Source organism: Mytilus trossulus, chromosome 1 (assembly GCF_036588685.1).
Source record: "Mytilus trossulus isolate FHL-02 chromosome 1, PNRI_Mtr1.1.1.hap1, whole genome shotgun sequence".
NCBI classification, from domain to species: domain Eukaryota; kingdom Metazoa; phylum Mollusca; class Bivalvia; order Mytilida; family Mytilidae; genus Mytilus; species Mytilus trossulus.
Window position 1 is genome coordinate 68217001 of NC_086373.1, and position 72089 is coordinate 68289089.

At 31.9% G+C, this 72089-nt stretch overlaps 2 protein-coding genes across 2 annotated transcripts; one reads left to right on the forward strand and one right to left on the reverse strand.

Annotated features, from left to right (window-relative positions):
- Nucleotides 1-819: 819 nt before the first annotated feature.
- LOC134683135 (ataxin-10-like) lies at nucleotides 820-34989 on the reverse strand. Its single transcript, XM_063542254.1, has 9 exons — nucleotides 34739-34989; nucleotides 30267-30623; nucleotides 29019-29186; nucleotides 28007-28084; nucleotides 26618-26765; nucleotides 16539-16647; nucleotides 15186-15361; nucleotides 4934-4997; nucleotides 820-1168 (listed from the first exon to the last, which is right to left on the reverse strand). Exons 1-9 carry the CDS (start codon nucleotides 34864-34866, stop codon nucleotides 981-983), a joined length of 1416 nt encoding a protein of 471 aa, XP_063398324.1. The 5' UTR covers nucleotides 34867-34989; the 3' UTR covers nucleotides 820-980.
- Nucleotides 34990-37702: 2713 nt separating this feature from the next.
- LOC134683144 (3-hydroxyacyl-CoA dehydrogenase type-2-like) lies at nucleotides 37703-43658 on the forward strand. The gene is made up of 5 exons (XM_063542263.1): nucleotides 37703-37818; nucleotides 39796-39960; nucleotides 40416-40580; nucleotides 42451-42688; nucleotides 43389-43658. Exons 1-5 carry the CDS (start codon nucleotides 37798-37800, stop codon nucleotides 43577-43579), a joined length of 780 nt encoding a protein of 259 aa, XP_063398333.1. The 5' UTR covers nucleotides 37703-37797; the 3' UTR covers nucleotides 43580-43658.
- Nucleotides 43659-72089: the final 28431 nt, after the last annotated feature.

The window sequence follows — 72089 nt, forward strand, 5'->3', positions numbered from 1 at the left end:
GAGTTCGTGTTTGTTTATTCTTTAGTTTTCTATGGTGTATCATGTGTATTATTGTTTGTCTGATTGTCCTTTTCATTTTTAGCCATGGCGTTGTCAGTTTATTATCGATTTATGAGTTTGACTGTCCCTCTGGTATCTTTCGTCCCTCTTTTAACATTACCATAAAAGCGCAAGGTTTGGCTAGCCACAAATCCAGGTTCAACCCACCATTTTATTCCTAAAATGTCATATACCAAGTCAGGTAAATTGCCATTGTTATATATGTTAGTTCGTTTCAGTGTGTGAAACATTCTAATGTTGTGTTTCTGTTGTGTCGTAGTTCTCCTCTTAAATTTGATTTTTCTCCCCTCAGTTTTAGTTAATAACCCGGATTTGTTTGTTATTTTTTTCTCAATCGATTTATGAATTTCGAACAGCAGTATACTACTCTTGCCTTTTTTTAATGATTTTTTTGTAATTTAAAGAGATGTGGACATACAAAAAATCATTTTAAAAAGTTAGTTTAAATATAGTTTTATTTTCTTTCGAATGAAGAACATTTAGTTGGTAGTGTTCTGCAAATTTTGTATAAGAAAGAATCAAATAAAGTTAACATTTCACCCTTTCAAAATAAACATAAAAAGGTTTGATACAAATGGAACGATTTGTGATTTTTGCTGCGGGATAGCAATGCTTTAGTTCTGAACATGTTTGCCTGACCTATATTGAAAGAATATTACACATTCATAATATCTAAAGAGTTCTCTGCTGTTTGGTCTAGAGGCAAGTATACGATGATGATGGCAAATGCAATTTAAAACGACAGACATTCAAAAGACATAAAATTAGCATTTGTTTTTCTTTAAATACAACTTTTATATTATAAAATATGATAGCACAACAATATATTATAAAATATGTCAGCACAACACTACATTGTACATTAAGTCCTTATTCCATTTTAGCGGTTGCTGAATTTTCAGTTGCAATTGTATCTTTCTCTACTCATTTTCAGGTGGTGGTTTGACAACTATCTTATTATCTTTTACTTCTGCTTTTATTCCATATTTCTTTAACATATCTGCTTCTTCCGCTAAACCTTCAAACTTAAGACCTCCCAAAATTCCTTTATTTTCATTGTTGTCTTTGCAAATGTTATGAATTGCTAGGACTGACCACTGCTGAATATCTGTTACTATTAAGGAAATTTAACCTCGAATATCATATGGTCAAAAATGTTTTAACAATATAATGGAGTTATTTCTTCTATCTACTTGGAAAACAAAATGTTTTTTCCTAAAATTTTGTCAACTCGTAGAAATAGTCATTAATAGTACTAAACAAGAATGTGTCCATAGTACACGGATGCCCCACTCGAACTATCATTTCTATGTACAATGGACCATATAATTGGGGTCAAAACTCTAATTAAGAATTAAAATTATATCAATTTGTACTAAGTTTCAAGTGGATTGGACTTCAATTTCATCAAAATTTACATTGACCAAAAACATTAAGCTTCAACCTGAAGAAAGATAGACTGTAGACAGACGAACACACATGTGACAAACGGACGGACGTACAGACCAAAAATGGGGCATAAAACCCATATCTTAGAAGTCATATCAGTTCAAATAAACGAATACATAAAGATTTCAACCACAAAATATAAATCTGACAACGAATAACAAACATTTGCATAGTGGATCAATTAATTTTGATTATTTTCTTCCTTCATTTATTATTTGACACAAATTTACCACACAGCCTAAAAGTAACAATCAACAGAGAAAAGGGTCACGACCTCATGTCCAATATTTCTTTCCGTTTTCTTTAACATTCTAACACGCCTTTTAAATATATTACACCATTGATACTATTAGATTTTGCTCATAATAAAGAAAGGCAATTATTTTTAATAAAAGTGTTTTGAATATGAAGCATTTTCAATAAAAGGTTCAATGTAAATCGAAATGGAATAATTTAAATGTCTCATTCAGTAGGCTATAACAGTTTACCAAAGTCACAATTGATAACACAATAATATCTGCAAATTAAATTTAACATGTACATGTAAATTACGATTTTGTATCCTTTTTATTGTATGAGAACCTTTTCATTAAAGTGAAGGCAATAACGACGGATATGGGAAAAAGTATAAGAATGATTTAAAGTTGTCACATTAAGGGGTAAACGTCTAACAGAAATCAAACTAAAGAGCACATCAACCCGTCACAGACAAAAAAACACAAGAGTGCACACACTGAAATGTCTCGCCTTCTTTACTTATCATTAATATTATGTTGAAAGTCCTAAATATAAAGCTTTATTACAACTGTCACATAAACCAAGAAAACTTAACATTGACCTTTGAACCATGAAAATGAGGTCAAGGTCAGTTGAACTATACCAGGCAGACATGTACAGCTAACAATTCTTCCAAACAACAAATATAGTTGACCTATTGCTTATAGTTTAAGAAAAACAGACTAAAACACAAAAACTTAACATAGAGCAATGAACCGTGAAAATGAGGTCAAGGTCGAATAAAACCTGCGCGACTCACATATAGATCATAATATATTTCCATACACCAAATAAAGCTGACATATTGCATATAGTATTAGAAAAAAAGACCAAAACTTAAAGTTGACCATTCAACCATGAAAATGAGGTCAAGGTCAGATGACACATGCCAGCTAGACATGTACACCTTACAATCATTTCATACATTAAATATAGTAGACCTATTGCATACAGAATAAGAAAAACAGACCAAAACAAAAAACTTAACTATAACCACTGAACCATGAAATTGAGGTCATGGTCAGATGATACATGTCCAACTTCCTTACAATGCTTCCTTACAACGAATATACTAAACCTACTGATTATAGTATCCAAGATATGGACTTGACCACCAAAACTTAACCTTGTTCACTGATCCATGAAATGGGGTCGAGGTCAAGTGAAAACTGTCTGACGGGTATGAGGACCTTGCAAGGTACGCACATATCAAATATAGTTATCCTTTTACTTATAATAAGAGAGAATTGAACATTACAAAAAATCTTAACTTTTTTTTCAAGTAGTCACTGAACCATGACAATGGGGTCAAGGACATTGCACAAAATATTTCGGTTATTCAAATACGACTAATGTTCACCCAAATCATTATGGAGGCGGTAAACAATACACAAGTTTTAATACAAACCAAGAAGATGATCATTGCCGAAAATTAAAAACAACACGCAGGTTCATTAGGCGTAAGAATCAACAGCTGTTTGAAGCCGACATATAAACATTTAAGTTGACAATGGACTTTATTTTATAACATTGAAACTTGGAGAGAATCATAAAAGCAGCACAACAAAAAAACTTTACATTCAGTAATTAATGTGGCGATTTCGTCAAAGCAAACATAATAATGCGCCTGATAGGTCCCAAGCGAAGATATATCAACAAGGGTAATTAAATGCTTAAAAGATAGATATCAGGGGTTATTGGCAGATTCGACCTGCTCAATCTTTGATATTATGTGTAGCGTTTTGTAAGTGTTGGTTTTTTTCATCTCTTGAGCCATGATGCACTATTTTTTTATTAATTTGATTTTGGTTGCCCCGCTTATTATCCTCTTTCTTTTAACGAAAATATAAACGAAATTAATGCATCTTATTGTTCTATGTACCTATACTTCACAAATATATTTATTTATCAGAGACGCAAGAGTTCTACTTATTCTTAACCTATTGTAATTCTGTAACTGATTATTACTATCCATTACCATTTATCTTTGTTCTGCCTATAAAGACCAGTCAGGGGTTCTTTTCAAAAGATAATTGTCGTCAATAAGTCACACTTTAACGTTAATGACTTACAATTTGTTTTCAAAACATTGTTAGTGACAAAAGACGATGGCCTGTATTAGTTATAAACTGTTCCTGAACGAGGCTGATTAACAAGCCTTGATTTACATGCAACAAGAATGTGACCATGGTACAAGGATGCCCCATTCGCACTATTAGTTACTATGTTCAGTGAACCGTGAACTTTGGATCAAATAAACATATCATAGATACCAGGATTTATCTTGTATTACCTCCATACGCGCGGTTCATCTACAAAAGGTTGATCAGTGACGCTCAAATAAAAAAAAAGGTAAAAAAAGGCCAAACAAGTACGAAGTTGAAGAGCATTGACGACCAAAATTTCTAAATGTTTTGCCAAATACAGCTAAAGTTATATTTTTCTGGGCAAGAAAAATTAAAGTCTGGCATTAACATTAAATGATCAAATCATAAGGAATATGTCTACTAAGTTTCAAGTCGGTTGGACTTTAACTTCATCAAAAGCTACCTTTACCAAAAACCATTAACAAGAAGCGATATAGACGGGCGAACGGACGCACAAATCGAAAAACAGAATGCTCCTAGGTGGGGCATAGAAAGGTTTAAGTTTGTAAATACTGAACACGGTGGCTATTTTTTTTTTGCAGTAACCCACTTTTTAGTTATTATAATCACAGACGAAGACAAAATGAAAATTCATATTTCATAATTTTGTCTTAGAAAAAATCAGTCCGTTTTTTTTAAAGAAATAATTATGCCCTTTTTATGTTGATCTGGTTAAAACTGATAAATGTATCTGTATAGCATAAACCTTATGAATTCCGAAAGATGTTGTAATGTTTTTTCAAAAATTTATCAAAGCTCGATTCGTATGCAGAAAATTATCAGCTCGCAATAATTCTCATTTCGCATGCTTGTTAAATTTTAAATTTGCGTAATTTATCACCTTTTTTAATTCTGAAATATAATGACCACTTTTTATGAAAGACAAATTGCAGCCATTGGTGTAGTTATTGCTGATAATAATATGTCTGAAGTAGCAATTTGTGTATTAACAAATGTACTTGACTGTGTACATCTTAAAACTATATACTTTAAAAGGATACATGGATTCCTTCCATCAATGCTTGTTTGGTCTAACACTAATGGTATACCATTCATTTCTCGAATCTGGAACGAAAAGTATACACATGAAATATAATAATTTATCGAACACATACCGCCCCTAAGTCTTTGATCTATCTGAGAGAATACAGACCTACATCAAAACTATGTTTACACAATTATTAACAGCTAACTGTTAAAAAATCAAGTAAAGATACTTGACAATTCTTAAATTTAATGACAGGTCTTATTGTAAATTTCAATTACAAAGTAGGGAATAAGTCCGTGATATTTGTATTTTGTCTCAAATGTAATCACGAAAGAAGCCTTATAAACTAATTATTTTAAACTTAACTTTGTTATCTTTTCAAATAACCAAAAAACACATTGTTGAAATGTCCCAAGACATATCGCAATATTCAATCAAGAAATATTTATCCCTGACATGCAAGTCAAAGATTTCACCCCTTTTCTTTAATGAGATGACTTTGAACTGATCATTAAATGAATGTTGTTTTATTATATGCACAATCTGCTTTTATGGGCGTGTGTTGATGGGAGTTGTTTTTATTCTCAAAAGTACAGAGAAACCTCACATTGTGTTGGATTGAAGAGGAACATTTAAAAGACACATCAAATTAATGAATATACAGACATAATTCTCTTATTTCGTGTGCATCAAATTTTTGTTGATTGGGAGAAACTGGTATATTCGTCGATAATAAAATTCCGACTTGTGAAAATGAAATTAACACTTTATAAATTGTGTGCGCCCGAAACGCCTTTAAGACTAACTTTTTGGGGAACGCTGAAACGATATGATTTGAAAGCAATAGACAAAACATGCTTACAATGTCAGAACACTAAATGTCTTATCCTTTGGAACCCGAATTATCTTAACATGAAATACAAAAAACATCTAACATCAATTGAAACATATTTCAACACAATTTTTAAAACAAAGTTGGAGAGACAAACAACAGTAATATTTTTTTTAACAAAAACCTAATAAAAGAGTAGGCAATACTGTTACTTCAATATCGTTACTCTTGCTCAAATATATTGATGAGCCATATCCATATTTACTCCTCTTCTAATATATCTCTTGCTTAACAGGCCAAGTCATCATACAATACAAAAACCAGTGTTACATATAAATATTTTACCAAAGGATTTACTTGAACGATTGCTAAACTTTATATTAAAAAGCAGAGGCAATACAGAACTTGAAATATAAAAGAGCAGAAAATACATCAATACTGAAAAATAAAGCAAAAACAACATGATTTTTTTGAAAAACCCATGGGTGAACTCAGGTTATTCTTGTAAGTAGTAACCCTCTTTATTAAGATGTTACGATGATTAAAGGCAATCGTAGTTAACCGCTGTTTAAAAGTCATAAATTGATTGAGAGAAAACTTTGGGTTACAAACTGAAACAAAACTGAGGCAAACACTTCAACTATTATAGGAAAAAAACAAACAACAGAAACACAGAAGTGCAGTTTTAATCTGACGCTGTACTTTTTAAACTTGTAGTAAACTTTATAAATCTAAGTTAACGTGAGGTTTATTTTTAATTTGTGTACTTGATTTTTCATATCATGTAAAGTAAAATATTGGTGTACTTCAATTATGATTTTAGCATTGCTAAACTCTATTAGTAAACTTTAAAATCATATGTATTTTTCATAAATATTGTTTTGCCTCACTTAAATCCAGCTAAGTATTTATTTAACATACTCTTAACGTCGACATGACGTGCAAAACCTGTCGTAGATGAGTTACAACCACAAAATAAACAGTCAATGACATTACGGTGTGCCTGTCAAAATTAACCCGTCAAACTGTCGTGTGGACTAAAACCATAACATTAAATTTCAAGCAGAATATTGCAAAGTAGGAATACCTAACGTAATTATCATTTGCTTATATATATATATATATATATTCGATCAGAGTTCCTCGTGAGCTTTAACATTTATAACATGATAATTATTAAAAATATTTTCATATCAGTAAATTAGAAGACAGATTAGGGAATATCACCATTTACTGTTAACAGACTATGACAGATCATAGTGACAGGTCCATACCATTATAACACATCACCAAAAATAGTTGTGGTAATATAAAATGATAGATTTCCATTGATATGAAGACTTTTGATGACAAAGCAAAATGTTACTCTATTATATTTCGCACTTTTTGTTATGAACTCTTAGACTGAAAAAAAAACACACACATATCACGGATTGTCTATAAATGTTAGATTATAAAACACGCTTGTTAACGTAAGGCAAAGCATTACGACCTTGTCTTGCCATTACAATGTATGATTTGTTACCCATAAATATGTCATAAATTTCTTATTTTGTGCATATCTTTACACGGTGTCATCTGTCAATTTCACTTGTCATGCCGTGATTGATCTAACTATTGTACAGAATTAAAAGATTTATATAAACTGATTATGTAATAGAAATGCTGGCTTCCCATTATGTCTTAGTTGTATTATATCTCCCATAAAATTGATAGATATATCTTTATCGTCCAGTACGTTATCTTTCCAAATTTTTGTAAGAAACTCTACGTTATACCATGCTGAAGCAGATGTACCGGAATCAATACGACTGAACAGGATAAGTTCAAAACTAAATAGTTCACAGCCATTAAAACAGAAATTTATTCTAAATGTTATCCGACTTTTCTTTGCATTTTTCACTTCAAGCGTTTAAGCAAAATCCTTGGATACAATAAGCAATCAAGAACCAAAACGTCAAAGATTAGAAGGACAGACAACAAGATGGCAAACACGTTTTTCTATATATGCCTGGGGAAAGAATTGTTTTTCGAAAAGTTAAAAAGAACTTTGACAAAAAAAGACGTAATTAGTGATAATTTATATCTGACTACATCGCTACATAAGAAAAGTAAACCGCGCTCGAATCAAAATAGTATTGAAGTTGAACACTACTTATTATTTCAATAATGTTATGCCAAAGCGAGTTAACACTCTCAGTAAATAAGGCTGGTACTGCCATCAGAGAAAACAGTACATCAGCAGTGGCATCAATCAAAACGTTGTAAAATTAATCAAATAAAATTAAGATTGAGTATAAGAATCAAATTAAAAACTTAAAAGCGAATGAACGTACTCTTGGATGGAAAGCTATTACTGCTCCACTTGTGACACCAAGTTGCGATGCGCATGACAAGATTTTTCTTAAACTGATCAAAGATACTAGGCGTATGTATATCTTAGTACGCAATAAAATTAAAAAACAAATAAATTACATAGTAAAGACCATTGAGGGCCACAAATGAAATTGAGAAGGCTAGAAGCATCATGGCGACGGATAATATGTTTCGTATACAGCTGCTAGAAAGTTGCTACATGAAAACAGGAAAGTTCGCAATACTTTGTGGTGTTCTTTTGTTGTCGGAATCTGTTTATAATAAACTCTCCAAAGATACCATAATTACAACTGTTTTCGCCAGACTAGCGTTACGTCTACAAACGACTTTTCAGTTAAGATCGAATCGAAGAAGTTGAAAAGACCAAAGAAAGTTCCGGGTTTTTTTTCTATGTATATTTTCAAATTATCATACAGGACATTAACTGACACTGAATTGCTATCGATGTTTAGCTATGTAATGTCTTTCAGTCACAAAGTAACGATTTTTTTAATGTATTTTCTAAGATGTATTATTTTTCAACAAATGTGAATTAGCATTCTGTATAAACATTGGCTTAATTGAAAGGAGATTTATTAATATCGTATGCGTAAATGTGAAATTGTTACGATTTCATTCTTTTAACATTCAAATTCCAAGTGGTTTCTCAAAATTTTGACAAAGAACAAATCAAGAAAATTTTATCATTCCTCTTTAATATTAATTACTTATACCTGCTTGTACTATTAGCTGTTATTTAATTGACAATATTACATTCTTTTCAATATACTGACATGATTAGTTAATGCAGAATAGGTGTTAGGTACACAAAAGAAACTTAACACTTTTGATAAATCATTAGTCTGAAAATAATCATAATGAATTGTGTCAAAAATGCTTTATCAATACTTCCATGTCAAGTGTAACCTTTCTGACCGAAGGGGGTTAACTCTGACAAAAATCTGCAAAGTCACTTCACGATAAGCACAAGCTTGATCGCGAAGAGAAGCTTGAACAATTTTATCCAGCAAAATGCAAGTATACCAAAGTACTTTTATAAAAAGATTATCTTGATTCTTTACATTAGTAAACAATGGCAATCCAAAGAAACAGGTGTACTTATTCCATTGATAACAAGTAAACAGACATAAATAATGAATTTATTTTGAAATCACTGCCCTGAGTAATGTGCCAGGTACGATCTATGAAAAAAAGGTTATTGTATTCTTTTTTATTTAACTTATATGATTTTTCTTGATACGTTCTTAAATGTATAATAGAAGTATACGAATGGTATAAATCACTATTTTGGCATCTTTTAAATAACAAATATGATAGTCGAATTTCCGTTGTTGTTTTTTTTATTAAGAACTGAGCTTTGACGTAAATCGTTCAATTATTTACAAACCATCTAAACACGAAAGTCCAAGTTTTGTATACATATCATACCTGTAAGAAATGTAACATGAATAAGAAAGAGAATAACACATTCCAACAATTAATATTCTCTATTCCTCAGCGTATTTCTATGGGAGCTGCAAAACATTTATTTGTTACAAAATTAAACGTGCAAAATTTCTCGACAGTTTAAAAATTAACAACTAATTCATTTTTAATTAACAGTGTCCTCCCTTAATTTTGGCTATTTATTTAGGTAAATGTATTCGTAAATGTCAAGTTTGTAACATTATTTATTTTTTATTTCAAATAAAAATGTCCACCAGTTAATTATTGAGCTACATAACTAGTGACTCTTAAGAGCCTGTGTCGCTCACCTTGATATATGTGCATATTAAACAAAGGACACAGATGGATTAATGAGAAAATTGTGTTTTGGTGATGGGGATATGTTTATAGATCTTACTTTACTGAACATTCTTGCTTCTTATAATTATCTCTATTTATAATGAACTTGGCCCATTAGTTACAGAGGAAAATAGTTTGTTAAAATTTACCAAAATTTATGAAAATTATTAAAAATTGACTATAAAGGGCAATAACTCCTTAAGGGCATACGATACAGTTTTGATCCTGTATTTACAAGTTCATGAAAATTTGCATATAGGCTATTTTTTGTCCTGATTAAATCAAATATGTAATAAAAAATATACCTTCCTGTGCTACTTTTGAGTAAAATGAGGTCGAAATTTTGTATATTTGCTCAAAATTCAGATTTGTGTCCGTAATTTCTTTTTCGACAGAAAGACATACCTTTTTTGTTATAAAAGATAAACACAATTTTTTTTGGTTAAATGATCGGTAATTTCTGTATTTTGTAAATATCCTACCAAAAAGTGCAATTTTGTATTCAGAAATAACTCATATTTATCAAATGTTCATGAATTGAGGAAAAAGCGTCATTTTTACTGCAGGTTTATCAAAATTTAAAAAAATCCTCTATGTACAGTTTTATAAAATTTGGGTCACATAATCTCCCTGCAAAATGAAACAAAATGCCGTATGGAAAAATAGGGGTCCATGAACTCGTTTTCAAATTAAATCAGTTTGAATGGTGAAAATCAGTCGAAAAATGCATCTTTTCCCGATATGTCACAGTTTGACGTCGCGAAAATAACAAATTACGTTAGCAACGTCATTACCTTCCCTGTAACTGTATCGTATGCCCTTAAGGGATCAACTGACCATTTTGGTCATGTTAACTTATTTGTGGATCTTACTTTGCTGAACATAATTGATGTTTACAGTTTATCGCTATCTATAATAATATTCAAGATAATAACCAAAAACAGCAAAATTTCCTTAACTATTACCCATTCATGGGCAGCAACCCAACAACCGGTTGTCGGACTCATCTGCAAGTTTCAGGGCAGGTAGATCTTGACTTGCAAAACAATTTAACCCTCGTCTGAATTGCTCTTAATGCTTTGGTTTCAGAGTTATAAGCCAAAATCTACATTTTATCCCTATGTTCTATTTTTAGCCATGGCGGCCATCTGGGTTGGTCAGCCGGGTCACGACACAATTTTTTTAAACAAGATACCCCAATGATGGTTGTAGCTGAGTTTTATAAAATTCGGCCCAGTAGTTTCAGAGAAGATTTTTGTAAATGTTTACGACGAAGGAAGACACCGACGGACGACCCTGGACGCAAAGTGATGAGAAAAGCTCACCTGGCCCGATGGTGATAAAAGCATCAGAGGTACTGTAAAACACATTATAAATTTTGTACGTCAGACGTGTGTCTTGTCTTCATAAGACTCATCAATATAACTCAAAATAGTTATCAAAGGTACCAGGATTATAATTTAATACGCCAGAAGCGCGTTTCGTCTACATAAAGTCATCAGTGACGCTCAGATCAAAATAGTTATAAAGCCAAACAAATACAAAGTTTAGGGGTATTGAGGACCCAAAATTACAAAAAATTGTTCAAAATATGTCTATAAAGGTAATCTATTCCTGGGATTAGAAAATCCTTAGTTTTTCGAAAAATCCAGTGTTGTAACAGGAAATCACAAAAACTGCTCAAATATCATGTGCAGGACAATAAATAGTGTTATAAGTCTACTAGGCTTGTGATACCTTCAAAGACAAAATGTCTACATGCAGTTTCATCACCCCAGTGGTTGTAAACATTCATAATAGATACTTATGATGTGTTACGCCAGACAGCAGTGGCATGTTCAGTCCAAATAATCGTGAGGCGTCAAAGCAAATCAATAAGATATCCTTTCAAGACATCATCATGACTTGGACTAAGGCGTGTATTACACCATCATGCAATGTAAATTTATTTTAAATAATTATACTTTAAGCACACATTAGTGTACAATCTAGTAATAGCTATCAAAGCTACCAGGCTTATAATTTGATACGCCAGAGACGTGTTTTGCCTAATAAAACTCATCAGTAACGCTCAGATCAAATTTGTTAGAAAACCAAACCAGTACAAAGTTGAAAAGCATTGAGGACCTAAAAATTCCTTAAAGTTATCCCATATATGGCTAAGATATTCTATACCTGGGATAAGAACATCTTTAATGTTTTGAATAATTCATACTTTTGCAAACAGTAAATTTATAAAAGTGAACATATTATTGATACTCATGTCGACACCAAAGTGATACCCTTGGGCATGAATTGGAGATACATACACCATATGAACGGTGTTCCTTAAATGTAGTTGAATAATAAAACAAAAATCAGTAAAGCAAGATACAAGACAAATCTTTGTAAATTTTATTGTAAACCAGTCCTCATTGTCAATGGCTTCATGCAAGTCGATATAAGCAATGAACTGTTTCTGCAATTTCTCAAAGAAATTACTTTAACTTCACCACCAGGTAGTCTTTGTTTAAAAGCTTCTTTGAGAGAAACAACCCCTTTTATCGAAGAATGTCGTATTATTGGGAGTTATAAATTACATATGCATTCAAATGCAAAGTTATCATCTATTTTGTTGAAAAGGTTTGTTCTCAACCAAACAACCGTCATTGTCAATTTCTAGATGTCGTGTTTCAGCTGCTGATCTTGCTTTTCGTTTTGAATATATAACACTAGGTAATATTTGCTATTTTACTTCTTTCAAGGTATGAGACGGACTTAACTGTATCTAATTCTGTTGTATCCTTTAAACCAAAGTAGTCACCAAACTCTTATTATCCAGTGAGAGGACATCATATATATAGAATAAAGTGACGTTTAAGAATAACGCTAATCCTGCATAAGAAACCCCTGTCTGAATTTGAGCCTCATATGAAGAAATGAACAAATCAGTAAGAGGAGCACAGTTAATTTGAGAATGTCGATTTTGTGTTGAAAAATATGTCATCCGAATGTAACAAATATGCTGTTAATAAAGAACTCTAGCGTTTTTATTGTGTCAGTTTCAAAGAATTTTTATTCTTATCAGAGATATTGTCTACAAAGTATAATCTATCACTTTCTAAAACAAGATTCTCAGTTCTCTTTTATAAAACAAAGCAAGGTCAATTAATTCAGTTGTCTTTATGTTTTGAAAAGGAATACTTGTCATTTTTTTTTAATAATGTACGAAGGGGAAAGACACAAGACATAATTTTAGAAGAATAAAATTTTTGAAGCTCAGCTTTGATGCTTAAGAGGTTTCCCTTGGAAGACACAGACTCAGTTATAAAACTTTGATTGTAAGACCACTAATGATATTAAGATATCCATTAAAGTGAAAGTATATTCAGCTGTTTATCTTCTTGTAATTCTTAAGGAACAACAAAGAACAGACATAGCTATAATTGTTCAGTAATTCCTCCTTGGTAAGTGTTGTTTGTGGTTTAATCTGCGGTGACAACTCAAATTTTTCTTCAATCCTGTAAACTACCCTTCCCCATGTGAAATTATATTTTAAAATACTTTGAATGACAATATCATTTTATATTTTTTCCTGTGTAAGTTAACATTCTGAAGTCAAAACTCACAACTCTAAACTACCACACAGTGAGAGGTTAAGCGCTATAAAACCAGGTTTAATCCACCATTTTTCTAAATAAGAAAATACCTATACCAAGCAAGGAGAATGACAGTTGTGATCCATTCTTTTGATGTGTTTGATCTTTTTTTTTTTTTGCCATTTGATTAGGAACTTTCAGTTGTGAATTTTCCTCCGTGTTCAGTATTTTGATAATTTTATTTTTTCCTTGTAAACTTAAATCCATTATGCAAAATAACTTAATGATAAAGTATGTTAACCTTGATTTACTACCATTGTGTTATATCATCTGTAATTGCGCATTAATCTGTGTATAGAAATTGGTCATGAGTCATGTTGCTATTTTGGAAATTGTGAGTGAAAAAGATAGATTTTGACAAGATTTTTTTCATTTTTAATCCTGATATACTTGATGAATGGTCCAGGTTTTTTTTGTTGATATTTTTTATTAACAACATACTTGATGAATGTTGATTAACAAATGTGTATAACATTTAATAGTAGTTGTCTTAAATTGTTGATTAATGGTATTTTATTACTTATCTTTTTCTCAGTTTTCAGTGACTTAGCAGGATGTTATAACAGTGAACTGTATTTGCATTGAAGAAATGAAAACAATTGTAATTTACTGTCATCAATCAATGCTTTTCTTTTCTCAATATCATTTCAAAAAAAAATCCAAGGAGACTAATTCTGTTTCTTTTATTTCTGTTTAATAAAGGCTTATCAATATATCATTGATATGGTCATATTTAGAAATTAATTGATATACAAACTATTTTTAATACTAAGGATTGTTTACCCCAGGAATATGTTGCCTAAGCTGTATCTGGCAAAACCTTTAAGAATTTTGGGTCCACAATACTCTTCAACTTCTCACTTTAATTGGCCTTTTTAATTTTTTTGATTTGATCATTACTGAAGAGTTTGATATTTTTTGTAGATAAAACATGTGTCTTGCATACAAACAATAAGGGTTCCATAAATCCCAGAAAAAGCCTGTATTTCAAGCTAAAGTTTCAAATGCAGATTTATTGATAAATAGCTTTGCTGAATCATATCTGATACAATGACAGGATAGGAATTGTTTGTTTTTTTTATAATTTACATAATTGCTATATATTCAATACATCACAAATAGAAGTCATTTTGATTTCCCAAGAACAATTCAATAAAAAAAAAAAAAATAATAATTATTTTTTATCAAGAAACATAGAACACAAGCATCCAAAAAAAATCTTGTAGGAAAATATTTGTTATGAACTTTTACATATTTCAAGCAAACATTTAGGTTCATGAATAAACTTCCCTCTGTCTCTAGACCTTGATTGGTTGATATTGACAAATTATAAAATTTTACAGAAATCTCTATTTTTTACCAATTTGGAATATAAAAATCAATAATTAAAACAAACTTGTTCTATTTAAGTTTCTTAAGTGTCTTTTTGTCAATTTAAAATATTTTTCATCTAGAAGCAATGAACTTGATAATCATGGCCTTAATGAACTTACTCCTTTTAATCCTGGTATCTATGATGAGTTTTTTAAAGTCCAAAAAGAGAGCAGACGTCTTCCCCTAAAGATGCCTGATCAGCATTGGGAATTCACACTCTTGAAAAGGCTAATAATATCATTTTTTTTTATTTTACTTACAAGATCTTGATTTGGTTTACATTCATAAGCCATGTTTCCTATCAGTTTGACCAAGTCTCTCTTTAAACAATAGCCTGCATGATCTTGATCAATGTTGCCCAACTTCATTATTTTATCAACTCTGCTGAACAAATTATCTCCTTGTAGCCCTATCTTATGGATACCTTCCAGCAAATCTGAAATATGTATTATTCAATGTTTTAACTTTTTGTGTTACTGTTAAAACCAGTTAGCATGTCTTGATAGTTTGATATTCTCTTTTTTTGGGGGTCTTTTTTTGTAAAGGGTTTTCAAAATTTACAATTTGACTGCATTCATGTTGGAATTCAAGTTACCATCATACTCAATATGCAATAAATAAGCTAACTCATTTAACTGTTTTTTGGAATATGTCTTATTATAAGCACCATGTCTTATGTTGGAATTCTGACAAATAATTGAACTTACCTAAAACATATGATGGAAAGGTTTTCTCTCAATATCAAGTTACAATTGTTATATAAGAAAGGATAACACACTATTCCAAATAAAAATGTTATTCAATACTATATTTTGGTCTCTGCACAGCATGGCAGTTTGCAGATTACGAAAGTTATAGAGGAACCAACCATTTGTTTTCACATTTTCAGAGTCCTGACTGGGTTATTTCTGAATGAATTTTCTTTTACAGTAAATGTATATGTGCATCAGTGTGTAGAAAGTATGTGAACACATTAAAAACATTGATGTGCTGTGTCATATGGTTTGAACTATCAATGGATATCTCTTTCTCAAATTTAGCTCATAACTTAGAGGATTGTAGCTTTCATTGCCTTCCAGTGTAGCACAGGCTTGCCAAAAAAAATGGTTCGGCGGTATACTACTGTTGCTTTTATTTGTACATCATCTTGCCTTATTTTGTCTGCCCCAAAAATTATATACTGTAGCAATATCATTCCCAATTCTTTGTTGATCATATGTTTATCTTTGAAAACAAAAGGAATCGAATTTATACATTTCACACATACTACTATGGTACAAGAAAGGGTTTGATCCCACATGGGACATAATTTAAAAGAAAGCAAAAATTGGTTGATTGCCCATGAAACATGTATATTATATGAAGCAGTTCTGTGTTAAAAACTATAGCTATTTCATATTTTGTATTGGAACTTCATAAAAGATGTCCAAACCATTTATTCCTATATAAGAAGATTCTCATTGCGAACTTCTCTATGTTTTTTAGCTGTTTGCAACATCTCACACCTCAAGTACAATTATAAACTACAAGCTTAAGCGTTTGATCATAAGAACTAAAAAAAAGCATGTAACATTATCCAATTCAAAGAATATTACTTAATGTCTGATGCTTACAAATAACACAGGAAAGCAAGTCTTTGTCTGTATTAATGTCTGGATATACATCGTTATGTGATGTTGCGATGCCAAGAATTTCTATTTCTTTCACTATGACAACAGGATTCTGAAATTTTAAATTTTATGAGTTAATGAAGTGTTTACATTTGTAGAGTGTTAATAATTACACTTGACTTTCATATGATCCTGCAATAGTTGATGTAGATTGTAGAATAAATTTTGAGAAACTACAGAGGATTATATGAACTTATACATTGCATGACATTGGATTGAACAAGTCACTGCAATATTTTGTTTGTACTATCAAAGGTTGTTAGAAACCATGAAAGATATCAATAAATTCATCTTAGATAACAGGAACAAAATTTTATATTTTTGACAAACATTTCGTTTACAAAAGACTCATTAGAGACTCACTAATAACAAAAAAGTTAAATTGGCCAAATAAAGTACAAAATTGAAGAGAACTGAGGATCAAAAAATTCTTAAAAGTTTTGCCAAATACAGCTTGGGTAATCTATTTCTGAGGTAGAAAAGCCTTTAATAGTCTTTAAAAAATTCAAAGTTTTGTCAACATTTAATTTATAATTATGACCATATCAATGATAATTCTTGTCAACACAGAATTTGCATTTCATACATGTACAATCTTTTTTTAATCCCAAAATTAGACATCTATGGAATTTCTGACCAAACTTGTTCCAAGTTAATGTGAACACATGGTTAAAACTCATTAACTTGGATTGATTGATTGGTTGATTGATTGATTGTTGGTTGTTTAACTTGGAAGCTTTTCCAATTATATTGCACAATAAAATATGAAGGTCCAACTTGGTAGACTACACACAGCATAGGTTTCTGTCACAGATAGAATGTGATCATGACCCCATAAAGCAATCCCAACCTCACTTTTTTTCGGTATGGAAGCTTGTTCCTCAAAGAGTTCCATAGCTTTATACTTTTAATTTATTGTACAGAAACCAAAAAGTACTTGTTTTGTGTCCCTCTTGGCCCTTTATCCTTGACAATTTGGTCAATCACCTCTCAGAAAAAAGCCAACCTTCTTTTTGAAGTATGGAACCTGAATTTCATAGAATCATGCACTAATACTCAAGTTAGTGTCTTCGGATAATGAAGACATTACCAAATCACTATACAATGTATGGCTGCAAATTGTTGAAAAATCAAATATCTGGCTCTGTAAAAGCCAGACTTGTTGAGTTTTTTTTAACATACTATGAAAAATATTTCATTTTGGAGCAGTTGATATAAAGACATGCCACTGTACCATTCAGCCAACATTCACAATCAGAGCTGTAAATATATCAAGGTCTAAATAAGGAGATTGATGATTTTAACTAGTGTAACTTGTTACAATGATTTGAGGTGAATAAATAAAAACTTTAATTAAACTTTTTGTTCATTTTAATTCAGAGCACATTTTGCACATTGTCATTTATGAGAAGTACATTAAAATGATATCTCGAAAAATAAACAAACTTCCTGCATCGCCAGGTGTTGTGTGGTACTGCTAAAAATGCGGAAACCATAATCTAGTACATCACTCATTTCAAAGTCAACGAAAAATGCTGCTTTTTCCTATCTGTTTTGGTCTACTAACATACTTCTACTATTGTGTGGGCTTGACTTTAAAACGTCTTAAAAAAACAGCAAAACATCCCATCTCATCATATAAACTATAAAAATTACATATAAACTTCTCGTTGTTATATTTTTACATTTCTAATCACATGCTGATTTAATATTTCCAACAATGGCATGTTTTGTGCTATAAATAGAACAATCTTAACAATAATGGGAATTTATATGTCACTGATTTAAATCAATACACATAAATCAAGATAGAAAATAATGAAATTCTTAATTAATAAATCTACATGATATGTCATTACACCTTAAATTGATATAAAATATCATATACATCTGGTCTTACATAACTATTTTTTACATTAATAAACTGATTTTATATACATGCCTACTTTAAAAGTATTTTATGAATTATGTAAATTTTACAATTCATTTTGAGAATGTTTTAAATTAATAGCTTTTTCAAAAAGTACATTGTTTTGCTATTATTGTGGATGGTGGCCACCTGTTTATCTTAACTATAAAACTATGAGTTAAAACAGGTGAAACACTCAACAAATACATTATTATTGCGCAATTAAAGGAAATGTATAAGTCAGAAAAAATACTTAAAAATATTGACACCATCAGGCATTCTGACTTTCCATACAATTGGTAGGTTGTTTTGCTAACATTGACCTTTGAATATAGGTTGCATTTCTGTAAATATTGATAATGCGATTTCCCATAGGAACTCTTTTTCAGCTAAAACTGTACTATTTTTCCTATGAAGTTTTGAAAAAAATCTTATCCTAGAATTGAAAGTTCATATGCACAACAATTTTTTTTTCCAAAGGTCAAAATATAGGGCTGTGCGGCATATTTTCAACGTTTATATGCCAGGAACTTCTCAAAGTTTAAACTAACACTTATTTTCTTAACTACCCCTACCTCAATTGAAAGGTTAGCACAGATTTCAATGTAAACTATATGCACATGTTTATTTACTGGTAACATTCCCAAGTTATGTCCCTGTGAGATGGAACACAGAGAGCATAACTTGGGACCAGTATGTTAACAAAATTAATTTTCTATGAATATCCAAGATCTCCCCAAAAGAGGCATGTTTTGAGAAACAGCTGTATTTACAAAGTGCAACCTGTGAAACCATGTCAAAATCTACAATGGGAAAGGGTGATGTAAGAATGCAAACAATTTTCAGATTTAACGTACAATTCCAGGGAGCATAAGTTGTACTTTATTATAATCTCTCTTACAAAATGTATTGCTCGAGATGATTTTTGATATTATTTTTATTAAAAGCCTACTGAAAGTGGAAAGGCTTACAATGAACAACAGGTGGATGGACAGACCACAATCAGCATTGTTGTATCCCCTGCCCTTCTTAAATACTGGACAAACATGACAACATGCAAAAGAAATCTTATAACATGTAACTAAATTAAAAGAAATACCAAAGAAGTTACAGTAATTAAAGATATGTGCAGGCTTATAATTTAATATGCAAGACCATGCATGAAAATATGCTCAATATAAACATTTGATATCTTAAAATCAAAAGAAAACCTCATTATGCAGAAGCGTTTATATTAATCAGATGCTCCGCAGGGCACAGCTTTATACAACCACAGAGGTCGAACCCAGAACAGTTAGGGCATGTATGGACACAATATTCAAGCTGGATACAGCTCTGAATTTGGATTGTGATTGAATAGTTGACACAGCATAGGTTTCTGACACAGAATAAATGTGGTCTAATTAACTTAAAATTATTGTTTTTGCTCTTGAGCTATTCACTATGCTGTTGAATACTGTAAATTCAGAAATTATTGCCAGGTTTTTATTATTGCGAATAATGCGACTGAGTTGTAAACGCAATAATTAAAACTCGCATTTTGTAATATTTTAACTGAATTAAGCATGACTTTTCTCAAAATCGTAAAAATTAAAATCGCATTCAAGCGTAAAATGACAAAAACGCAATAATTTCTGAATTTACAGTATTAATCCTCTCAAAAATAAATATTTGAAGAAATTTTCTTTTTAATTTCTGAAATCTGAAATGAGAAAACTTGAGCCCTCTAAACCCATTTTTTTTTCACCTCCCCCTTTCCCTTATTCCAAAAATTATCTCAGTTCAAACTTCTAATGGAGTTTGCAACAATAAACACTCATCTAAATACATCATAAAATATCAAAATATAAAATGTCATACAGTCATGGTTAAAATTAATATCAATTAATAGTAACTTCTAAAAAAACTAGAGGCTCTAAAAAGCCTGTGTCGCTCACCTTGGTCTATGTGAATATTAAACAAAGGAAGCAGATGGATTCATGACAAAATTGTGTTTTGGTGATGGTGATGTGTTTGTACATCTTACTTTACTAAACAGTCTTGCTGCTTACAATTATCTCTATCTATAATGAACTTGGCCCAGTAGTTTCAGTGGAAAATGTTAATAAAAATTTAAAAATTTTATGAAAATTGTTAAAAATTGATTATAAAGGATTATAACTCCTTCGGTCATTTTGACTTATTTTTAAATCTTACTTGCTAAACATTATTGCTGTTTACAGTTTATCTCTATCTATAATAATATTCAAGATAATAACCAAAATAAAAAAAATTCCTTAAAATTACCGATTCAGAGACAGCAACCCAGGTTGTGTGATTCATCTGAAAATTTGAGGGCAGATAGATGTTGACCTGATAAACAATTTAACCCCGTGTCAGATTTGCTCTAAATGCTTTGGTTTTTGAGTTATAAGCCAAAAACTGCATTTTACCCCTATGTTCTATTTTTAGCCATGGCGGCCATCTTGGTTGGTTGGCCGGGTCACTGGACACATTTTTTAAAACTAGATACCCCAATGATGATTGTGGTCAAGTTTGGTTTAATTTGGCACAGTAGTTTCAGAGGAGAAGATTTTTGTAAAAGTTAACAACCACGACGACGGACGACGACGGATGACGGACGCAAAGTGATGGGAAAAGCTCACTTGGCCCTTTGGGCCAGGTGAGCTAATAAATGGGGATGGGGCCCTTTGGACACAGATGATGCTCCTGCTGGCATATCACATTATAAAGGGACATAACTCAAGAACTGTAAAAGTGAACTTAAACTGAGTTTAGAGGTAATAAGCATTATATACACATTTCATTAAATTTAGTTGAGACAAACTGAAGTTAAGAGAACAGAAACAAAAAAATCTTCAATTTTTCCACTTGTAAAGGGGCATAGCCCTAGAATGGTAATCAAAGTGCTTGTAATCACTGAATGGTGAAGATTGCTTTAATTTATCAGTTGGTAGTAAAAGTGAATATTGCATTGTATTTTGTATACAGCATTGATTTAAAGGGGCACTAGCTGTCAAATTCATGTTCACCGATTTGACTCAAATTCTCATATTTGATTTATAACAATGTAAAACATTTATCCAAACTATCAAAAGTCTAAAATAAACAGTAAGCAGAGCATGGGTTAGATAATATATAGGTTCGTTTCGTGTGTATTTTAGTCCAGACGTCATCTAATTAACTATCGATTTGACATCAGATGACCATATAAGCTATGTAAACATAAATAAAGATATGAATAGAATAAACCAACACGTGCAATTGGATTTTTATAGGTCTGTTTGATTTATTTTAAAGATTAAAAATATATGTTTCTCATTGTTTTCAACCCTATAAGAATGATTTTATGTGCATCGAATTAGTAATCAAATGATTTACCGTAGTTTCACTTTCATTGTTGACATTCTTTTTCTTTAAATAACCAGTACAAGTACAATGCATGCGTTGTCAATTTTTAACTAGAGGTTAAATTGAAGTTCACATGAATACGGATTTAAAGAGGTTGACTCATTCACTTGCAAGTGAATTATTAATTATCAATGTTTCTAAGCGGAATTTGACAAAATTGAACCTTTTGGCTGCAAAAAGGGAATTGTTATTTCACTATTTCACTTTCACTATTGATTGAACAGAAAAAAATCAAACTTTAGATTTTTAATATATCTTGTAGCTAGTGCCCCTTTAAGTTGATTTAACTATTATTCTGGACAAAGAAAGATAACTCCAATTTTCAAAGAAGATTTCATAAAGTGTTGGTTTAGGTGATTCAAAAATCATTCTGGACAAAGAAAGATAACTCCAATTTATTGTCTTGAAACTACAAAAATGCTTGATTTTGAACCCTTTTTGGCCCTTTATTCCTAAACTGTTTGCCCTATAACCCTTAAAATATATCCCAACCTTCTACTTATGGTATTGAACATTGTGGTACAATTTCAGAAAAATTGAAATACTTATACACAACTTATTGTTCTGACACATTAGTGCTTGTTTTTGTCCCCTAATTCCTAAACCTTAGGGACCATAACCCCTAAAATCAAACCCAAGCTTCCTTTTGTGGTTATAAACATTGTGTAAAATTTTATTGATTTCTATTTACTTATACTAAAGTTATTATCTGGAAACCATCCGTCTTCGAATGATGCTGACGACGATGATGACCAGGGTTTCCCCTGGGTCAATATTTTTTTTCGCCACCCCTTTCGCCGAAACAATTTATTTTTTGCCACTTTATTATTTTTTCGCAAATTGACACTAATATATTTTTCTTTTAAAAGTTTCCTTTTTTCCAGCCCCCCTTCCTAAATAAGAAATAAGTGTTTTTTACAACAAAACGAAGTATATATACATGTACCTTATCACTTGGAATTGATCCCTCGTGTAAGGAGTAGTCATTTCATTGAATGATTACTCTCATGTCAATCTTTTGAATAGATTTCTTCATAACGACAGTTTTCTTTTCTTGACCATCGTATAAAATAAAGTAAAACTGTATGCTTGAAACACGTGTGTAACTGAAACGACTTTGAAGTACCCACTCAAATCAATGATCTATATGAAAGTTAAATGATAAAGTTTTAAATCAGAGACCTTTCTTGCTTTTGAACCTTTTTCGTCATAACAACAATTTTCTTTTCTGGAAGAAGGAGAGCAAGCGTAAAAATTTTGCTTCAAACACATGCGTCGCAAACTTATTAATAAATCCCTTTTGTGACATGTGACAGAAGCCATTTAACCATATCATTTTGTCATATCATATAATCAACACCTTTATTAATTAGTCCTTTGATGTCGATAGCTATGAATGCAATCAGCTGATTATTGATTTTCTGTCAAGTTCAATGTGAATTCCGATTATTGTCTGATCGGTAAAGTCAGAGAAACCCGAAATAAGTAAATAAACAAGATGGCTGAAAATAAATCGTTATATATATTTCTTTCGCCAAATTATTTCGCCAATGACGAATTTTAATCGCCACAATTATTATTTTTTCGCAAATTGCGAAAATGGCGACCGCCAGCAGAAACCCTGATGATGACAACAACAATGTGGTACCAATATACGACAGCAAAAAAATTTTTAGTCAATAAAAACCTTAATAAGGCCAAAACTCATCCTTGAGACCCTTAGCTTAACAACAATAAGAACAATATGTTTTAAAAAAATAAATCATAAATACTATATGAGGTCATGGTATGTTTTTGAAAGTATAATACAATTATAACTAGAGGCTCTAAAGAGCCTGTGTCGCTCACCTTGGTCTATGTGCATATTAAACAAAGGACACAAATGGATTCATGACAAAATTGTATTTTGGTGATGGTAATGTGTTTGAAGTTCTTACTTTACTGAACGATTTTGCTTCTTACAATTATATCTATCATGAACTTTGCCCATTAGTAACAGAGAACTATATTTGGTAAAAATTTACATAAATTTACCAAATTAATGAAAATTGTTAAAAATTGACTATAAAGGGCAATAACTCCTTAAGGGGTCAATTGACCATTTAGGTCATGCTGACTTATTTGTAGATCTTACTTTGCTGAACATTATTGCTGTTTACAGTTTATCGCTATCTATAAAAGTATTCAAGATAACCAAAAACGGCAAAATTTCTTTAAAAATTACCAATTGGAGGGCAGCAACCCAACAACCAGTTGTCCAATTCATCTGAAAAATTCAGGGCAGATAGATATTGACTTGATTAACAATTTAACTTCTTGTCAGATTTGCTCTAGATGCTTTGGTTTCATAGTTATAAGCAAAAAACTGCATTTTACCCCTATGTTCTATTTTTAGCCTTGGCGGCCATCTTGGTTGAATGGCCAGGTCATCGGACACATTTTTCAAACTAGATACCCCAAAGATGATTGTGGCCTAGTAGTTTCAGTGGAGATTTTGTAAAAGATTACTTATATTTATGAAAAATGGTTAAAGATTGACTATAAAGGGCAATAACTCCTAAAGGGGTCAACTGACCATTTTGGTCATGTTGACTTATTTGTAGATCTTACTTTGCTGAACATTATTGCTGTTTACAATTTATCTCTATCTATAATAATATTCAAGATAATAACCAAAAACAGCAAAATTTCCTCAAAATTACCAATTTAGGGGCAGCAACCCAACAACCGATTGACCGATTCATCTGAAAATTTCAGGGCAGATAGTTCTTGACCTGATAAACATTTTTATCCCTTGTCAGATTTCCTCAAAATGCTTCGGTTTTTGAGTTATAAGCCAAAAACTGCATTTTACCCCTATGTTCTATTTTTAGCGGTGGCGGCTATCTTGGTTGGTTGACCAGGTCACGCCACACATTTTTTAAACTAGATACCCCAAAGATGATTGTGGCCAAGTTTGGATTAATTTGGCCAAGTAGTTTCAGAGAAGAAGATTTTTGTAAAAGATTACTTTAATTTACGAAAAATGGTTAAAGATTGACTATAAAGGGCAATAACTCCTAAAGGGGTCAACTGACCATTTTGGTCATGTTGACTTATTTGTAGATCTTACTTTGCTGAACATTATTGCTGTTTACAATTTATCTCTATCTATAATAATATTCAAGATAATAACCAAAAACAGCAAAATTTCCTCAAAATTACCAATTCAGGGGCAGCAACCCAACAACCGATTGACCGATTCATCTGAAAATTTCAGGGCAGATAGTTCTTGACCTGATAAACATTTTTATCCCTGTCAGATTTCCTCAAAATGCTTCGGTTTTTGAGTTATAAGCCAAAAACTGCATTTTACCCCTATGTTCTATTTTTAGCGGTGGCGGCTATCTTGGTTGGTTGACCAGGTCACGCCACACATTTTTTAAACTAGATACCCCAAAGATGATTGTGGCCAAGTTTGGATTAATTTGGCCAAGTAGTTTCAGAGAAGAAGATTTTTGTAAAAGATTACTTTAATTTACGAAAAATGGTTAAAAATTGACTATAAAGGGCAATAACTCCTAAACTGGTCAACTGACCATTTTGGTCATGATTGACTTATTTGTAGATCTTATTTTGCTGAACATTATTGCTGTTTACAGTTTATCTCTATCTTTAATAATATTCAAGATAATAACCAAAAACAGCAAAATTTCCTCAAAATTACCAATTCAGGTGCAGCAACCTAACAACCGATTGACCGATTCATCTGAAAATTTTAGAGCAGATAGATCTTGACCTGATAAACATTTTTATCCCATGTCAGATTTCCTCAAAATGCTTTGGTTTTTGAGTTATAAGCCAAAAACTGCATTTTACCCCTTTGTTCTATTTTTAGCCGTGGCGGCCATCTTGGTTCGTTGACCAGGTCACGCCACACATTTTTTAAAACTAGATACCCCAAAGATGATTGTGGCCAAGTTTGGATTAATTTGGCCAAGCAGTTTCAGAGGAGAAGATTTTTGTAAAAGATTACTTTAATTTAATAACGAAAAATGGTTAAAAATTGACTATAAAGGGCAATAACTCCTAAACGGGTCAACTGACCATTTTGGTCATGTTGACTTATTTGTAGATCTTACTTTACTGAACATTATTGCTGTTTACAGTTTATCTCTAACTATAATAATATTCAAGATAATAACCAAAAACAGCAAAATTTCTTCAAAATTACCAATTCAGGGGCAGCAACCCAACAACCGATTGACCGATTCATCTGAAAATTTCAGGGCAGGTAGATCTTGACCTGATAAACATTTTTACCCCATGTCAGATTTGCTCTAAATGCTTTGGTTTTTGAGTTATAAGCCAAAAACTGCATTTTACCCCTATGTTCTATTTTTAGCCGTGGCGGCCATCTTGGTTGGTTGACCGGGTCACGCCACACATTTTTTAAACTAGATAACCCAATGATGATTGTGGCCATGTTTGGTTTGATTTGGCCCAGTAGTTTCAGAGGAGAAGATTTTTGTAAAAGTTAACGACGACGGACGATGACGACGACGGACGACGACGGACGCCAAGTGATGAGAAAAGCTCACTTGGCCCTTCGGGCCAGGTGAGCTAAAAAGTCAAGGTTAGTTATATTTAGAAAATATGATACATGTTTGCATTTTTCCTGCTATATTCTTTTGCATGACACTGTCATGAACTGTTTAAATACCTGATTTTGATGTTTCTCTAACAGAGACAGGATTAAATATGATTGAGATTTCACATCTTCAGCAATGAACTGTATATTACTATTTGAAGGGTTTAGATTGTTTTCAGTTTTATCTAAATGGTCCAACATCACTTCATATACCAATAACCTAGAAAACAAAATAAACATCATCAAAAAGGGCAATTTCATTGTTTTGTAACTTTTTTGGCTTTAAATATCAAGTATACATGGTATATAGCAAGTCAAAAACACAGCAAAAAAATCTAAAATTGTCATCACTAGGTTTTTCCAAAAAAAGTGATAAGATGTCATAAGTCATTCACATCATGCACATGATTAATGACCAGTAAAAAAGTGTTCTCAATCCACGACTCAAGTTTTATGTTAAATACTTAGGTCTTCAACAAGAATAACATGACTATGACACTCAGCATTGTCACCTTGTAATTTTATTCAAAATACAATGAGTGAATCAACTGTATTCAAGTCACTGTCATCCATAGTGGCAACTAGTTACAAATTATTTTAATTGAATGCTTTGGCTTGTTCAGTATATGTTTTTTCATTTAAATTGGAAATCCAATGGTAATTTCGAGTTTTACCAATTATGATTCAAACTGCCTGAATAAAGAAAGACAACTCCAAGCAATAATTACTCAAAGCAATCTTCTTTATGACATTCAAAACAAATCTCATATAACTTTTTAATTTTCAAAATCAGAAATGACAAAAAGTTACATCACAGAAATACAGAACATTATTACAGTATCATTAGCATGTGCTAAACTTACCCACATTCATATTTCAAAGTTTTGTTTTCTAAAGAAACAGTGTGTAAGTGTCTCACAGATTTCAAAAGTGTACACACTTTACAACTTATCATTGTTAAGCTGCTGACCACACATGAAGTCAATCTGTTAAAGAGTTTTACAGAAAAGTTTGACCAAAACACAAATAAATGCAAAGACATATAAACGCAATCCTTTACATCTAGACTATAGATATAGGAAGATGTGGTGTGAGTACCTTACATATATTATAGAAACATGCAGCAAGAGTTGAATTGCATACGATGAAGATGTTAATATATCATGGAAAATACATAAAGATTAAAACAAAGTGTTATTAGTATTGTAGATAAAACATATGTTTTTTTTACCTCAACTGATGAAGTTCCTAAATAAAAAGTTTTGTAATTCACAAGGAAAACTTTATTTTAATGTTCATATCAGTCTATTAATTAAATGTTTCGTGCAATGATTATCAGTAGTTTTTTTTAATTTACTGTTTTAGAGGTTTGATTGACTTTGACACAGGAGATGCTCTTTCTGTGAAAGGGTACATCTATTCACCATGCCAGAGATATATCTACATGTATATGTAACATACTTCTCTGTGTCTTTTAATAATGGAAACACTTTGGAAAAACTGCTGTCAACTTTGCACATACTCTCTATGAGAAATATACTGGAATATAAAAGGTATTTTGATCAGAACTCAAAGAATTAATAAGGTAAGTCAATATCATCAACATAATCACATAATCATACATTTACAATATTTTCAATTTCTAAAACTTTTTAAAATAGTTTTATTAAATAGCAACTAGGCAATTCTAATGGCTATTCTTGAAAATTTCAAAAGACATTTTAAAACCAGTGTAAAAAACTTTAAAAATAAAAGAGTTTAAAGAACTTCATACATGTATCAGGAATTTGAAGAAAAAAACAAGATATTAAAGTGCAAAGTATAACTTTTTTTTAAAAGTGCTAAAAAGTTATGAATCATTTCATGAATCAGACAATATTACAGTACAGTACTCGTAAGGACATACTGAGAGACATGAACGACACAGTCTTTGCCCGTCATGGGGTTAAAGACAAAGTGGCTGACACAGTGCACATAGAAGAAGATTCAGTTCAAATTCACACTTGGCACTCATTGTTCACTTGTGATTCACTGTATATTCATCTTTGTTTATATTTTTATGTATATTTTATGTATATGACAGGGTTAGCAATCAGAAAGTTATCACCTTATTCATAAGCAAAAAAATAAAAGTTTCACAGTCTTAGTTTCAGAGTTTATATTAGTGTACATCCTTTTTTGTCCTTTTTTGTGTACAATTTTGTGTAAGGGTCAGCTGGTCTTAAATGGAATCACTTTACAAATGTATGAAGTTTTCTCCCCAGGCAGTTTTAGCGCTGTGATTTTCAGCGCTATCAGAATTTGACACTGTTCTATTGCACTGACCGCAGCGCTATCCAACACAAGCGCTTCTCTATATTTTTTTCATAAATTTCTTAAAACAAAGTCAAATTTACTGAGAATTGTCGAAAATCATGCGCTTACCACAGCGCTCATCCTCAGGGGAGAACACTGGTATGTCTACTGCACCTACCCCCATTCACAATCACACTCTACTATGAAGTTGATCACATTTGTCAACATCTGTATTGTATTTGAACTGGTCCACATATCCTGGTTGTCCAGGTTACCAGATATACAAGTATGAGCAACCATGCAGGTATACATACTCAGCTTCTCATCTGATATATCAAACAGCTTGCTGAAAGTTATAGTAATTATACATCATAAAATAATCAAATATACTTGAGAACATAGATGTACCTGGCTTGTAACATAATATAACGTTAACTGTAAGCACTGTAAATTCAGAAAAGAAATGAAAAAATATTATTGCGAAGGGATAGGTTTCTCAAAAATAAAAGCTTGCATTTAAATACAATACATTGTATTAAAGATAATGGTGTTTCCTAAACTCACAATTATTTATCTTGCATTTTAGTCCTTTGCCTAATATTCATCATGTTCATAATGATATTAAAAGCAACCAATTATTATCTTACTTTGCAGTAATAAAACTATAAGCTACTTATTGTATTCTGACTGTATGCACACTAGCTTTTTTTCTATTATTTCATCATGTGAATTTAATGTTAAATATGTAATACTTCTAAATTAATTTCCTCCATGATTCAAGCTTTTATCATAAAAAAAAGTTGCTAACTTTTATGTCATTTAGTCTTTGGTGGCCATGGAGTGTTTTCTCATTGGTCATACCAAACCTTCTAACTATGTCTTATTTTCATATGACACTGTAGCTTCTTTTTTTCAGAGAAGACATTTTTTGAGGAAAAAAATGAAATTCTCCAACTTATATTACAACTTATTGTACTAATATACATGTAGATATATACATAACTAGAAAGTTATACGTACAAATGCTACATATAACCCTCCATGACTGGTGTCACAAAATAAAGTGGACTAAAATAATAAAATTAAATGTATGGTACAATGTACATGTACATTTGTAATAGTAATTATGATATATCATTTTGGTAGGATTCGTGTTGCTAAGTCTTTAATTTTCTAATGTTGTGTCTTGTGTACTATTATTTGTTTGTTTGTCTTTTTCTTTTTTAAGCCATGTTGTTGTCAGTTTATTTTCTATCTATGAGTTTGAATGTCACTCTGGTATCTTTTCCCCCTCTACTTGGAGAGATTATGTTCATAATAGCCACAAAACACTATTTGATAAAAATAACATTTTGAAATAATTTATGGAAAATGCAGTTACATGTACCTTTCTTGTCTAGAACTTATATACAAGACTAATTCTTACTTGAATTCCTCCACAAATATTTTCCAGATTAAACACTGATTTTTTACATGTCCAACACTACAGTTTCCTAAAAATTGTACGATACATCTCAATGTCACAATAATGTCTGAATCTTTACTGTGTTTCAATTGCTTTACCAAGGCCTGTATAGAATTTTTTGAAGCTGTAAATAAATGTTGATGGTCGCTAAGTAAATGTTGGTTCTGTTCACACTGTACACACATATTTCTGAGTGTTCTGTAACATTCTGTTAAACAGTTATTAGTAGATTGAACTTCTGTTTGATTTTCTATACCTTGATTACATAGATGAATCAAATCCACCAGTGTTGAGAGATTCTCAGCAATAACTTTAGTTCTGAAAAATAAAAATTTAAGATCTATACAAAATAATACATTATAGAATCATCTATGCACCTGTTCCCAAGTCAGCAGCCTCTGGTTAATGAAAGTCCTGCATACTTTATAAATTTGGGTTAATTTTTATGTTTCAGAGTTAATGGTCATGTGACCTCCATTTTTGCTGACCTAGTAAACATTTTTGTTTAAGGACCAGCTAGAGCCTGCTTCCTGGTCTGGAAGATTTTCTCTCACTGTGTTGAAGATTCTTTGGTGGTATTGAGCTGATTTTTGCTCTTTGGATCGGTTGTTGTGGCAGAAGAATGACAACTCTCCCTACTGCCAAATAGCCTCACACCAAATTGCCCCACTTTTATTTCCCAACTCAGCCCACTTTCTACAAAATTGTTCTGCTCTGGTTAACCAACTTGCCCTACTTATGAAAACTTATCTACACAGAAAAAAAACCAGTTGTGACACGTATAAAAATCCAAATTTTACAAATGAATCTTATTCAAATAAAATGATGCTTCATTTCTTCCATAAAAAATGTATATACATTATTTATTAATTGTTGTTGTAATTTAATTTTTTAGTATTTAGAGGAGGATAAACAAGAGTGGGACCAGTTGGTAGTCCAAAAAAATATGACATCTTGATAGGCTATCATATTTGTTTCTTTGACGCCTTACATCAACCTCATAACGTCAAACTCCTATTTCAGTTGGACTTTGAGAGGGAAGGGTCAAAGAAAATTTTTTAAACAGCCTTCCAAGACATCATAATTATTTGGACTAGGCCAGTTGGCAGACCTTTATCCAGCTGGATTTTAATCTATTTCATGAGTGGGTGAGGTGGTAAACAACAGATATTTCAGGAAGTAGAGGGAGTTTGTGAAAAAGTGGGCAAGCTGTCATGAATCCATTGTCTCTTTGACACATTTCCTGTTTCCGTTCTCATTTTTATCAGTATAAATTAGTGTTGTCAACGGTTAACAGGTTAATCGGTCGAAAGACCCAATACTGAATACCAAAAACGCTAACTGGTTAACCAGACTTTTTCTATTTTGATAGATTTGATAAAAATTTGTGTTGAAAATCAAATCATTAAATAGTTATGTTTTATTTAAAAATTGTCGTCGTGGTAATTAGTTTGACAGATCAATTGTCCAGTATATTGATTGCTATTGTTAATCCTTAAAACATAAAATTAATTAGAGTTCGGGCAGGATCTTTAAGAAACATAATTAGTAAACATGTTTTTTTAACAGTAACTTTAAATCAGTAATGAGATTTAATTTTACTAATTACTTCATTATTTCATTTTCGATCTAATATTGTGTAAACCAACATTTAAATGTGCAACCTCCGTATTGCAAGGGTTAGTCTTACGCTTAATTCAAAAATTAAAATTTTTGCGGTCGTATAAAAATTGTGAAAATCCAAACCAATGTGAATGTACTCAATGTATACGTGAAAGTATGAGTACAATGTAACATGCTTAAAGAAAAAAAGCAAACACAGTGAAGAAACAGGTCATACAGCATGTACAATGACCTATAGTGGTTAATTTCTGTGTCATTTTGGTCTCTTGTGAAGAATTGTCTCATTGGCAATCATACCACATCTTCTTTTTTATAATTAATCATTTCAAATTGAAACCAGCCCATTATTTTCGGAGACAACAAGAGAAAAAGAAAGAATAATATGTTTCAGACATATGATTTTTTAATCTGAAGTTGGTATAAACGCTATAGTTGATACGGTGTAATTAATTATTAAAGCGTATTTATGACTTGGTTGTCAAATTAACACTCATACCACATCTTATATGGTGTAGGGTTCTATTGATAAGGCTTTCAAGCACCAACTTAAATTACAGGTCAACCGGTTAATCGGTCGAACGATAAATTAGGAAAGTGTCCAAGTTATAAAAGGACATAATCAAAGATACAAAAAAGTGATACAACCTAAATTTCCACTTGATATGACTTTTGTGGTTATAAGATGTCATGTAAGTACAAATGAAGTACATGTTCATGTATTTAGTATAATTTTCATAAATTTTGGTTGCATTGAAGCAAGCATAAGTTAGATGACAAAAAACAGAATTCACCAATTTTTCAATTTGAAAGGGGCCTAACTACATGTGTAGAACAATAAAAATGACATCCCTAAAAATTAAAACTTGATCTGTATTTTGTGGTAGATATTGTGTATAAGTGTCATACATGAACATTTTATGTACATGATGAAGCATTTCGTTGAGGAAAACTTAGGTAAGAGAACTGAAACAAAAAATAAAGCATTTTTTTCTAAATTGGTAAAGGGACATTAAACTAGAACAGTTAAATAAAGTGATGTCATCAAAATTCCAACTTGACCTGTGTTTTGCAGGGATCTCCATGGATAAAAATTGAACTATGGAGGAACTTTCACCATCATAAACCGCATCTATGCCGTATAGTGTAGCGCAATCGAAAGCAGTTCATCCCTCCACATAAGGATAGGTGAACATGCTAATTCATTGCTTATTTCAGTATTTAAATTATATTTATTTGAACTTACATTATAAATACTATATACATTTTGTAGAAGTAACATTTTGTAGAAGTATATATATTTTCAATAATTGCCATTTGTAACCCTTCAAAGGCCAAGCCCTCATGCACAACAGAATTTCACGAAACCTTTTCAGTTAATAAGGACATACTATGTAGTTGTGCATATCAACGGGAAATTGCGATTCAATTTTTTTTCCAGGAGTTATACGCCCCTTTGAACTTAGTCGAGAATGACTAATAGCTATCATTTAGGTCCTCATATAGTTTTCTTGCTATTTTGGGTAATTGTTATGAGGGTTAAAAATTGTGTGGAGCTTATTTTTCACGGACACTGTCAAATTCAGAAGTCATGAACCCATTACCGGTATGGCTGGTTTGCAGCAACAACAAAAGGAGTCGTACGGGTTTATATGTAAAAGGTTAAAAAGATTTGTAAAGCAAACGTTATCAAATGAAAAGGTTTTCATGACTTTATCTAGCAAATCGATGCTATGCAACATGCATCTTTTGAGTCTGAATAGAAACCGGAAATGCGGATGTATCAATTTGATTGTAAACTACGAAATGAATTCAGAATTACGATACGATATTTCTTTACAGGAAATATTAAAAGTTTTTACTTTTTAACTTTTAAAGTAATTCTATATTATCGTTACAATACAGCAGTACTCAAGTTATTTGCGATGAAATAATAATTACTGTAAGTGTTTTACGTCTTATTTTGTACTTCTTAAAAAGGGGGATGCTGATTGCGTAAGTCAAAATAAAATCACGTGTTCTACTTGTTACACTTTGTAAACTGGATTAACAATTAATTTATTTAATCTGAATTATCATAAGCATTTTCGGAACCTTAGTTTATAATTCGACAAATGAATCGTCTATCTTCAGATAATATTCTCCTGTCTGGTTTGTTGATCTACCTAAAGTACAAGCTCAGGTACAAGTGATTAGCGATCTTAATCCGGATATTCCTCAGGCGGATTATAATTGCTAAAAAAAAATGCCGTCAGGCTATTAAAACAATCACAGTTTTGAAGTTGGCAGAAGACAGTTGAACGATGGTGTCACTCATGAGTCATTTGACGATAGCGCAAAACATTTGAACGATGGCGGGGCGCCATCTTTAAACAGGCCATGGAGATCCCTGGTTTTGTTGTAATTAGCATTGTGTACATTGTATAATGCCCCAGTCACACTTGACCATGTTCACACCACGCTCACCAGGATTTAAAATAATTTCAGATTGTTGTGAGGTCTCTATATGAAAATGTAGATTTTCATTGTTTTCATGATGCTACTACATCCTCATTACGACTGTTCAAAATTCCACGATTATACAGTGTTATATCACCTATTCACCACACTTATTCTCCAACCTCACTACGACTATCAAGATCTTACTATGCTCATCACGCTCTCACGGATGGACATAACGACGGACAAGGGTAAAACTATACACCCCTGTGCTATGGTGGGGGCAAAAAGGCGGAGGGTATAAAATGGGGTTCATGGTCCAAAATTATTTGTGTATTTGCCACTTCGTTTAAAGATATATAACAGATTCAAACCTTTCTGATTCACTAAGCATGCAATCCTTTAGTTGAACTAACAGTTCATTTAGATGTTGCCATTCTGACAGGCTTGTTGGCGAACTGGAACAAGCGGATTTGACTGCGGAAAAGGTATTTTCCATCATATAGGCGGTAATTTTCTTCGGACTTCTAATGTTACATTCCCTTGTTGTCTTTAGTCTTGTTGTGTTTTACAGTGGATTGCGCAATCCTTCCGATTTTCAGGATCTGGTACCCTTGATAAATATCAAATGAAAAACCAGTCCAGATCTAGAACCTATTCAGTAGTCCCGAGCCCGTAACAGAGTTTTCGAGAAATATGTTGAATTTGTTATAAATATTTTATGCCATTTATAAGGTAGCTTGTGCGTCTTTATTTTCGACTGCAGATTTTTAATGAACTCTCATATAAGAATACTGGTCACTGCAAATTTCGCATAAAAACTTCGTTAAAATACGTTGAAATAATGAAATCAAATGATTCTCAAATGCATCGAATGGGTTATACTGTGAAATTTAAAGTTTTTCTTTAATCAGGAAACATTTATCTATAAAATTGATTAAGTTTGAATGAGAGAATTGCTTTTCTTAAACAGTCCAGAAATATTTGATAGCAAATTCAGTAGATTTATCTTCCCTTCATTCTAATGGGAAAAATCAATGCACAGACTAGATTTTTTTTCATTTTCTGAGATAGATTGTTAAAATTATATTGTTGTTTAAATCAGTTTAGAACTGTTTAAAAACTCATTGACTGTAGTCACATGCAAGATCCTAGAGCACATAATATGCAGTAGTATTGCAAAACATCTTGATATACACGGCATTCTGAACGACGCTCAACATGGATTCAGAAAGAACCGTTCCTGCGAGTCACAACTTATCCTCACAATACAGGACCTGGCCAAAAACATAGATCTCGGTGAACAGATTGACCTTATCTTGCTAGATTTTTCTAAGGCATTCGATAAAGTCCCTCACGAGAGACTTTTGTACAAAGCAGAGTACTATGGGATAAGTGGGCCAACACTGCAATGGATCAGGGACTTCCTCAGCTCCAGAAATCAGAGAGTCGTTGTGGATGGTAAAACATCTCACACTGCACCAGTCCAATCAGGGGTACCACAGGGGAGCGTACTTGGACCACTCATGTTCCTTCTGTTCATCAATGACCTACCGGACTATGTTCAGTCATCAACAGTCCGCCTATTCGCTGATGACTGTGTACTGTACAGAAAGATCCAAAATGATGCAGACTCGCAGTTATTACAAGAAGACATGAACAACTTGCTCAGATAGGAATCTGATTGGCAAACGGAATTCCACCCCAGCAAATGCCAACTGCTACGCGTTACCAACAAGCGCAAACCACATCTAACAAGATACAACATTCATGGTCACAATTTAGAACTGGTTGACTCGGCAAAATATCTAGGCGTCACGATACATAAAACTATTAACTGGAACACTCACATAGAGAGTATAGCTAAAAAGGCTAATTCAACCAGGGCCTTCATCCAAAGAAATCTTCAGCACTGTCCCCAACAAACCAAGGCTGTATGCTATACAACGCTAGTAAGACCACTGCTTGAGTATGCATGCTCAGTCTGGGACCCGTTCACCAACCTTAACATTCAGAAATTAGAAAGTGTGCAAAGAAGATCAGCCCGGTTTGTATTGAACAACTACCAACAAACCAGCAGTGTAACATCAATGCTAAAAACTCTACAGTGGCAACCACTAGCCGAGAGGAGGGCCAACTGCAAAGCAGTAATGATGTACAGGATAGTAAATGGCCTCGTAGCAATACCAACGCTAGAGCTGCACTCTACATCATCCGTAGCAAGAGGACACACAACACGATTTCTTGTACCTTATGCCAGAACTTCAACCTACAGGCATTCCTTCTTCCCAGACAGCATAAGGATATGGAACAGCCTCCCACAACCTTTGGTGGACAGTACCTCACTAGATGCTTTCAAGCAGGGGGTACTGAGCTGCAGTATTCCTTAATCGCACCATCAGACTGTTTTTAACTTGCACCTGTAAATATTTTCTTGCACCTTTGTTGTCACACCCATCATGGGCAATAGTGCGATAATACTCAATTAGAGGACTGCACTGTATTGGAAGAAGAAGAAGAAGAAGAAGAAAAAGTTGAACACAAACGGTAATCCGCCATCAGCAACACCAAATCGTCCCTAAATATCCCATATATAATGTGAAAAACAAGATATCACAAAGCAATAGACGTGGTTTCGGTCGGGTTTGGGCAGAAATATTGGTTCTGAATGTGACGGGGTTAGTCAGCATTTTTTAAATTAAATTTATCCTTCATCAACCCAGCAGTCCGCAAAGTGCTTACAACCATTGTCCAATAACCTACAAATGAAAAAGTATACCGACCTAATTTTACTTTAACATCTCTTAATTATAAATCAGTGAATTCAATATACTATTGACTTATAATGCTTATTTTGCAAAATGCGACTTGGATAGTGATTTGTCTCACTGACACTCTCACTGTATACCACATCTCCTTAAATCTAACAAAAATAACATACGGCAACATCAGCAACAAGTTATTGTGAAACGATTTCGTTTAATGCAAAGACCAAACTAAACAGTAAAATAAGAACTTTTCAAATTTGGTAAAACTTGAAATATAGGACAACGCTGAGAAAGTTCAGTATATTTTTTTCTCAAGCAACAATCCTTATATTATGTTTTATTGCTAACAACAACTGAGCTGAATAATTAAATCAAATTAATTATACAAAGGAATCCATCCAGTCCAAACCAGCAATATAGTATTATATAGTATTTGTAAATAAACTAGTTGAATAAACTTAAATCAGTATGCATTTACTAACTTATGCACTGCGTTTTGCTGCATTTTCTGTATAGTGTTTAGTAACTGTTACTAGCTCGGAAGTGGTTTATTTATTTTATCTTTCCAAACAGAAACAAGAAGTAAATTTTAAGATGTAATCTGATTGGATAAAAAAAATCAGTAAACACATGTGAAGTAAACTTCGGACTTGTAAATTGCAAACATGCCGATTAGAAATTTAAAGGTGAATGGAGTGATGACAACACATGTGTATTGCTTAAAATGACTCCAAAACATATTCCCTATGTTGCACATTTATCCACTTTTCAAATTCTAACACATTAACTTACTTACGTCACAAAAACTTGACATTCCCATGTCATTGATCAAAAGTCTAAATGGTGACATTGTCAAGAGTTTTATTGGCTGTGCGCGTGTATTCTTTGAAAAGCCGTCCAGCACTTGCATATGGAAACATAGAAAATTATGTTTTGCTATTCATTTAATTTTGCCTATCTAACAAGCCTGACCGAATGAGTTAAGAAGCCAGGAACATATAATATATTGACGAGACTTGATATTACCTGATTATAGCTGACTTTATCATTGGTTCATAGTTATTAAAAAACATGATACGGGAACAGATGTGTGAAATACATGTACACACTATATATATATATATATAAATAATTATCTTTATAATTTCTGATTTCTCAATAAACTAATACACCTTATCGCTATTTTACCGCCATTACTGGACATCACACAGGTTCCCTCCCGTAAAATGTTGACGTCATGATTTAAAATATCTGACACCACAATGGAAAAGTGATTGTTGTATGATGTCAACATGGTCAAAAGTCATGATAGTTAAGCACCAGCAGAACAGATTCTCGGGTCAGCCGTGAATAGCAATAAGGTGAACAAGAGAGTAGTTCAAATAATTAGGACATCTTGAAATTTTCAATGAACTACACATCTTCTATAAGGTTGTATGTAGACATTGACAAATCCATGAAATCCACTATCCACGAAGTTTTTCTTAGTCCTCAAAGATTAGAAACTACGAAAATAAATGAATTCAGAGTATAAACATGCTGATTTATTAACCCTTGTGCTTGTATATTATAGACTGTAAAAAGATACCAAATTGAAAATTGAAAAAATGATCAACAGGTCTGGAGATGATCAACAAATCAAAATGAATTATCATGATTATGTTCTACTGTTTTCCATGGTGAAAATGCACATAGATCCATGTGAGGGACACAAACTCTTAAATGCCTCCTCTCTTTAAATAGTATTTATTTACTAACCTCTTTTAATGGTGTAATCATGGTAATGGTAGCATATTCATCTCAAATCTATGTGTTCCTTCAACCTTGTTTTAGCCTGGTCAGGTATTGTGTAGCTAATCTACATCATGTACATGTACATTGTAGTGTTGTATATTTATATCCAGACATGGAAAAGATTACTTCACTGTCATAAATCTTGCATTGCCACCTTAGAAATTACCAGATACTCCACAAAGTCTTTCTAAATGCAGAATTAAATCATAGCTGGTTAAAAAAAAATGAAATTGACCATGTCATAGTGGTAAAAAAATCTTTCATAGTTTAAATGTTGTTTAGAGTTATCTTTCTTCTCCTTGCCAGGTACTGGTAATTATTTTATTGAGCACTCATTTTTTTATGCATTGTGCTAACATAGACCCAGCAGAAAGGCTACATTAAATTGTCGAATCAAATGATAATTTGCTTGATTTGTTACATGATTACATGCATATGATATTAGTATATAAAGTAGTAAATTATAAAACAAGATATGAAAAAACAAATGGAATACAACTTGTTACAATATTTGGCAAAATGTTATATGTTGAAAATTCTTATGAAAAAAAATGTTATATTGACCAACCATTTAACTAATTAAGGTTTCATGCCGTGTGTGTCTGAGAGGTTTAAACATTTATAAATAGAAGTCAAAGACATGCTGCCATACAACAGAATGATTACTTTCCTGTTACACGATTAATCTGGCCACTTGCTATAACTTTATCTCTCTACATGAACTTTCAATTGGAATACAAATATACAGCTATATGTGAGCATTATAGATACATACATGTATGAGCATTTAGCAAATGTTTAGCTTACAAAATGATTGCACCATTGAAAAAAATTATATTCTTATTAAAACGAAAAGTCTCTTTATTCAGGGTCTAGTGGGATTGGTTACAGGAGGGGCATCAGGACTTGGGAAAGCCACTGTAGAAAGATTTGTCAAACAAGGTGCTAGAGTTATACTATGTGATCTTGAGAAATCAGCTGGTAAAGATGTTGCTGACAATTTAGGAGACAACTGTATATTCTCCCCAACAAATGTAAGTTATGAATTGTTAGACATGTTTGAAGGTCAACTGTAGGATATGTCCTGCTAGTAATAAGACATTTTCATTGGTGAAGATGATTTAAAAAAGACAAAAGTCATATAGAAAATATTCATGGCTTGGTTACTTGGTTGACCATGGATACAGAAAATATATATCTGATAAGAATTGTACATGTAATGGAATGTTAAAATGAAAAATATATAAACTAATATTACAAACATTAAGAATTAAATATTTCAAAAAAGTGTTTTTTGATATATGCTTTTAAAAATGAAAATGTCTTAGTATAAAAATATAGAACTTACTTTGAGATTGTCATATTGTTTTAACCCTATGTACATGCTGTAGCTAGGTGAAGTTTATACATGTATCATGTGTTTGGCAATGACTATTGAGTACTAACATTGGTATAAAGTTTCACCATAAACCTGGATTTTTTTTTTCAGGTAACATCAGAAGCTGATGTGAAAAAGGCTTTAGAAATAGCTAAAGATAAATTTGGAAAACTTGATGTTGCTGTTAACTGTGCAGGAATTGGAATAGCCTTTAAAACCTACAACTTCAACAAAAAACTACCTCATAATCTGGAAGATTTTGCTGAGGTTATAACAGTGAGTAATATTACAGTATACACAGTTATGTATTTATGGCTCTCAGATACCAAGGTGAAAATTACAAAAGGAAATTTTAAACTCATAAAATGCATAAATCGAAAACAAACTGACAATGCTATGCAAAAAAAAATGCTACAAACTACATAAAGATGAGCAACAGTACACAAAACACAGCAATGAAAAATTCAGAATAAGCAACACAAACTCCATAAAAACCAGGGAAGATCTCAGAACACTGTAATAGTCAATGTTCTGGTCTCTAGCTTTTTCCTACTGATTTATGATAGATTAGTAGGAAAAAGAAATTATGACATTTGTTGGACATCCATTTCTCTTAAGATGTTACCAGTTTAAACCCCTATGGAAATTTGAAAAAGTGACCCGGTGAGAACAGTAGAAAAAAAAACAAGTAACCCCCAGTTTTCTTTTCATAATTTCATAATTAATACACCTTAAATGGTATCCTTGCAATATCTGGTGAGTGAAAATATCTCTATAGAAAATAATAGAAATTTAGAAAAACTTGTCTCAATTTTAGATGCTTACATCTTTCAATAGTTTAATGATTATTTTAGAATCTTGCTATGTTGAAACTAATTGGGGAATTTTTTAAGAACTTCACATGATACCCTTTTATTTCAAATGCTAAAACTTTAATGTGCAACATTTAAAAAAGAGACGTCAAATTTTTAATAAAATCATTAGGTGTATTTCCTGGTTGACAACCAAATGACATGCAAATATAAATATCTTTAATAAAAATATAAAAATAAAAATATAAATAATATTTTAAAATTACATGGTATGAAGACATTAATGAGATTTAAATTGACTGGGAATACAGCTGTTCTCAGGGTCATTAAATAGTACATAGATATAAAATCAATCATCTGGTTACAGTTTTATATAATGATATTTATTTATGTTTTTTTTCAGACCACATGCAAAATTATTGTATCAATAGTTTTATGAGTAGATTGTCATTATCATCATGGAATGGAAATACAAAAGTGTTTATAGGGCTATTTTCATTAAATGACCCATGGAAATATCACAAATAATTACATGACAGAGGGGGGTCTGAGATTTAACAGTTATTGAATAATTACCATCTTGGATTATTGGATAATTGTAAATTTGGTTTTTAGTACCTTTTAATATAGCAGATTAAGCAAATTGTCAAATTACAATAGATTTAAAAGATAGATTTTCTGTTAATATCTAAAAAAAAAAAATTTCCCCAAGTCTACATGATAACTCTCAACTATATAAATGTAAGAATTATTCAAATTAATAATTTAACTATTGCAAGTATATTTATTCATCCTTATAAAACATTCTAGGTAATGAAGAATTCATTGAATACAGCTTTGAAATCTGCAAGTTTGCCCTCTGATTGCAGGAATTAAGATACCCTTTGAATTTCACAGACTTAGTTCTTAAATATTATATTGATTTTTGTTTGAGACGAAAACAATTTTTGCTTGGCCATTGAATCCACAAAACTTTACAGGCACAACCAAATAGTACTGTTCACTAAAGTTTGGATTCATTATTTTTCATATTAAACATGTACCAATTTTCATGGATTTGGTTGGTCATGGTTTACCACACAATAAAATTTTCAAACAAAATTCAAATTTGTCTACAAGCTTGTATGCAGACTTAAGCAAAACTATGATAAAAAAAAATATTCATGTCAGAAAATACAATTTTCCCTAAGCCGTGGAAATTAGTACAATTTCCCTGGAATGAATCCACACTTCAGTAAATAAAATACTTTAATTAACAGTACAGGAAGGTATTCAACACATTGATTGTAAGCATAATTTCTTTAAACTATTATTTGTTCACACCTATTTTTTAGGTCAATACCATTGGTAGTTTCAATGTTATAAGACTGTCAGTTGGACTCATTGGGGAGAATGAACCTGATGCAGATGGACAAAGGGGTGTGGTCATCAACACATCCAGTGTGGCAGCATTTGATGGTCAGATGGGTCAAGCAGCCTACTCAGCCAGTAAAGGAGCCATTGTAGGCATGACTTTACCTATTGCCAGAGATTTAGCTAATCAAGGAATCAGATGTTGTACTATTGCTCCAGGTACGGAAAAAATAGTCACAGTAGCTTGATTTATCCGCTGTAACCAAATAATCCATAATGCTAAAATATTTTGAAATCCTGGTCTTATTCTGTATTCTTATCAGTTCAGTTCCTTCAGATTGACAAGTGACACTGTTGATGCTTATTTAGTTTTGAAATGAACATTATGCTTTAAAAATAAGATGTGACAGAGTAATATTCGGAAGTTCTGAACTTACATTCACCAGGAATGCCAAATCTTGGAAAGCAAAGGATGTAAAAGTATTTGAAAATGTAAGGAGTTATCAGACAAAAAGGGGCATACAAAAAGGCAAATCCATCTAAGTTCAACTTTGCCCGTAGATATTAGAACTTAAGTTGTTTTAACACTCATAATATTAAAATCTTTTCAGAATAGAAATGCTGCTGATGTCAGCTTATGGATTCATATTTGGCACTTTTAAAATTCTCAAGACATTTTGTCATATTTGTGCTGTTTTCAGTTGCAAAAAATCAATGATTTAGACTATGGCCCATTCAGACTTTTTTATTGGCACTTTAATTCCAGGTTTAAAATGAGAAATTGGAAGAGTGTAAGAATTAGACAAATATTGTCATCAATATGAAACCCTGATTTTAAGTGGGTCAATTCTCCTCATTGATGTGCACATTACAACTGATGATGGTCAATAATGGTCTAAAAATAAACTTCTATTTTCAGGTTTATTTAACACACCTCTACTTGCCAGTTTACCAGAAAAGGTTCAGACTTATTTAGCATCAACAATTCCTTTCCCAAAACGTTTGGGCGATCCAGATGAATATGCTCACATGGTACAAACAATCGTAGAAAACCCATATCTAAATGGTGAGGTCATAAGAGTGGATGGATCAATAAGGATGATGGCATGATTTGTGAAGAAAACATAACAAACTTTTATTAAAAATGCATATTGTGATATTTTTTATTGACATAAAGACATAATATTTGTTGGTGTGTTGTTTCATTAGCCCATTCATTACTGTCCTTCCTCAGTGAATGTTTGTAGGTCAGATATTTGATATTTATATAAACGAAACAAAAAATGATGAACAAGCACTTTGACTGTTTCTCCATTTGTCAATGAATTTACATTAATTTCATAGTTGTAAATGCTGTTTGCAGGGCAGATCAGAAATTTGAGGACTCCATCAAGTGAGACAAAAATCATTTCCACTGAGTTTAGTTGGCCCTGTCCCCTCAGTCATGGTCTATAGACTTTGAAATTTTAGCTTAGTTTTCATATATTAGTTTGTGTATAGTCAGTATAAGGGGAACCACTAGTGTTAAGTTAATGATAATTGGTGTGCAGTTGTATAAGCATTGGCATATCTCATTTCCATTAAAAAAAAAAATTGCCCCGCCCCTCAGACATGGTCTTTTGACTTTGGCTTAGTTCACATGTATTAGTTTGTGTTTAGGTTTGTTTAAAGGTAACTACTTATGATAATGCAATTGTATTTGGTATGCAGTTGTTTTAGCAGTGGCACATCTCAGAGGGTTAAGCCATGTACCTTCAGTCATGGTTCATCGACTTTGAATATTTCAAAACTTACATGTTAAAGCGTTGCTATTTTAATTTCAACATTTGCATTATCAAAATTAGAAATTAAAAGACATATCTCTGTGATAACAGTTTATTAATTTTGGGTCCCATTTGCAAATTGGTCTACATTAAGGTCCAAGGGGTCCATAATTAAACTTAGTTTGATTTTAACAAAATTGAATTTTAGGGATTCATTGATATGCTGAATCTAAACATGAATGTAGATTTTTTTTTATTATGGCCCAGTTTTCAAGAGGACCAATTTGGGGTCCAAAATTAAACTTTGTTTGATTTCCACAAAAATTGAATATATTGGGTTCTATGATATGATAAATTTAACCATGTATTTAGATTTTTGATTTTTGGGCCCCATTATCAAGTAGGTCAACATTGAGGTCCAACGGGTCCAAAATTAAACTTTTGGTTTGATTTCATCAAAAATCAAATAATTGGGGTCCTTGGATATGGCTAATCTAACTGTGTTTTTTTTAGATTTTTATTTTTATGCCCCACCTACTTATGCCCCACCTACGATAGTAGAGGGGCATTATGTTTTCTGGTCTGTGCCTCCGTTTGTTCTTCCGTCTCTGACTCCGTTCGTTCGTCCGTCTGTGCGTCAGTTCGCTTCAGGTTAAAGTTTTTGGTCAAGGTAGTTTTTGAAGAATTTGAAGTCCAATCAACTTGAAACTTAGTACACATGTTCCCCATGATATGATATTTCCAATTTTCATGCCAAATTATAGTTTTGTCCACAATTTCATGGTCCACTGAACATAGAAAATGATAGTGATAAGTTCAGGTTAAAGTTTTTGGTCAAGGTAGTTTTTCATGAAGTTAAAGTTACATCAACTTGAAACTTAGTACGCATGTTCCCTATGATATGATCTTTCTAATTTTAATGCCAAATTAAAGTTTTGACCCATTTTCACGATCCACTAAACATAGAAAATGATAGTGCGAGTGGGGCATTCGTGTACTATGGACACATTCTTGTTTGGTCCTGTTTTCAAATTGGTCTACATTAAGGTCAAAGAGTCAAAAATTTTACTTTGTTTGATTTTAACAAGAACTGAAAGTATGGGATTTTTGATATGCTTAATCTCACCATGTATTTAGATTTTTAATTTTTGGGCCCTATTATCAAATTGGTCCATATTGAGGTTATACGGTTCCAAAATTTAACTGTTTGATTTTTTAAAAACTTGGGATTCTTTGATATGTTGAATCAATCCATGTATTTAGATTTTGGACCATTATAGGTAAAAAGAAAAATAAGTTCATTCGACCACATTTATACTGTGTCAGAAACCTATGCTGTGTCAAATATTTAATCACAATCCAAATTCAGAGCTGTATCAAAATTGATTGTTGTGTCCATAATTGTCCCAATTCTTTAGAGTTCAACCTCTCTCTGCAGTTGTATAAAGCTGCGCTCTGTGGAGCATTTTATTAATAAATGAAAAGCAAACAAAGTACATAAAAATAAATGTAAATCATATATCAACTCGCTTATAATTTTGTGCTCCATGATGTCGAGTTATAGGTTTATCAAATTAATAATTTGTAAAATAAGGCAAAAGAACCTGAAAGTTAAAGTTTCCAATGATTAATCACTCATTCTGTAATGATATTTTTTTGTGGATTCCTAATAAATGTAAAAATATGTGCTTAGAGAACTTGTTTTTGGTATATATGCATGCATTCAATAAATATTTCCGTTTACATTATAATACTTACTATGACTGGGAATACCTGATATTTTCCAATAGAACTACTGGTGTCCTTCTTTCACCATACAACTTAATACTTGATCCTGAAATGTTTTAAGAAGAACTGCTAAATACACTAAAATACTGGATCCTGAAATAGTTCATTTAGAACTGCTGTTGTCCTTTCACCATAAATATCAAAACTGGATCCTGGAATATTTCAAGAAGAACTGCTGGTGTCCTTTCATCTTACTTTTTAATACTGGATCCTGAAATGTCTCAATGAGAACTGCTGGTGTCCTTTCTTTATACAACTCAAAACTAGATCCTGAAATATTTCAATAAAAACTGCTGATGTCGTCCTTTCACCATCAAGCTTAATACTGGATTCTGAAATATTTCATTAAGAACTGCCGCTGCCCTTACATCATACAACTCAATACTGGATCCTGAAATGTTTCAATTAGAACTGCTGAGATAATATTGGATCCTGAAATATTTCAATAAGAACTGCTGATGGCCTTCTTTCACCATTCATTTCCATACTGGATCCTGAAATGTTTAAGAAGAACTGATGGTGTTCTTTTTTCACCATACATCTCAATACTTGATCCTGAAATAGTTCATTAAGAACTGCTGGTGCCCTGACATCATAAAACTCGATACTGGATCCTGAAATGTTTCAATTAGAACTGCTGGGGTAATATTGGATCCTGAAATATTTTAATGAGAACTGCTGGTGGCCTTCTTTCACCATTCATTTCAATACTGGATCCTGTAATGTTTCAAGAAGAACTGCTGGTGTCCTTCTTTCACCATACAACTCAATACTGGATCCTGAGATGTTTCAATAAGAACTGCTGGTGTATGGCCTTCTTTAAACTCATTTTAATACTGGATCCTGAAATGGTTTAATAAGAACTGCTGGTGTCTTTTCACCATACAACTTAATGCTGGATCCTGATATATTTCATTAAGAACTGCTGGTGTCCTTACATCATACAACTCAATACTGGATCCTGCAATGTTTCAATAAGAACTGCTGGTGTAATATTGGATCCTGAAATGTTTTAATAAGAACTGCTGGTGGCCTTCTTTTACCATTCATTTCAAAACTGGATCCTGAAATGTTTCAATAAGAACTGCTGGTGTCCCTTCACCATACAACTTAATGCCGGATTCTGAACTGTTTCAAGAAGAACTGTTGGTGTCTTTTCACCATACAACTCAAAACTGAATACTGAAATGATTTAAGAAGAACTGCCGGTGGCCTTCTTTCACCATTCATTTCAATACTGGATCCTGAAATGTTTCAAGATAAAACTACTGGTGACTCTTTCACTATATAACTCAATACTGGATCCTGAAATGTTTCAAGAAAAACTACTGGTGTCTCTTTCACTATATAACTCAATACTGGATCCTGAAATGTTTCAAGAAAAAACTACTGGTGTCTCTTTCACCATATAACTCAATACTGGATCCTGAAATATTTCATTAAGAAAGGCTGGTGTCCTCACATCATACAACTCAATACTGGATCCTGAAATGTTTCAATATGAACTGCTGGTGTAATATTGGATCCTGAAATGTTTCAATAAGAACTGCTGGTGTAATATTGGATCCTGAAATGTTTCAATAAGAACAGCTGGTGGCCTTCTTTTACCATTCATATTAGTACTAGATCCTGAAATGTTTAAATAAGACCTGCTGGTGGCCTTTCTTTATACAACTCAAACCTGGACCCTGAAATATTTCAATAAGAACTGCTGGTGTCTTTTCACTATACCACTTAATGCTGGATCCTGAATATTTCAAGAAGAACTGCTGGTATCTTTTAACCACACAACACAAAACTGAATCCTGAAATGTTTCAAGAAGAACTGATGTTTCCTTCTTTCGCCATAATACTTAATACTGGATCTGGAAATGTTTCAAGAAGATCTGCTGGTGTCTTTTCACCATACAACTCAAAACTGAATACTGAAATGATTTAAGAAGAACTGCCGGTGGCCTTCTTTCACCATTCATTTCAATACTGGATCCTGAAATGTTTCAAGAAAAACTACTGGTGACTCTTTCACTATATAACTCAATACTGGATCCTGAAATGTTTCAAGAAAAACTACTGGTGTCTCTTTCACTATATAACTCAATACTGGATCCTGAAATGTTTCAAGAAAAAACTACTGGTGTCTCTTTCACCATATAACTCAATACTGGATCCTGAAATATTTCATTAAGAAAGGCTGGTGTCCTCACATCATACAACTCAATACTGGATCCTGAAATGTTTCAATATGAACTGCTGGTGTAATATTGGATCCTGAAATGTTTCAATAAGAACTGCTGGTGTAATATTGGATCCTGAAATGTTTCAATAAGAACAGCTGGTGGCCTTCTTTTACCATTCATATTAGTACTAGATCCTGAAATGTTTAAATAAGACCTGCTGGTGGCCTTTCTTTATACAACTCAAACCTGGACCCTGAAATATTTCAATAAGAACTGCTGGTGTCTTTTCACTATACCACTTAATGCTGGATCCTGAAATATTTCAAGAAGAACTGCTGGTATCTTTTAACCACACAACACAAAACTGAATCCTGAAATGTTTCAAGAAGAACTGATGTTTCCTTCTTTCACCATAATACTTAATACTGGATCTGGAAATGTTTCAAGAAGATCTGCTGGTGTCTTTTCACCATACAACTCAAAACTGAATACTGAAATGATTTAAGAAGAACTGCCGGTGGCCTTCTTTCACCATTCATTTCAATACTGGATCCTGAAATGTTTCAAGAAAAACTACTGGTGACTCTTTCACTATATAACTCAATACTGGATCCTGAAATGTTTCAAGAAAAACTACTGGTGTCTCTTTCACTATATAACTCAATACTGGATCCTGAAATGTTTCAAGAAAAAACTACTGGTGTCTCTTTCACCATATAACTCAATACTGGATCCTGAAATATTTCATTAAGAAAGGCTGGTGTCCTCACATCATACAACTCAATACTGGATCCTGAAATGTTTCAATATGAACTGCTGGTGTAATATTGGATCCTGAAATGTTTCAATAAGAACTGCTGGTGTAATATTGGATCCTGAAATGTTTCAATAAGAACAGCTGGTGGCCTTCTTTTACCATTCATATTAGTACTAGATCCTGAAATGTTTAAATAAGACCTGCTGGTGGCCTTTCTTTATACAACTCAAACCTGGACCCTGAAATATTTCAATAAGAACTGCTGGTGTCTTTTCACTATACCACTTAATGCTGGATCCTGAAATATTTCAAGAAGAACTGCTGGTATCTTTTAACCACACAACACAAAACTGAATCCTGAAATGTTTCAAGAAGAACTGATGTTTCCTTCTTTCACCATAATACTTAATACTGGATCTGGAAATGTTTCAAGAAGATCTGCTGGTGTCCTTTTTTCACTATACAACTCAGTACTGGATCATAAAACGTCTCAATAAGAACTACTGGTGTCATTCTTTCACTATACATCTCAGGACTAGATCTTACGAGTTATCAAAGGTACCAGGATTATAATTTAGTACGCCAGTCGCGCGTTTCGTCTACATAAGACTCATAAGTGACGCTCATATCAAAATAGTTGTAAAGCCAAAGAAATACAAAGTTGATGAGCATTGAGGATCCAAAATTCCAAAAAGTTGGGATAAATACGGCTAAGGTAATCTACTCCTGTGATAAGAAAATCCTTAGTTTTTCGAAAAATTCAAAGTTTTGTAAACAGGAAATTTATAAAAATGACCACATAATTGATATTCATGTCAACACCAAAGTGCTGAAATGTTTCAAAAAGAATTTCTGGTGTCCTTCTTTCACCATACAACTCAGTACTGGACCCTGAAATGTTTCAATAAGAACTACTGGTGTCCTTCTTTCACTATACAACTCTGTACTGGATCCTAAAATGTTTCAATAAGAACTGCTGGTGTCCTTAAAACAAACGCAGATTAAAATGACACTTTTAAAACACTAACATTAGTCCAATATCGTCATTTCGGATCATCCAAACGTTTTGGAATCATTTGTATTTCTGTTGCTCTTGTGTAGGTACCATTTTGCTTTAGCAATTTTCCTTTCTTATTAGTTTTCAAAATTATAGGAATAGTACCCATTCATTGTTTTTGGTTTTTTGGCTTTATGTTTATGTTGTATAGATGGTAATTTTGTTTGTTATTTTGTAAAATAAGTGGCAACCAGAAAAATCGTCAACAAAAATGTCTTAAACAGGTGAGCTATTCTGAGTTTTAATAGCCTCTTGTTTGAAATATCTTGTAAAGAATAATACATTATAGAGCAAGATAAGATCTGCAAAACATATCGTTATCAAAACGTAAATTTACTCTTTTGGAAGTTATAACTATTAAATGACAATGTTTACACATTTTATGCATTGTATCATATTTCTTGAAAACCACAAACAACATTATCAGCTAGATAAGGACACCAACGAAACTTATATAACCTATTGCAGTAAATTTTGAAAATAAATATCCAAACTTCTTTTTTGTCAGGTGAGCCATTCAAGATCTACTTGTTTTGAAATCATGAACTTTTGTGTGACGGCTGTCCTTAGCTTTTATTCTGATTGATTGTTCTTACCTGATATTTGCATGATGATATATCAATTCGTTATATAATTTTGTTTGATATTAATTTAATTTGGTTCATTTTTTTTTACATTGTGTTTGGTATCTTATAAAGGTCTTTTGTTTAGTGTATCCATTGTGCTTTGGGTGTCACATCCGGTACAGGATATTATTATAATCTCTAAGCAATGCTTTCGAAATTATTAAAATACAGACGAATTAGAAATTTGTAGTAAATCAATATGCTGAAAATTACTGAAATCTTTGTGAAAACAATTAGATGTACCTCTTAATTGATTCCCTTACGAAACCCCAGTTTGCATAATTAGTTTGACGTCAATACAATTGCTTAAAGTGAAAGGTGTCTTATCTCGTATCTTAAACAGAAGAGTTGTATTTTAAAGGCTTTTACATAAAATTGTTAGGTAGTATTATCAAGATTGGAACGCTAAACGCTTTCATTATGGTCATTAAAAAGTTTAAAGATGCACTTTGAATGATTTTTTTACACGTGTACCTTGTAAAAGTTTGTACAGATCAAAGATGCTTCCAGGTCAAATGCTATCAATCACATGGTTTAATCAATTCAACAAGAGGCTCTGAATACCGTAGAGAAATGACGAGAAAATAATCAGTAAAAGAGGAAAGGTACATCGAAAGGTTTTGATTTTAATACAGATTCTCTTGGTGACAATATTATTTTCTACAATGAATTAATTATTGTTGAATTTGAAGTCCAAACGATTTCAGTGCAACATGTAGTTCATGACGATAGCCTCGAATGATATGACAAAACACATGGCTTCGTTGACAACCAGGAGTTGTTTAAAAGGGAACAATGGCATTTTACAATATTATACATTGGCATGATAACATGTATAAGGGATCTTTGAACAGAATGTAGCTTAAGACGATTGGCCCAAAAACTGTTTTCGTTGAAATATTTATTGAGTTGTACTAAAAAGTCAGCAGAAATGTCTATGTTTTCCATCATCTGTACGTTTTAAATATTTCGATATTACCAATTGACAACCTTTTTGTAAAATTGTCACATTTTTAAACGTCTACACGGGTTAATCTAATATAAAAAAGAAGATGTGGTATGATTGCCAATGAGACAACTATCCACAAAAGACCAAAATGACACAAACATTAACAATTACAGGTCACCGTACGGCCTTCAACAATGAGAAAATCCAATCTAAGCTTAGATTTGTTCATTGATCATTGATAAGAGTAAAAGTTTTTGTCAACTGTACACTTGTACTCTGTAAATATATTTTGGGGACCTGGTTTCCTTTGACTTTGGTCGAAACCAATAATCTTTAAACCGCTTCATGTATTTTAAACAAATATATTTTATTGCATTAATTTACTTTATTTTAAGCCTATGTCCCGTCTTGTAAACGTATGCCAATGACAATATACCATTCCGCAAATGTCTGGTTAAACGGGAAACACATGAAAATGTTACAATTAAAACAAAAATCAGTGTTCGCATCTCACAACTGTTTATTGTTGAGTAAAATCCATATTCGATCGTGTCACACGAACAGAATCCAAATAAACCAGATCACGATGTGATACTTGAATTATTAATTCTAACAATAGTCTGAACTTCTATATGAATAATATATTTGCTGTTATAAGAACACAAAATACATATATTGAAAAAACTGTATTTCATTCAAGATAACAAAATAAATTGAATCGGATTGAGCAACAGTGTTTGTCTATGCCAACTATCATCAATTATTAACAAGATGCACTTATATTACATTAAAACCAGACAACAATTAGGCCTGATGTATTTCAAGTCCCCGCAAACAGCTTTCTGTTTGGGTACGACCGGTGTCCTATAGCCATTCTTCCCCCATGCCAAATTTTCCGGGGGGAAAGACTGGATCGATCCAATATTTCCCCCCGGAAAAATTGGCATGATCCTACTTTTCCGCCTCAGCGTTATGGGGGGAAACCAGGATCAGGCCAATTTTTACCCCGCAGTTAGCGTGAGAGGCCAAATTTTCCGCCTTATAATATAACGTCGGCGACGTCACGGTAAGATTTTTTAATGAAAAAAAAAAGAATAGTCGCTTTTCTTCTATCAGTCTTACCCTTCCGGAGCACCTGAGATCACCCCTAGTTTTTGGTGGGGTTCGTGTTGTTTATTCTTTAGTTTTCTATGTTGTGTCATGTGTACTATTGTTTTTCTGTTTGTCTTTTTCATTTTTAGCCATGGCGTTGTCAGTTTATTTTAGATTTATGAGTTTGACTGTCCCTTTGGTATCTTTCGTCCCTCTTTTATAGTTACCAAAGCTTCATCGTACGACTATACATTTGATAGGTATTTTTATATATATATATATATATGTTTTATTTGTACACACGCAACACAATCTGATGTGATGAGCACACCCTTTCTCTTTCGTGAACCCTTGGTATCTTTGACTAAATGAATGCAGTTTCTTAAACCACTTCTGGTCAAGTAGAAGATTTTTCCCATGACTGACGTCTATGACTATGATAAATCATGCAAAGTATAATTACTAAGTAATAGAACTCACCAAAAGCATGGATAGTGAGGAGTACTCGTCGACTTAAAGCATTTAGGAGAAGAAGTCCGATACGGATGAAACTTCATACAACCTAGAGAAGATATAAACACCCTCTCTAACAAGCACGGAAGACGTAGAAGTACAAAGACGTAGAAGTACAGGGAGTAACCACAGTATAGTTTGAGCTGTACAAGATCTACAAAAAATATCCCACCTGCCCTACAGGTGCAAAGGGTAAAACACTTTCCAGCACTCATGATACAAATTCGACGTGGTAGTAAGTAATTAAAGGCCGCTGGGATCGTACGGCATTTCACAACGAAAAACCATCGTAAATCATACTCGGCTTTAAAATGCACCGACCATAAAATTGTGAAAAAAATGAAACAAAACTAACGGACTTATTTATAAGAAAATAATTTACGAAAAAACATGACCGACACGACACGACAACAACCACTGTACTACATGTTCCTGGCTTTGGAATAACACTTAAAGAATGTGGCGGCCTTAAACTCAACCCTCCTCCAACCGCAAGAAAAAACTGTAAAATATCATCGGCAATTGACTTCACTAAAATGTAAGTACGATGCACCATAATCATTTACATACAAACAATAGACACACAGCACCAAAATGAAAGTAAAAAGTATTCGCTTTTTACACTGAAAGGTATTTCAAAGCCAGTGAAAATGTAGTCTAGTCGGACCTGGGGACATAGACAGAATGGTAAACATGTAAACAGACTGATGAATATGTAGACAGACTTGTGGACATATACAATATATAGACAGACAGTTAAAAATGTAAAAAGACTAGGGGACACATAGAAAACTGCTGAACAGAAAGACAGTCTAGTTGACACATAGAGAGACTGATAAAATTGTAGACAGACTTGTGTAAATTTGAACGAACAACAAATTTGTATACAACTAAATATAATTCTAACACTGTTCGGTTTAATTTCCAGACATGCATACTAGTATACATATATTGAAATCTATAGCATGGGGGAAAGACTGGCATGGGGGAAAAGTTACTTTATGTATACGTATTGTAAACTTTCCGCAGGGGGAGAATGACAATTATCCAAAATTTCCCCGAGGGAAACATTGTCTCGTGTCAGTCTTTCCCCCGGGGGAAAAACTGGCATGGGGGAAGAATGGCTATATAACACCGGCAATACAACCAACAGTTTGGGAGTGGTATGACTTGATTACTGCATCGAATTTCTTCCGATGAAATATCAAATTATACTTCATTCAAGGCTATGCACTCAACAAAAGAGTCAAGTAGTAGACAAGCGGATACTTTACAAATCTTAGGCTCAGATTTGTTCTGAAAAATTGAAGGTCTGAACCATGTGTTTGTTACCTGAACTACAAAAATAAAAGTCCAGCATCTTTTCATCTCATAGTAGATGCTTTTAACTATAATAGTTGTTGCTTTACTACAAACAAAGAACTATGTATTAAATTGTGTTATAAGACATATTCTGGCTTTAGATACATTACGGGCTGTTGCTTTCAATTCATTTGTCAGTTTTTTTCTGATTCTTAATTACAAGTAAATCAAATATTCCTTTTAAAATTTCATTGCAAATCTATTTGCTGCAACTGATTATATATGAAACTTTCTTCTGCAATGGAAAGGGAAAATATACTTCACACTCTTTGGAACTGTAATGAGATGATTCAACCTATGGCGCGGAATCAAGGTAAAAAAAATAATGATTTTAGCATATATTTAAGCATATGCTGAACTCACATTATGACCTTGAGCATTGGTAATGACAAATCATACCCCGTATATGAAATAAAACCGGAGATTTGGTATGATTGACAATGAGACAACTATCTACCAAATATTCAAATGAAATTATAAGCAATTAGAGACAACTGTAAGGCCTTCGCCATGTTCACTGACAATAAGAAAAATCATACTGCATAGTCGGCTATAAAAGGCTATATAAAACCATCTCGATTTTTTATTTACGATTCTTATTAAAGCTTTAATGCATTTAAGGATGCTAAAACAAAAATATCTTCAGGGCCAAATTAAACCTTTGACATTTTTTGCTGTTCTAATGAGACTTGGTTTTGGCGACATAATTCCCTATACATATCTAATTGATTCTCCAAATGTATGCTGTCGATTTTTCGAGCTCTAGCGTACGCTTTAGTTTTACTTGTAAGACGATATATGCGTTCTGTTTTTAAACGCATTGGAAAAAAATGAAGAAACTTCTGTCAATTTATTGACATTTATTGTAATGAAATAAAAGATAGGTGATGAAATTTCCCAATTTATTCATTAGTTATTCAGTTTGGTTTTTATTCAATATTTAAGAACGGATGCATCATAATTGTCTTATACATTCTAGTGTCCATTTATGAACATTTTAATATCATGTTTAAGTTTAAAATGTATGCATACCGTGCAGACAATGTTAAAAATGATGAACAATATTGGCTTGTTTTTGCTTAAACAAAATTTGTATTATCGCATAAATCTTTTTTGAAAAATTGTGCTTGCTCACTGTGACGCTAAATGCACTTGCGTTTTTATTTAAGATTCATTTGGCAATTCCGCCATATGTCGAATTTTACAAAATTATTCATTACGACACATAAATGCAATTCAATCTGTGAAGAAATACCACGGAGTTATAAGATTCGAACGCGCTTCAAAAAAATTATTTTAGTTTTGTGTGAAAACCTGAAGACGGCTATGATTAGATAATTATATTTGAAGAGAGCCGTTCCAGGTCGAAGATCTTTCATAAAAATTACAAATTAACGGTGATATCATCAGTACTTTGACGAAATTTATCAATAATCATCAACATTTGAATTTTTAAAGATATTCGTAGATTTAAAATTATGTTGATTAAATTGTAAAAAAAAATCAGTTATACTTTAATTTGATTTGATGTATGATCTCTTGGCATGGTAAGCAAAGGAAAACAAATTCTTTAGAAGGGTTTCTTGTGTTTGATATCGCGCGACAAATTTAAATCGTCTGCTTTCATTAAAGTACCGGAAATGATCAAAGTAAAGAGGTCTTTGTAAGCAAAATGTAGATTATGATTTTAATCGGCTTTAATCCGAAAGATTTTGGTCAACCAAATTATCCCAATGACTGCTTTTAATTTTCCGGTTAAATTTAAACTACGTTTACTTTAGAATTGTATTTGTTCACAATTTCAATTATTCCCTTGTGAATACAATAATATCAGTGCACTACGTTTTTTAATTGTTGATAATACATGCATGGATCTTTTGTTTTCCATGATAACAAATGAAAATATTTCATTTTATTTTTATGTCTAATCAATGGAAAAAGATACACGAAATATATCGTTAGATAATATATTTGGTAAATAAAGTTTAGAAATTTTAATAATATATTTGGTAAATAAAGTTTAGCCATTCGTAATATATTTGGTAAATAAAGTTTAGCAATTAATAATATATTTGGTAAATAAAGTTTAGCTATTAATATTCTTTACTTGATTTATTCAAAAGTAAAATATATTTTTGAAAATTACAAAGCATTTAGTATTGCAACATAGAAAATAAGGGGCAATATTTACCTGATTTTTAGAATATAATCATAATAATACATTCATTCTCGCAGCTATAGAAAAATTTTGTTAAAAGTTATAAATCTTAAAATTTATGTTGCATAATTATTTTACTTAGTATTGATAAGTATGGTTGCAAGTGATACAACAACTGAACACAGGCTAAAAGACAAAATAACTTGAACGAAAATTTATGCTGTAGAAACTAAAATTTTATTTTATTTTGCTATTTGTAGTTTTCTTTCAAAAGTATATGTCTTTTGGAGATAGAAAATATTCAAGGAAATATCAACGATATAAAATTGTTTCATATACGAAACTTATGTAATACGTGTTACTGTAACCATAAAAGATAATTGGTGATATTTTATTTTACACGTTTTAACAGTATTTATTGAAACGCCTGTCTCCCGATTTTGATGATCCTATTATGGCAGATATCATTTTCATTTTCATTTGAAATTTATTGCAAAATAAAATAACGATAAACAAACGATACTAGAAATAGACAGTACAGAAAGGTAACTGGTTTCAAATGGCGTATACCAAACTTAATCAATTCTCCATTATTTACGGTATCAAACTAAGTAAGAACTAGAGCTTATTCTCCATTTTTCCCCATGGCAACCAATCAGTATTTACTTACTTAGGTTTACTTAGGTTCTTTTACTGATAACTTTAATTTCATACTTTTAGTTTAAATATAAAAAACAAGATCTGGTATGATTGCCAATGAGACAACTGTCCACAAGAGACCAAAATGACACAGACATTAACACATTCTAAAAGACCGTTTTTTTATTATTGATGCTGGAATTCGTGTGTTACTTATTTTGTCCGATACCGTTTTCTACGTTAGCTTTTTTTTTCTTCTTCTTTCTGCGTTTTGCATTTGCGCCAATCTTCACTTCATTATGTTTACTCTAGTCCGACATTTTACTTATCTTATGTAAAGTTTTTAATTTTCATTTGAAATTAACATAAAACGAGGACAGTTTAACATTTTTAAATACACAAGCAATGAATAATAAAAAGAAAAATAACAAAATATAAAACGAATGAATATTTATTTATCATATTGAAATACCATAAGTATCAATACTATGTTGTATATAGATGCAAATTGTTTGCTTTTTGGAAAGAATAGGAATTAAGAAGTACATATCTATTTTTTTTGCTTGAATTAAGCCTTGTTATCAAAAATATTGTTGCGCCAAAAAGTTGTTTAGAAAAATTCCAAACTGATATTTTCACTCGTTATGGAAATTATGATCATTTCCATTGGACTTACGACTATTATTTATAATGTAACAAGTTTCAATTTTCAATATATTTTAACGATATATTGAAAGCATAAAACGGTGAAACAAAGTCACTATTTTTACAAATACCTTTTCCCCGTACCTCTTAGTGTACAGTTGTTTAACCAGAGTCATTTACAGTTTAACATTTTTTTTTATCGAAGATGAAATAAATCTAAAATACAAACGAATGAATCTTAATAAGGACGTCTTACGGGTTGATAAGCTTAATTAACATGTCTTAATCTATTTCAATCTACATTTATTGCTTTCTTTAATTTGACAATATTGAACATAACAATAAACATTAACAGATTTTGATTCGGACACAGAAAATTAAACGCTTTAATCTTGTCTTAAGTATCTGTCGGCATGAGAACAGTAAGGCGTATGAGAAAACAGGCATCTGCCATCAATGGGCATATTGTAACATTAAGAAGAAGAAATGAGACGGAGTAAATCACTTCGTTCAACCACCCACGGTTCTATAAAGTTTAGTTAACTAAACCCAATTCACAAAAATCATATCTGATTTGAATTTTTAAAACACTCATTCTACTTTTAATGTATTTATCAACTTTTAATTTGTTTTTATTGGATTAAGCTCACTGAAGTAACATATTCAAACATGAAAAGAAAATCAGCACCCCATGGTAAAAACACACGTGCAGTCACGCGAATTGTAACAAATATTATAATCATCACTTTTTTCTCCAATAATTGACAACTTAACAACACCTACAGATACAAATTGGCCATCAAAGATCCTTTCGAGAATGGCATACGTCCGGGCGCATGCAAGGAAACTAATTATTGATAATTGTTTATGTATTAAATTTTCATAGAGACCGTTCTTCAGATAGTCAATGCTTTGTTTGTTAGTGATTTGATGATTATAAACCCTTTGACAGTTTTCCCGAACCATTCCCGTATTTAGTCTTCTTTAATGACACTTACGAAATGTAGCTATGATAAATTAGTAGAAATTTCCGGAGTTTGTTGAATGTGTTGTGTTGTAGTTCGTTGTCAGTTTGTGCAAGTCATTATCTCAAAACTACCAGATTATGATTAATTCATATAAATGAGACGATTAAGGGTCAGTCAGTCAGTCTATTAATAATAGATTTAAATCACTTTTCCATTTAGTCCAGTTCAAAGATAATGTCTTTAAAAAGGTCGTAATATTGATAGATCTTAACTACGAAAGTCGTAGCCATGTGCTTTGTGTTATTAACCGCCCTTCATAACAATGTGATGTAATAAAATAGGTGTTAAAGGGTACATGTCTTAAAGAAATGGTGTTTTGATATCAAGATATGTTTAAAGATAAAATCAGAATCGCAATTAATATATATATAGTTATGCAGGTTAAAGAGGACTGAGCGCTCACAAACATGATAAATACCGCCACATTCTATGTATTAATGTACCTGTTCCAAGTGATTTTTGTTGGTTGTTGCTTGTCAGTTAGTTAGGTTTTTTTCCTCACAAATCCGTCCGTTGATTTTCTCGTTTTGAGGAGTTTCATGTTTTGTCATGTCGGGGCCCATTATAGCGGACTATACGACATTTAGTTTTCTCATTGTAACCTGTAATTGCAGTAGGGTGGATAGTTGTCTCATTGGCAATCATATAACGTCTTCTTATTTCTAGATTTGTATTAATAATGACAACAGTGCTTCTAGTTTTAAAAACACATCAGCAGTATGCCAACAGATTTCTAGTTTAATATAAAAACGCTCCAACAAGATATGTTTTTATTGATATCAGATCGAGATTTTTATTCTTTTAATGTGTGGTAGGTTTCTTTCTCGCACACTACACACCTCTTTTTATCCCCATCGTTAACGATCCACACTCGCACAGGTGAAAAAACAAATTGTCAATAATGTTTTTTAAGAAGATTTAAGTCGTATCGACAAAGTGGTATTTATTATAAAAATCCCTTAACCAAGTTATTGCTTCAAAGCGTATTTTCTGGGATAATCATGGTTAGATACATTTGTAAACTCTTTTAGATTTTACTTCTGAAAACAAGCATATCAGTTGACGCTGGTGTTAAATACAGGAAAAAATAGTTAACATGTGTTTGTGTGCCTCAGACACAAGAAGACTTTAACTTCTATCTAATTTTATCTCTAAGGAAAAGCTGTCTCAATGGCAATCATTGACCAAAAAAAACACATTTTCTTATTTTCATATTATCAGATACTGTATCCAATACTTTGAATAAAAAAGTTCCATTAACGAAGTCCCGAGGTGTCTGGTGAAGTAGACAAGATTGAATATTTGTTTTGCCTTCTCCAATTGCTTAAATAGTATCTACATTTATTAAAATTGATGCAGACATTTGGTGTGATCGCCGAAGAGACAATTATCCACCCGAGACTAAATTTCAATGATGTCATCAATAAAAGACCATCAGCAATAAGAAATTCCCTTACCATATTTAAAAAACGACTGACAGGCAGCAACCGACGTCAACAACTGAAATAGAAGAGGCTTCTGACTTGTGAAAGGACACATAAAATGTGACTGTGTAAACAATTTTGTGAGCGCGCAACCTCCACATAGCTGGTACAGCCTGTGGCGTCACAGCACAAAATAAGGTAAACTTGGAAGGACTTGATTCGTCAGATTATTGCGATGCACAAAAAAACGTATAAACAAAAAACTCAAACGTCTAATAGTACTCGCAGTTCCTGAAAGCTAAAACGTTTTAAGCCGACTTCAACTTACAAATACAAATTGAATGAACACCTCCGGGTGCGGGAATTTCTCACTGCTTTGAAGACCTATTGGTGACCTTCTGCTGTTGTCTGCTCCATGGTCGGGTGGTTGTCTCTCTGACACATTCTCCATTTCCATTCTCAATTTTATTTCACTGTGAACACTAAATTATCAACGAGTTCAAATCCAACTGATTTAGTAATAAGACATCATAAATAGTCATGTGTTTAAGCATCAGCCTCAAGACGGTATTTGAGAACTTTCAATTCCGCAATCATAGAGCACCGTTCCTTGATGTCTGTTGCATTTGACCAATTAGTACTATTTTAAGGCAGTAAGAAAACGTAATGTTGTTCATGACGTATGTCACAATATCATGATTGTGACGAAGTCCCAATTATTTAAAAAATTAAAAGATAAATACCAAACTCCAAGGAAAATTCAAAACGGAAAATCAAATGACAAAATCAAAAGCACACACACATCAACCGATTGTTTTATTACTTATCATACATAACTCAAGGAAAAGACATAATTTATATTTTTGTATGTTGAAGATTCTGAATGCATCGATATGTAGAGAAATTTCCCAATGAAAAAAAAAAACATTTGAAGCATGCCCAAAAGCATGCTAGTAGATGCAAATATTACTTTATTAGTTTTATTCGTTCAAATACTTTCTTTGAAAATTGAGAAGTTTGCTTGATAAAAACTAAAACAACAAAATTCCCGAACTCCAAAGAAATTTCAAAATGGAAAGTCCCTTGTTAAATGGTAAAATCAAAAGATGATATATATGAAACGAATGAGAAAAACCACTGTCATATTTCTAACTGTGTACAGGCATTTCCTTATGTTGAAAATAGTGGCTCAAACCTAAACGTATAACTAGCTATACTTCTACTTGTATGACAGTCTAAAAACAACTCATTACATTGACAACAATGTGTGAACAAAACAAACTGACATAACAGGTGAAAATCGCAAAGCTTTGTTTCCTATCATACAGCACTCTAGCAAAAGTAAACAGTAAACACTTTTGTATTTTGACGATTCTGAATGTATGGGATTGGTAGATAAATGTCCCCTCGATAAAATACAATGATAAGACCATAGAGCATGCACAAAGTGTGACACTCTCCCAAAAACTGAATACGACCATAACCCAAAATGTATATAAGAAATATACAATTTCTAAGGGTTGTGAATGACAGGTGTCACAATATCATTTTTATTTTAGTCTTGATATCCAACTATATGACTATGCTATTGTAAAGTAAATCTGTTTGTCTTCAAAATAGGACATTTTTATATTCACTTTTCTTCAATTTGAATAAAGTTTTATGACCATTTCTGTCTACAGAAAGGACAATGCTGGTGGCCTGACACAGACAGAAAAAAATGACCACCTGAAGGTTGAGACTGTAATATTACACCCTTCATTAACTTGCAATTTCCAATGGTTACGGATGGTTATTTACACTTCTGAATCATACTGCACTGAAACAATATTCTGTTCCAACAAAAAACTTCAACATTTTATTTCTACAACAACATTAAATTATACCGTTTGCTTTACTCTAATACGTAGATCTCTCATCACACTGTCAGTAAGACGGGTATTTTTACAGATGATCATGCAAATTCGGGAACACTATTATACCTAATATGATATTCAAGATCACCCAAATTGTGGGAAAATTGTTGACTTTTATCTGCTGTTATTATCACGTTTGGGGTTTAAAGTGAAATTTTTATTTCTTTTATATTAGACATCTGTTGTATAGAGCTCAATCATCATGTTAAATTTCAACAATTTGATACTCAATAAAATAACAAAATAAAATGTTTAAAACATGCAAAAACCTTTTTCTTTTAATGCTTTGGATTAGTTTTTACAACTGGTATAACATTAGAGAAATATATTTAAATTTTGAAAATACGGATATTGTGTTATGAATATTTGCTGTTACAAAATGTTTAAAATAAGTAAAATTCAGGGAATATATCTTCCCCATGCAAACCTCTGTCGTACTTTTTTTTTTTTTTTTTTTTTATGGTTCTAATGTATAAGCTCTTCTTCTTTTTTTCTTTTTTTTTTGGTTGTTGACAAGATCGGATTTTTTATTTTTCAATCTTGATAATAACTGAAGGGACATTTATGTTTTGTTGTATCAATAGAAAATCGTAAAAATAGATATTCAATATAGACATTTTTTATTAACAATATCTTCAACATCAAAAATTTATTCAAACAAATACCGTATCTGTATCTTTTATTATGAAAAATATGGTACAAAGAGAAATTGGTACAAAATAAAACTTGTAAATATTAGACAAACTGAAAAATTTTGATAAACATTAAACAAAATTCCAGAACATTTTTTGTAAGGTTATTGTATTGTCCCAATAAGCATACTCAAGCCCTTGTTCCAGGTTTATCGATATAAATACTTTGTTGTTAATGCTGTTCTGTCATTTACATGAATGCATTTCAAGCTGTAAATAAAGGCAACAGTAGTATACCGCTGTTCAAAACTCATAATCATAAAAACAAAATCGAGGTAACAAATTAAAACTGAGAGAAACGCATTAAATATAAGAGGAGAACAACATTAAAACAAAAGAATTAAAATGTGTTTACTAATCACAGATCTACACTACCAAAAGATTTTAACACTGGAAGTCGAGCAAATCAGGATTAGTTTTTTTTTCCATTTATGCCAAATACACTTGTCAAATAAGTTCTTTCAATTTAGAAATCGTTATGTTTAATTGTACTTTGAACGTTTTGGTATAAGAACATCTATATTATCAGACAGTCTTAACAGTGATAATTGAATCATATTTTTTTTAATTTTTTTTATCTTTTTTTGTAATTTTATGCAATATGATGTCTTATATAGATATAGGAAGATGTGGTGTGAGTGCCAATTAGACAACTCTCCATCCAAGTAACAATTTAAAAAGTAAACCATTATAGGTTAAAGTACGGCCTTATCTTTAGTATATTTTTCAGATATCATTTAGATGATCTTTTACTGTAATATTTAAATCATTATTTTTCATTTAGTAATCTACCCACATTTCTTATTATTACACGAATCTAAATTGCAACTGTAACCACTAATAATTTGTATAAGCCTATATATTCGTATTTTTGTAAGGTCTTTTTGTTTTGCAGAACATCATATGCTCTAAGCATTCCTTATCAAACACACAGAAGCGTTTCGTAACAATACTAAAAAACATTTAAAGAGAAGCAAAAGATACCAAGGGACATTCAAACTCATAGATAAAGGCAACAGTAGTATATCGCTGTTCAAAACTCATAAATCCATGGACAAAAAACAAAATTGGGGTAACAAACCAAAACCGAGCGAAACGCATTAAATATAAGAGGAGAACAACGACACAACACCGAAACGCAACACACACAGAAACTGACCAATCATCAGACAAAACACCATGAAAATAACAAATATAACATGAAAACCAAATACATGAATTTGGGATAGACAAGTACCGTGCCACGTCTTATCTCAATATCTCAAAAATAAGATAAATAAACACAAACGACTCAACGTTAAAATGCAACACACAGAGAAACGAACAATAATATAACAATGACCATCTTCCTGACTTGGTACAGGACACTTTTAAAGGGGAATAAAAGTGGTGGGTTAAACCTGGTTTTATGGCATGCCAAACCTCGCACTTTAATGGCAAAGTTAAATATAATATTGAAATGACAACATAATATTACAGGACTACAATACAAATAAATAGGAGAACATATTAGACAAAGAAAAACATGATTAATAGATAACAAAAAGCATCAGGTTTAAAATTCAATACGCCAAAAACGCGCCTTGTCCACACAAAACTCACCAGTGACGCCCAGATATAAAAGATCGAAAGTGAAAAAAAGTACAAAGTTGTACAGCACTGAAGATCAAAAGTTGAAAAGGTTTCGCAAAATACGGCATTGTTTTTATGCCCGGGATAAGAACATTCTTATTATATAGAACAATTCATGCTATTGCAAACAGTAAATTTTATCAAATGAATATGAAAGAGATATACATAAAGAAACTGAAGTATTAAAAATTACAGAAAACTAAACCTGAATACATAACGCCTAGATATAAAAGATCGAACGTGAAAAAGGTACAAAGTTGTACAGCACTGAAGATCAAAAGTTGAAAAGGTTTTGACAAACACGGCATTGTTTTTATGCACGGGATAAGAACATCCTTATAATATAGAACACTTAATGCTATTGCAACCAGTAAATTTTAACAAATGAATATGAAAGCGATATACATAATGAAACTGAAATATTAACTAATTACAGAAAACTAAACCCAAGTTTATCACAAAATAGACACACATCCGAATCAGTTCAGGCGTCAACGTAATTAAAAAAAATGTGAAGTCACATACGATGGCGAAAAGGCAGAAACGTTATGCCACATTTGAATTTATGAAATTTAGAAACAGCATGACGTCACATATGAAAAACTATCATTCAAAAATGAGATAGAATTAGGATTGATTTAGAACTAAATACTGATAATTCATATAAACAAAATGCATATTGCAATACTTATTAATAGCAATTAACTGTAATATATATATATGTCCAGTTTGTTATGAATCCAACTTCAAACGTAAATAAACGTACACAATTTAATATAATTAATAAAGAGGAGGTGATAAATTTTTCTATACGTCACACCTAAATATATAATAAGAAGACGTCAACACATTTGACAAAATCCGATGAGAACCACAAATATAACATTAAACATGTAAACTAAATACATGAATTTGGGATAAACAAGTACAGAAACACGTCTTATAGTAATGCGAATTCACATTCAGCAAAACAGTCACAATCGGGAATAAGTCACGTTTGGTAATTAAAAGATTAGACGACATAATGACAAACCACAATCTTCCATATAGGTCGAAAATAAACTGACATCTGGATGGCTAAAAGATAAAAAGACCAACAGACAAATAACAGTGTACAAAACACAACAAAGAACATCATTCTAGAGTATAGTGGTTCATTAAAACATTTATACTTTTAATCGATTGGCTTTTTGTTTTTTCGGTTCTTGGTGACTGAAATCGGGTCTTTACAGCTATTTGTATATATTTAATTGCAGAATAATGCGTTGATAAAATTTCCGACCAATATGACATAAATGAAAATTTCATAACTATCGATTGGCCGTTTCAGAATCTAAAGGACTATTGATAATCTCATTGTTCGTACACCAAAATGAAAATAACGTTACGTCATTGGTTGACTTTCTATTGTTTATCACGTTTTAAACCAATCACAACGTTTTGGTGTACGCTTCTGGAAATATTACCTAGAATGCATTATATTCTGAAACGGCGAATTGGACATAATCTGAGAATATTTAATTTTGCTCTAGTAATGATCTGCATGATGCATTTCTTTTCTTTGCCAATGCAAAACAAATAAAAATGTGAGACAAATTGATTTTTCCAGTTTCACTTATATTTTTATAGCGTTTGATTTTGTCAATTTGTATATACTTCTCCGTTTTTAATTTGCCTTTGTTATGTATGTTTTCGTTACGTTTTATAAATCAAATGTGTTCGCAATGAAACATATTTCAAATGATACAAAGTCCTTTTTAAAACGGACAATGGAACTTGGACAGCCAAACAAAACAGGGAAACAGGTGAAAAGACCCCTAGATGATCATACTTAGTGTTGTATTACATGTTTAACCATTGCATAAATTTGCTAAACACCATAAGCTTAAAGTTTCAGATTATTTTTCTTCTGTTTATTTCTTGCATTTAAAATCCTATAAAAGAAACACCTAACTGTTTGTGTTGTAACTGTCACGAAATAATTGGGATGTTATTACGAAAAGTTGTCATGTTCATTTCTTCATCACCCCTATAACACGTGTTATAGTTTTGGTGTCAAACGATATTAATTTATGACAGTTTAACACAAACTTTTTTCCTCATTTATTACTATTTAATAGTAAAATTCATTTATTGTATAGCCATCAAAATATTATTCAATCAGTTTTCAACTTTGAGTCAAGAGCTATTGCTAATTAAGCCATCAAATAGGTATAAAAATCCCCTTTGTTAATGTCAGCTCAATGACTTTATTAATTTTTTCAAAGATAAAAATGCTCACCTTTTCTTCATGAAGGAAAAGAAAAATGAAGAAACTACCTGGGCATATCTTATAGTGTATCTTTTTATTCTTATCAATACAAATTTTGTCTTGATATCAGAAAAGAAGCATAAAATCTGAACTGGCAGAATAAGGTCATACTCTATACCATCGATCAAAAGAAATATATTTGGTCCATAGTACCTTCGAAATTGCAGAAACACACGCGATGAACAATAAATTAAAATAATAAAAAGAAACTGAAGTATTTTTATCTTCTGTAAAATATTTACCAGAACATCGTTTATCGCGCCTTGCTTTAACGAAGGAAAATAAAGATGCATGATAATGATTATGATATGCATTCTGTCAATTATTAGAACTTAATTACATACGTTGAAAATCTGATTAAATAAAAAAGAGCAGTACCTATAAACTCCGGACGAGGAATCGCAATTTTGCATGAGGGAGGAATACTCCTGAATTATAAATGATTTATACAACACTAAAGCAGCAAGTTTGGATCAAACAATATACGTATATTCTGGTGTGTTGTTATTTCATAGTATTAATGGTATTTTTAGTGTTGCACCAGAACTAGATGCGCATTTTGACAATTTATGTATTCAGTGGTGGTCAACGCTCCTGAATCTAACATTCCACCAGTAAATATTTACAAAATGGTAGCACTAATGTAGTAATTGATGAGTCTGATGTAGACGAAACGCGCGTCTGGCGTACTAAATTATAATCCTGGAATCTTTGATAACTATTTACACCACTGGGTCGATGCCATTGCTGATGGGCGTTTCGTCCCCGGGGGCATCACCAGCCCAGTAGTCAACATTTCGGTGTTGACATGAATATCGATAATTTCGTCATTTTTATAAACTTCCTATTTACAAAACTTTATTTTTTTCGAAAAACTAAGGATTTGCTTATCCCAGGCATAGATTACCTTAGCCGTATTTGGCATAACTTTTTGAAATTTTGCATCCTCAATGCTCTTCAACTTTTTACTTGGTTTTATAAATATTTTGATATGAGCATCACTGATGAGTCTTATGTAGACGACACTTGCGTCTGGCGTACTAAATAATAATCCTGGTACCTTTGATAACTATTAACGTTTAGCAATATAAGTAAAATTAATCAGAAAGTTGCATGATACGGATAATTGTATACGACTTCAAGGAGTTTTAACAGAAAGTTTCAAGACAGAATATTTGTATGTTCGTGCCATTAAAGAAGTATTGGTTTCAGGACATCTGGAACTCTAAATGGCTAACAGTCCTCCAGAAAAGGGACATATCCTAGTTGTTGTAATAATATAAACGGTTATAATGTATTACAACAGAAGCGCATCTAAACAATCAATGTCTTTTCAGTGATGAATCAGTGGGCCCGAGACCACAATTAATTTCTCTATCATTTCTTTATAACGTTTTGTCGCATTTAAAAAAAAAATAATTGTTGTTTTTGTCTAATTTTTTGTGTGTGTAATGTACAGTACAAGTCCAAAGATATATGCAATTTTCAGAAAAATTGCATCTTTACATCATACAAATTTGGCCAATACACATCCCTACCCCTATAGGCAAGTCAAGAGATGTTCCGAAAAGTGTAAATATAACCTTTTTGCACCTGGCCTAATCACTCTTTCCTTATTGAAATCAGTTAAAATAAAACATCCAAAAGTGTATTTCAGCTCTCTTCTTTCATTTCCACCCCAGAAAAGCTAAGAAATGAATGAGAAGGGGAAAGAAAAAAAATAAAGAAGAAATACACTATAACTAAAGGGAACTATATTCGTGAACAACGAAAAGAATTGTGGTCTTGGGCCAGTGATGTTCAATGACAAAATATGTAAAAACTCTAAACCCAAACGTTGAAGAGCGTCCCCAACCAACAATTAACTTACATATAGTCAATTCTAGAAAGGGAATCAGAGCTTTGCATGATTGAGATATATTCTTTCTTTTGAAAATGATTTTAAAATTATATTACTGATAATTTCAATCAAACAATATCCGCATTTTGACAACATTTGAATGGTGATCCCTTTTACAATAGGATTAAAAAAGGGCGTTGTTTGGATTGAACGTTCAGCTCCTATCTAGAAAAGGATAAAAAAAAAAAAATCCCTAATCAAATGGCAAAATGTAAAGCTCAAACATATCAAATCAATAGATAATAACTGTTATACTTGTGACTTGGTTTAGACATTTTATAATAGAAAATGATGGATTATGGTTTAACAGCTAGGCAAACTTCGCACTTGAATGACAGTTGCATATAATTAAATTAGCTTCACATCGATTTGTGTACAAAGCAAAAAGACATAATAGGTAAAAATGTCAAAAATGATAAAACAAATGAAAATCAATCAAGATTTTCCTGGTATTTAACACATATTTGAGACATATTTGAGACATAATTTGTAACCATTTCCGATATAAAAAAATAACAATTTAGCAAAATTAAAGTTTTAATATAGCTATAGACATTTTGAATTTGGAAAAGAAGCTAACTCAATTGTTCCACATATTGAGTTATCGCCCTGATTTTTTGTTAAAGTTTGGAAACTGTTTTGAAATAGGTCCTTGTGTGAAATTAACTGTTGAAAACTCATCTTATTTATATATTTGATTTCGAATGCATTTGTTTTAAAATCGAAATTTACTAGTAAGGTAGATAATGCGCTAACTATTTATAAAATATTTCGCCGGGATGTCTTTGTGCGATGGTTGACTTTAAATGACTATCATGCATTTCAATCGCTTTCGCTATCTCCATTATAGTTATTTATAAAATTAAAAGTGAAGAAAGAAAGTTAAACGAATGATTTGAACTCTTGCTAATCGACATAATTTTTCAGATCCGGTACTATGAAATGGAACACAAGTTAAGTTAAATTTTATTGTAGGCTTCTAACTTCCGACGATTATTTCATTGGATATGAGAATTGATTGATATAGAGTATCTTTATTATATACACAGCAACGCATATCAAATCACAAGACAGTTGGTGGAGTTTAAATTCTCCGAGGGTATCACCAGCCCAGTAGTCAGCACTTCTGTCCTGACATGAATTATCATTAATATGGTCATATTTATAAATTAACTGTTTACAAAACTTTTGAATTTTTGAAATACTAAGGCTTTTCTACTTCAAAAATAGATTACCTTAGCTGTATTTGGCAAAACTTTCAGGAATTTTGGTCCTCTATGCTCTTCAACTTTGTGCTTTATTTGGCCTTTTCTATCCTTTTTTGGATTCGAGCGTCACTGATAAGTCTTTTGTAGACATAACGCGCGTCTGGCATAAACACAACATTTTATCCTGGTATTTATGATGAGTTTATATTTATATTTTCGAACAAATCGGTTACAAAATTATAATAAATAACACATAAGTATTTTTATCTCACTTCCCCTTCCCCCCTCCCCGACTTCCAATTCGTTCTAAATTTTTTCAACCGACACTAATAACTGGTTCCATGTTTTGAAATGGTATTATTTTTTGGGGTATGTAAAAATCTAAGCAGTCAAATACACTGATGTTTAAATTTAAATGAACCACTCTTGCATGTAATTTTGAATACTTGTAAATCCTCTTCGTGTAAAAATGTTCTATTAGAATTTAGTGTAAAATTTGACGTGGCCATATCTAAGATATTATGTTCGTAAAGTAGCATATCACTTATTGAATTATTTAGTACATATTAACCGAATTTTAAAAATGACAAAAAAGAACACATATAGCAATTATTTATATTTGGAGATAACGTATTTTGTTTCCGGCTTTTAAGATGTGGAACAACGATATATGGTTATCTGTTTGCTTGACTGACGTAAATATAAAATGGCGTTTGCTCCAAATAGTTTTTCTTATTTCTAGTTGCTTCGCCCGATCACTGATTTGGACCTTCATTGTAGCTCTTCCTGTCTTTTTATTTTAAAACGGGTGCGATTTCGTCCTACGTGCATCAATTGTCATACAATCGTCTGCTACTATACTGATGAGCATAGAGATGATGTTATCTGATTTGGTTGTAACCATTTGGTCCTTCATTATAAAAATACCATAAAAGTTGTTTAAACCTCGAAGAAGTCACTGCGTGTACATATTTATGTTATGAAGCATCTGATTTTCCAAAATACAATGTTCAATAATAAGTCGAGTATTGTTTTAACTTCGTTTTAAGAACTAAATGTTGTATATACGTCAATGAAATAAAACAACCCAACACCGAACACAACAAAAGTGATGGTTTCATTCGCTTTTTATTTTAAGATTATTTTCTTTTAATTGTATAAAATTTACATATTTTAAACTAGTCTTCCGTCGTCTTGCATGTTCTCTTGCAAGAATAAAAACAAATCGTGAAGCATTTAGTAATAAAGTAGTAAAAAGAGCAATCCAATGATAAAAAAGTAAGTTATAAAAGCGCTATTTCTACGAATCTGTACATTCGCTTTACATTAAACAGCTATTATCAATTGTGAAACAAACAATACAATTATGCAATCTTTCAACAAATCTTGTTTTATTATTCAAAAATGTATTTCGTTTTTAAAATATGTAAAACAAATTAATTGCTGTAATGCATGTTCAAATGCCGTTAAGAGTAAAATAATTCGTTTCTTTGTGTGTAATAGCGTTGAATATATAATTCTGTTTTATTTTCATTGAAAGTAATTAAGTGTTCATTATGCCAATTTAATGACAGCACATTAAGACTCTAATTAGCTACTAACAAGTGATACCGAGGCCCATGAACATGAACATGCAAAAGTCGGATATCCGATTAATTTCCGAGACTTACAACTTAAGACAAATTCAAGGAAGAAATGATAACAAAATGAGTTCTAAAATTAATAAGAAAATGTTTAGGAACAAATCAAAAACAAATAATCAAGAAAATTGAACGATATTAGAAATAATTTCTATTACGTGACATCAATTCGTTGTTTTACCGAAGGACAATTCGTTTAACATTTTACATACCACATCCGGTGCAACAGTCTATTATGGTGTTGATTAATGGAAACGATAGAAAGTTAATAAAAAGAAACTGTTGCTTGCTTAATGTCCACACGGCATATACATGTATGTCATGCATATTGAGGAGAATGAGG

Bases quoted from the DNA above. Each gene is read 5' to 3' on its own strand.
- LOC134683135 (XM_063542254.1), bottom strand. From the start codon at position 34,866: ATGATGGAAAATACCTTTTCCGCAGTCAAATCCGCTTGTTCCAGTTCG. The intron at 30,624-34,738 runs GTTTGAATCTGT...TTTATTTTTCAG, and splicing joins ATGCTTAGTGAATCAGAAAG to AACTAAAGTTATTGCTGAGA. The intron at 16,648-26,617 runs GTATTTAAACAG...TTAAAATTTCAG, and splicing joins TAGAGAAACATCAAAATCAG to AATCCTGTTGTCATAGTGAA.
- LOC134683144 (XM_063542263.1), top strand. From the start codon at position 37,798: ATGCCGATTAGAAATTTAAAG. The intron at 37,819-39,795 runs GTGAATGGAGTG...CTCTTTATTCAG, and splicing joins TGCCGATTAGAAATTTAAAG to GGTCTAGTGGGATTGGTTAC. The intron at 42,689-43,388 runs GTACGGAAAAAA...TTCTATTTTCAG, and splicing joins ATGTTGTACTATTGCTCCAG to GTTTATTTAACACACCTCTA.